Source organism: Silene latifolia, chromosome 1 (assembly GCF_048544455.1).
Source record: "Silene latifolia isolate original U9 population chromosome 1, ASM4854445v1, whole genome shotgun sequence".
Taxonomy (NCBI): domain Eukaryota; kingdom Viridiplantae; phylum Streptophyta; class Magnoliopsida; order Caryophyllales; family Caryophyllaceae; genus Silene; species Silene latifolia.
In genome coordinates this window covers 193,676,154-193,737,101 of record NC_133526.1, presented here as the reverse complement: position 1 = coordinate 193,737,101, position 60,948 = coordinate 193,676,154, and the positions used below count along the sequence as shown (strand labels likewise).

Below are 60,948 nucleotides of genomic sequence, written 5' to 3'. Positions count from 1 at the left end.
TTTGATTTGTGAAATTTTTTGATTACGTTGTTTAAAATCAATTTAATCCCCCCTACTACTAAGAGAATAAAAATTCTCTTAGTTTTCCCTCCAAAAAGCATCTAACTAAATAAGGTAATAAATTTAATTTTATTTCATTACATTATTATCTTTTCAATGATATATTCTTATAAATAAACTCTAATTTTTTAAATATATTCATAATTATGAATTTTTCATTAAAATAAAATAAAATAGATATTAAACTAAGTATAAGTTGCTAAATTTTTTAGTAATGCAATAATTATTACTGTACAGAATAACTTGACACATGTTTACTATTAGTTTCGTGACAAAAAAACATTGACTAAAATAAATTCACAACTTATAATTTTTTTTATTAGTTTTCCATTTCATTTTTTTTGGTTTCATATCAAAATACAATTGAGTGAACTGATAAATATTAATGAGGTGCAAAATTAAAAAGTATATAAATCCTCCTATATACTAAGATAATACAACCTCTAAAGTTTTTCCTCCAAAGTGCTCAAACTTATGTATGGAAACAAATTAGATTTTCATTTATTAAACTAATTTTCCATTTAAAATAATCTATACATAAAATCGGTATCTCCTATTATTAACTTCGTGACGAAAAAAGTTTTTTTTTTTTTTAAATAATTTGATGTAGTTAAAATATTTTCACAAAAAACACAATTAATAGAATTATTCAATTCTTTTGATTACTTTTAATATTAGTTATTTTTTATAAAAAATTGCGAGACATAAATCTAAAATCTATAACTAATACACTAAAAATTAATAGGCCTATATTTACCGCGCATTTGCGCGGGATCTACACTAGTTTCAGTTCAACAAAAGAAATAATTTAATTTCACATATTTTTTTTTTTTGAAAAAAGAACAATTCATTAATAGAACGCCATACGGCACTTACAAAGAATAACTATAATCGAAAACAAATCTAATGGAAACCAAAGAAAAATAATTTTCTTATAAACTAGGGATCTCAAAACAGCATCTGACAATTCGGCTCGTCCTATTATCGCTATCTTCATGTAGCTTTTGAGGGGATCCTTCATTTGATTTATGAGATAAAATTTACCTCTGAATGGTTCCAAAGATCGTTGACAAATCACTTTTACCCTTTCAAAGAACACGCTGCAAACCATCAACGAACTACTCCTGACTATATTACTGATGAAACTAAAACCACGAATAAATGGAAAACCCCCGAAATAAGGGATGAAAAAACGATTCTCACCAAAAGGGAGACACTTATTGAATTGAAAATAGGTATGCATACTATTGATTAAAATTTGAAACAATTTTGGGGCTTACCATCGATCGATTGATAATCGATGGAGCCCCTTGTATAATTTGATGGAGGCTAGGGTTTTTTAGAGAGAGTTTTTTGAGAGAGAATTTGAGAGAGAATTGAGTGTTTTATCAAGATGCTTAATTTCACATATTTTGGTTGATGGCCTGCGGAGCTGCGGTAGTTAGGGTCAGCCCAATAATAATAGTCATATAAATTTCGTTCCCTAAATTATCATCAAAGCTGTAGTAGCACACTGGTAAATCCACTTCTTTATAAGAAAAATGATTCCAGGTTCGAATCCTGGCTACAGCAATGTTTTTTGAGTTTTTATATAAAAACAGAATATCCTATTATTTTATCCTCATTCCATCCGTTTTATCATCCTATTATTTTAGTCTCATTCAATCCGTTTTTGTTTAGTGTTCCATTCCAATCATCTTGGTAACTTCTTGTATAATTCTATACGCGGCTCAAAATTTAGCATGACGATAACAAAGCAAGTTAAATTGTGAATAATTGGCCTGTCAGATTTGCGGGAAATTAGTCACATTGGAAGATTTACCGCATGTACTGATTCTTAAATTACGTCGTATTTCATGCTCTGTATCTAGTTTTGCAAAAGAACCCGTCCTAATTTGAGCTTTCAAATACATAGTTGTGTATCCTTGTATGAGAAATTTGACCTCATCGAAATTCAAAATGCCAACTTTTGACACGTAGATAAGTACGTTAATGCTCATGCTTCGAATTATTTTATGCGTAATGTGTAATATATGTGGTTTTAGTGAGTTCTAAACATGGTCGGGTTTGGTTTGAATTGTTTAGAGTTAGACGGTCACGACTTACGATTAAAATCGTTTTCAATCGAGGTTGGTGCAATTTAATGTTGGCCCAAAATCGTCTTCAATCGAGTGTTTGGGTTTGGGTAATTTCAGTTCAGCAAAAAAAATCAATTTAGTTTCACAGATTTGATCAGTTTTGGGCTGCGGTTTTCAGGGTTACGCAGACGGGTCATATATTTTTGTTTCCCAACTTGAGCAACAAAGCTGTAGTAGCCCATTGGTAAATCAAAATTGAACTCTTTGAGTTTAGATTGATCCCCAGGTTCGAATCCTGGCTACAGCAATTTTTATTTATTTTTAGACAAAAACCTATTCTTCGAATATTGTGAATTATGAACTCGTAAGAATAAATTTTATGGCACGCAGATGGGTAGGAGAAACTTAGAAACTACTCGATCTTCACGGGCATTTTTAGACATTAAGGCTACTACGTTTCCAAATGCCTTGCACATATTTCAGCACATTCTGAACAAAAAGTAGTTCCAAACCTCATATTCTTCATAATCCCAATTCCCGAGTACAGGTGATGACGTCTTTCAAATCTTACGGTCACTACTGCTGCCTTCATAATTCCGATTTTTAGACATTAAGGCTACTATGTTTTTATTATTTTATTCACTGCAGATGCGATCCGTTTTTGGTTGCCGTTTCAAGTATGTTAAATTGTGAACAATTTGCCTTGTGAGTACTTGTGACCCATGTAAGATTGGGGGAAATCAGTCTGGAAAGAATTATGGCATGTAGCGGTTCTAAAATTACGTCACTCTATGACTATGTATCTAGTTTTGCAGTGGAACCAGTCTTAATTTGAGCTTCTAATTTGCATAGTATGAGAAATTTTACCTGATCGACAATCAAAATGCAAACTTTTGCCATGTAGATAGGTCAAATTATGAACTCGTAAAAATAAATTTTGTGCTGCGCAGATATGAAGGTTAAACTTGAAAACAACTCGACCTTTCATAGGCAATTTGAGACATTACCAACAGAATGACAAAGCACAATTTAAGGCAACTACATTATTTCAAATGCTTTGCACACAATTTAAGGCAACTTCAGCACATTCTGAACAAAAAGTAGTTCTAAAATCTAAACCTTGTATTCTTCGTTATTTATTCCTGTCTAAATTCATGATAACTGATGTTGAAATCTCCTGATTTAGGGGACCTACTGCAAGCTGTAGACGCGGTTCCCCACAACGTTGGAGTTTAAACTGTAGTATGAAACATGAATGACACCCCTGCAAATGGCGATGGCATCCTTCGGATCTTACAGTCACTACTGCTGCCTGCATAATCTAGAGTACAGGTGATCATCTCCAGACTGGGGGCCAGATGAGATACGACTCATGGGTAAGACCGTAAGACCGCCTATAAACGTGTCTTCAAGCAATGCTTCGCTATGGTGAGGGCGGGATGGAACAATAATTAGTCTACCAAATGTTTTAATGTATACTAGGATACACTGAACTAGAGACAGCAGCTTGATTTGATTCCTCGGAAACCTTGAAGAATGTATATGATAGATTGATAGTATTATGTTGTGATGCATATTGTTTATCGATTTTTCATGGAAAATGATGAAGAAGTACTACTTACAGGCATGCCGACCTGCTCCCCAGGAAGAAGCCGTTGCTCCTCAAAGCAAAAGCACTGTATTTTTGTTGAAATAAACCGCCGCCTGTTACAATCACATTCCATTAATTTCTCTGAACAATTAACAACAGAAACTCCTGCAGTAAGGAAACCAGTTTTCTGAAAAAAAAAAAAAGGAAAGCAGTTTCTCATAAATTGAAAACTACATAATTAGGAACAGAAACTCATACAGTAAGGAGCACACCAAGTAGTGGAGTTGGTATAAGCGTAGCATTTTCGCTTAGTTGCCTACATATGCTCCATGCTCGACAACAAGGCGCACACCAAGTAGTGCAATTCATAAAGTTGGCCACTCAAATTTGGATGAAAACAACAGTAGTTAATATGTACAAAATTGCAAATAGAGTTTTTCCACTCTTAAAGTCGTAAAAGTTGAATTGAAAGATTCAACTCCAACTTTATAACCATGTCCAAGATAAATGCACCCATCACTAACAGAGACACCACCAAATACAGTTGCTCCTGTTCCGAATGACCATAGACTATTTTCTCTGTTAGGTGTGTTAGCATCCATGGCATAATTTGGTCCAATTTTTCCATTGGTTGAACCAGCAAAAACAATTCCATTAGCCACCGTAACAGGGCCGTTGGAGGAGAAGATACTAGGATTTGATGTCGACTATAACACTTTGCCTGTACTACTGTCCACAGCTACCCATCCGCCAAGTTTACTTGTACGGTTAGATAGCTTAAGAGCGGAAGTCAAATTGTCACTATTTGCAATGTTTGTATAAATCCTCTTCCCATTGGTAGCGGATCCCCAATCATTTGTGTACTTTTGATTAAATACTCCTCACAAATAATAATAATAATAAAAGGTAAACAAATAATTGGGACGGAGGAGTACATGAAAGTTGGCTTCATTTGGTAAAATATGTAAAAAACGAGTAGACTACCATATAAACAACACCAACAATACCTACACCAACAGTACCTACACCAACAAGTGCAACACCACCACTACAGGCAATCCCTAAAACTCTCGCCCTTGAAATCCTTTTATCCCATCTCAATCTTTTCATTTTCAAATACTCTTCATGCATATTCTTCCCTTCTTTTCCGATTCTCCTTGCTTTCCTCTTCCCAAACTCGATAGCATTCACCAAACACCGTAAACTCTCCTTCCCATTCAAGTAATTCTCATCCATGTCTTTTACTTGTAAGCATGCCTCCTTCACTTGCAACTCACCATGGTCCAACCCCCTGCACGTGACTACGACCTTACACTCCACGTACCCAACCCGTTCACAAACCAATATGGTTGCATACTCGATGTCATATTCACCCGGGTTCCAGTGTTTTTTTTCTGATGATATCGGGCTTATGCTTGAGAAATTCGCACTCTTTTGGGTGACCGGGTCAAATATGATCCAACTCAATATCAAGTTCTCTTCTAACTCACTTATGGTTAACCAAGTGTCGCCATCCCGGCCCTTTTTTACTCGGGTAACTGGGTGGATTTTTTTCGGGTCAAGTAGGTTAACCCGAAATGGAGAACGTAAAAACTCACCAGACTTTGTTTCTGATTCTAATACCCTAGAGAAAATGAGCTTGTCTTGATACCAAATATCAACAGCTGAGATTATCTCTGAAGGGAGTGTCGGACAGTTAGGATTTCTTACTTGTTTAAGAGGTGTCAAAAGCGGGAAAGAGTCGGAGAAGAATCTACGGTGACCATTAGGGACGGCTGAGATAAGCCGGTGAACATGTGGATGGTTCACAGAGGGCCACGCTGAGTTACAAATCTTCCTCCACAGGGAATCCTCAGACGAGAGCATGTAGAAATACGAAGAGGTGCAGCTTAAGGCAGCTAGCGACAACCCGTCAAGCCGAGTAAGGACATTACGTTCTATGATGTCACGATGGACAGCCGAGATCACGCTTGTTTCACCATGATCGGTATTGGAAAGTAGGGTGGTTGTAGAAGCCATAAGCAAGTGTTAGCTTGTTGTTTAAGGGAATTTCCCTTGAAATGTTTTATGCTTGTGTTAACAAAACAATGATACATAATTTGATGATGCAATATCATTGATTTTATATACATGCAAAGTGACTCAGAAGTCATTATAGAGCAAGATAATGATATATAATTTGATAATGCAATTTGTACTATTTTATACTAACCAAAACTTGTTCACGTGTTTACGGACAAGAAACAGAAACTAGAAAGTGTGGTTCGTATTCCATGATAAACTATAAACCGGGACTTGGGTTGGAATCGTAGGAGCCATAGGACTCGTCTAGTTACTACAATAATACTCCATGCACGTAGTATGCATCCTGCCAATCGGCCAACCGGGCCGGCCCATAAAAACCAGTCAGCTAACCCGTTCCAAACCCACATTGATCTAAACCAAATCTACTATTAACAACCTCTACCATGTATCAAAGAGGGCTTTGAACCAGCCTGAGTAGATAGAGCGGCGAAATCAGAACTACACGGCTACAAATCAGCCTAACTTAGTGGGGTGGCTCAAGCCAAGTTTGGTATGTTCAATTCAGACTGACCACGAACCAATTCAAATAGTCCGAATTAACAGGGTCCAAGTTCAGACGTTGGTTCAGGCAATGACCAGGTCAATGATTGGGAAAACTGGAAAAGTCTTAAAAATGTTTCTAACAAGAGTTATAATCTCATGGATACCTTTTTACAGAGTATTATAAGATATTCATCAATCATTGTAAAATAATTGTAATGTCTAATATATCGTCACATCAGAATAAGATGTTCATATTGGAATATAATATAATATCACAAATAGTATTCACAAATCACAATTGCTTGTGTACAGTGTACACCACTAAACCACAAACCACATATTCACGTAAAGAGAGGTCGGAGAAATGAAGGCACAAAATGTTGACTAAATATCCAAGAGCCAAGAGTTACCAAAGATAACAAACAACAAGCCCTCTGATAAATCGGGGTCGAGTAGTAGGATCGTCATTTGAAACAATCAATACATAATAAAAACAACGAAAAAGGAATTACCTTAAACTCAGCAATTTTGCAGCGAGAACTGGAAGATTATATTTGTTCATACATCCCATGCTGACAGGCCTCCCAACCCAACATCTGGAACTGGAACGATAAACTCAAAGGCAGAAATTCCAGCTCCCTTAGCTTTCTTATTCTTTGCCGGGAAAGTTACTACGGCACCTATCGAATTCATGTTCTCTACAGAGCGGTTTTTTCTTTTTCCATCATCAGCATTCATGTTCTCTGGGGTAATGTAAGCTAAGAGTTCCATAAACGATTTTTCCTTATCGTCAACATGTTAACGATCTTTCCTAGCTTTCTCTGCGTTTCTCTGTCGCCTTCCCTGTTTTTGTTCTACCAGTTTACCACAGAAATTCAACATGTTCAACACCTTGAATTTCTACATGAGCATCAGCCATTCGACACAACACACAATATTAGTAAGTAGTAACCATGAATATAAGATAACTGCGAAACAAGAGAAAACAGAAACACATACCAACAGTGTTTAACACGGAAAGCTGATCGATCCCTGAAATCGAGGAAATCTCATTAAATGCAGGTCACAGAACAAACATAAAAAACTCATCATAACAAACTTCACCAACATGTACCCATTAAACGGCATTAGCTGAATCCACAAACCCAAAACTATCCGATAATCCGAAAACTCACCATTTAATATCAAGGCACGCAATTTAACCAAATTCTTAACCTCATCCATTGATCTGATCTTATTTTTCCCAGCATTGCACACCTAATTCAACTCAAAACCAATCAAAATCCAACCTTTCCGAAAAATAACACCAATTCACAAGTAAGACAACACAATTACGAAGTTAATTAGAGAAATTACAGTAAGATTAGTGAGGGATTCAATGTCTTTCAAATAATCAAAGCTTTTTCTGTTGCACAGATAACCACTTCACCTTGACGCACACCTCCAATCCCTACAACATCATCAAAAACAACAACCAACATTACCCATGTACACTGAAATCACTTCCTCCCTCGCATTCATTTGTTTACCTCTTTTATTCTTTGTAACGGGTATTATTTTAATAAAAGGTAACAACAGAAACTCATGCAGTAAGGAAAGCAGTTTCTCAGAAATTGAAAACTACATAATTAGGAACAGAAACTCATACAGTAAGGAGCACACCAAGTAGTGCAGTTGCTGTAAGCGTAGCATTTTCGCTTAGTTGCCTACATATGCTCGACAACAAGGCGCACACCAAGTAGTGCAATTCATAAAGTTGGCCACTCAACTTTGGATGAAACAACAGTAGTTAATATGTACAAAATGCAAATAGAGTTTTTCCACTCGTAAAGTCGTAAAAGTTGGATTGAAAGATCCAACTCCCAACTTTATAACCATGTCCAAGATAAATGCACCCATCACTAACAGAGACACCACCAAATACAGTTGCTCCTGTTCCGAATGACCATAGACTATTTTCTCTGTTAGGCGTGTTAGCATCCATGGCATAAACTGGTCCAGTTTTTCCATTGGTTGAACCAGCAAAAACAATTCCATTAGCCACCGTAACAGGGCCGTTGGAGGAGGAGATACTAGGATTTGATGTCGACTATAACACTTTGCCTGTACTACTGTCCACAGCTACCCATCCGCCAAGTTTACTTGTACGGTTAGATAGCTTAAGAGCGGAACTCAAATTGTCACTATTTGCAATGTTTGTACAAATCCTCTTCCAATCGGTAGCGGATCCCCAATCATTTGTCTACCTTTGATTAAAATACTCTTCACAAATAATAATAAAAGGTAAACAAATAATTGGGACGGAGGGAGTACATGAAAGTTGGGTTCATTTGGCAAAATATGTACAAAACGAGTAGACTACCATATAAACAACACCAACAATACCTACACCAACAGTACCTACACCAACAAGAGCAACACCACCACTACAGGCAATCCCTAACACTCTCGCCCTTTTAATCCTTTTATCCCATCTCAATCTTTTCATTTTCAAATACTCTTCATGCATATTCTTCCCTTCTTTTCCGATTCTCCTTGTTTTCCTCTTCCCAAACTCGATAGCATTCACCAAATATCGTAAACTCTCCTTCCCATTCAAGTAATTCTCATCCATATTTTTTACTCGTAAGCATGCCTCCTTCACTTGCAACTCGCCATGGTCCAACCCCCTGCACGTGATCACCGTCTTACACTCCACGTACTCAACTTGTTCACTACCCAATATGGTTGCATACTCGATCTCATATTCGCCCGGGTTCCAGTGTTTTTTTTCTGATGATACCGGGCTTATGCTTGAGAAATTCGCACTCTTTTGGGTGACCGGGTCAAATATGATCCAACTCAATATCAAGTTTTCTTCTAACTCACTTATGGTTAACCAAGTGTCGCCATCCCGGCCGTTTTTGACTTGGGTAACTGGGTGGATTTTTTTCGGGTCAAGTAGGTTAACCCGAAATGGAGAACGTAAGAACCCACCAGACTTTGTTTTTGATTCTAATACCGTAGAGAAAATCAGCTTGTCTTGATACCAAATATCAACAGCTGAGATTATCTCTGAAGGGAGTGTCGGACAGTTACGATTTCTTACTTGTTCAAGAGGTGTCAAAAGCGGGAAAGAGTCGGAGAAGAATCTACGGTGACCATTAGGGACGGCTGAGATAAGCCGGTGAACATGTGGATGGTTCACAGAGGGCCACACCGAGGTACAAATCTTCCTCCACAGTGAATCCTCAGACGAGAGCATGTAGAAATACGAAGAGGTGCAGCTTAAAGCAGCTAGCGACAACCCATCAAGCCGAGTAAGGACATTACGTTCTATGATGTCACGATGGACAGCTGAGATCTCGCTTGTTTCACCATGATGGGTATTGGAAAGTAGGGTGGTTGTAGAAGCCATAAGCAAGTGTTAGCTTGTTGTTTAAGGGAATTTCCCTTGAAATGTGTTATGCTTGTGTTAACAAGACAATGATGCATAATTTGATGATGCAATACCATTGCTTTTATATACATGCAAAATGACTCATAAGTCATTATAGAGCAAGATAATGATATAATAATTTGATAATGCAATTTGTACTATTTTATACTACCAAAACTTGTTCACGTGTTTATCCACGAGAAACAGAAACTAGAAAGTGTGGTTCGTTCCAGGATAAACTATAAACCGGGAATTGGGTAGGACCCGTCTAGTTACTACAATAATACTCCATTCACGTAGTATGCATCCCGCCAATCGGCCAACCGGGTCGTCCCATAAAAACCAGTCAGCTAACCCGTTCCAAACCCACATTGATCTAAACCAAATCTACTATTAACAACCTCTAGCATGTATCAAAGATGGCTTTGAACCAGCCTGAGAAGATAGAGTGGCGAAATCAGAACTACACGGCTACAAACCAGCCTAACTTAGTGGGGTGGCTCAAGCCAAGTTGGGTATGTTCAATTCAGATGGAACACAAACCAATTCAAATAGTCCGAATTAACAGGGTCCAGGTTCAGACGTTGGTTCAGGCAATGACCAGATCTAGTTGTGGGACAGATCAATGATTGGGAAAAGTCTTAAAAATGTTTCTAACAAGTGTTATAATCTCATGGATACCTTTTTACGGAGTATTATATAAAATATTTATCAATCATTGTAAAATAATTGTAATGTATAATTGATTCAGTCAACGAAGATTTTACTCAGGTCTAGGATCTTTAAACACATAATATCATCACATCAGACTAAGATGTTCATATTGGAATATAATATAATATCACAAATCGTATTCAACTATTCACAAATCACAATTGCTTGTGTACAGTGTACACCACTAAGTGACTAAATATCCAAGAGCCAAGAGTTACCAAAGATTACAAACAACAAGCCCCCTGATAAATCGGGGTCGGGTAGTAGGATTGTCATTTGAAACAATCAATACATAATAAAAACAATGAAAAAGGAATTACCTTAAACTCAGCAATTTTGCAGCGGGAACTGGAAGATTATATTTGTTCACACATCCCATGCTGACAGGCCTCCCAACCCAACATCTGGAACTGGAACGATAAAATCAAAGGCAGAAATTCATGTTCTCTACAGAGCGGTTTTTTCTTTTTCCGTCATCAGCATTCATGTTCTCTGGGGTAATGTAAGCTAAGAGTTCCATAAACGATCTTTCCTTATCATCAATAACATCTATCCTAGCTTTCTCTGCGTTTCTCTGTCGCCTTCCCTGTTTTAGTTCTATCAGTTTCTTGCACTAGCACTGCACTTCTTTCTTGACACGATTCTCCTTGAGCTCCATGTTAACACCTTCGATTGCTACATGATCTTTTGAATACTTCTGCTTTTTAAACTCTATTTTATCTTTTGGTAGATTGTCGGCTTTAGTGTTCTCCATTAATCTCTCGCCAATATCCTTCTTTTTCTTCAGGGGTTCAACATCATTCCATGCAGCTCTACCTTCTTAGTCTTTTGAGCATGGTTCAGCGTTTCTAATCTTTTTGAATTAAGTAATTGCAAACTAGGAGCTAGTTTGTTAATCTGCATTCAATGCATTACCAGTTTACCACAGATTAACCAACATCGCTGCATAATAAAATTACAGTCATCTAATTAAAGCTAGCCTCGTAAAAGATTTTACCTTCTTAAGTAGTTTGCCTTCTCAGCTATGGGGTTGCCAAGTAGATTCAGGTTTTTCAGATCTGTAACGAAGAAAGTGCCTGCCCAAACCCCCAAAAAAAAAACGGTATTAAGGAAATTTTATACAGCAATATAAAAAAGAAGAAAATGCGAATGCATCCCGTTAGTGCATACCTCTATATCAGACCACCTAGAAAGCATGTTGTTTCCCATGTCCAAAATTTGAAGTTTCTTATTGTGACTCAGTTCTTCTGGTAGTGTAGTGTCTGTTAGAAAACAAGTATATTGATAAGCAATGTTGCCCGTTGTTGGTGATTAGGGTAAAAATGCAATCACAAAACAAGAGAGACGGAAGAAACATGGGTGAAGTGAGGAAAAAAATCGAGCACACACCGTAATATCATTGTGAGATAGACGTAGTTGTTCTAGTTCAGTGCACGCCTTGATTGATGTGTCAATTGCTTCTAACTGGCAGTTGGAGAGGGAAATCTAAAGCACCCAATAACAACATAAGAAGCAGATGTTGTATTAGTAGTTGCACACTTGCACTTACTTTGACAATCAGCAATTATCTCTCTATAAAATGCACACCTATACAATTGATTTCAGCTTAGCAAGTGAATTACCCATCTTACTTATCGGATTCCTGGACAGAACTACAAGCAAAGTAATCAAGATATCAGAGCAAGAAGTCAATAACACACGACAGCATAGGTCATTGTAGTGTACAATGTATCTTACGATGAATAAACCAACAGAACCTAGAAATTATGTCTCAAGAACATCCACAGCACAGTCTCTATACTTGGATCTACCTTCTCTAAGGTATCGTATCTAGCTGACAATCTGACATAATAGCCTCAACGCGTGGTACATGGCAATTAAATGGCGAAACATTACACAACAGCAGTAAGTAGTAACCATGAAGCTTACATATCTGTCACTGAGGTTCTACAAGTTTTCACGACAGCATTACACGACAGCATAGGTCATTGACACTAAGGTTCTACAAGTTTTCACGTCGTTAGTTTTGCTAAAGGCTCAACGAAGATCATAACAAATCGCAAAGCATTTCAGCCAAGAAGATCAATACTTTCTTTTTCTCAGGTAAAAGATACACACACAGTTCACTCAGTATCTATCATAGCAGTTTTCTTCGTTCTCCATATACAGATATGTAATAATACTCTAATATAAAAAGGCCTCACATGTGGGCCAAACTATCTACCCTTTAGTTAATGAAGAATACACAAGGTTATGGCTATATCACGCATGTGAAAAAGACATATACACGACTTACTCTTTCCAAACAGCTCGATAAGGTGGAAAATGAACTCGGGTCACCGTGTTTTCTTACATGGAGCTGCCATAATCACTTCATATTTTCGGTCATCTGATAGCGGCAACGTAATTTACTGATACAAGACCTGTCATTTTCTCCTTGCCATACAAAAGAATCCCAGGTAAGTCTTAAAGTGCTTGATATGACAGCGGCTTAGAGATGTAGTCGAATGAGGACATTGATCATGTACCTGGAGAGTTTTCAGTTGAATAGCTTCCACTAACTCAATTTTTTCAAGGGGCTTATATCTTCTACACAATGTCTCCTTTTCAATCCGGAATCACAATATCTAGTTGTCTCACTATTCGTTTCAGGAGCTGCATAAATGATAAAAGTGAATAAGCGATTATGTACCTAGAGAGCACATTTCGAAGTATCCGATATAAAGGAAGTGGAACAGAAGCACACAGACAATTTGGAGACTCAAAATTCAACTAAAGTTAGCTAAGTCTGACGAATACCATTATCGCTGTCCTTGAGCCTTTTGTATTTAGGTAAATTGATATCTTGATGAGAATATCTACAGATTCCTACTTCTTCCTCGCATTGTTTTGTAAGCTGTCAACTTCCGGTGGTTCATGAGTTCCTGCAAACATAAGCTCAACTCTCAGCTTTAAGAGAGCAAAACAAAGTTAATACTTAATCTAAATTGCCAGCCTCCAGTATGTAGCTTAAACTTGACATTCATCAGCTGTCAGGACCCAAAACACGACGATACAGACTCAGCCTCGATGGAAAACATGGAATCCACATTCAAACAATTCACGAAAATTGTGTTCTTGAGTCCTCAGTCATTTTATGTCTGGATTCATTAGATATCTAATGCTCAAGTGCTTAGCTATATAGCCACCTTAATTTCAACATTAGTGTCAAGATGATTGTGATTTACTTCACTCTTCACCCATACATACATTAACCAGTCTTTACTGTATAATGTCGTAGCTATACCATAATGATTAACGTCAACCTACCAGCAATGTGGTGCTCAATCGATGCTACTGATAACATAGTTGACAACTGTTATGATAATTTCCACCCTGTAATTGACCCTATAGATAACACAGAAGCAAGAACTACCAAATACTACAATTAATCTTAAAGACATAAACATCATGTAGGCAGGTATCCTTAAGGATGTATGATGACATGCTGCAGGCTTGCAGCTGATGTACCTTCACCATTCCTAATCTCCCCTTTCGGCTTTCACCACCATCATTTTCGCTTTCCCTCTTTGTTTTAAACTCCATTAGCACGTAACAATACCCTCAATCCAAACCACCCTATATATACTCCTATAGTTAAACAAGAAATACGTAAATTTTTGTTGGTCTCACAGAACTTACTATCCTCAAACTTCATGAAAATTTTCAAACTAAAACATCCAGAGACCATCCGAACACTTGAATGAATCAGTGACGGAACTAAAGGAGACTAGGAGGCAGGGGCAGCCGTCACCTAGGCTATGAAAAATTCAAAACTTTAAGCTAAAATTTCCAATCTTTTTCTAGTTTTTTTACTGTATTACACTTCTAGCTCACCAGTCACCACTTCACCTTCACCTCCTAAATTTTTCGCCTCCCCAACTAAAAATCCTGGTTCCGCTACTTTTCAAATACCCATCCTAATTCCTACCATAAAGCCATCTTAACCAAATCCAACCATCAATTCAAAACACACATAAAACCCATCAATCACCCATTCATTACTATCAATAAACGCGGTATTCAACATACTACAGAAGTACAGAAACTCAAATTATACAATCAGAACATTCATTCATTCAAAAAACACAGAAACTCAAATTATAAAATAAGACTGTCTCAATTATTTAGTTAAACACTCATTCATTACTATCAACAAACGCGATATTCAACATACAGAATAAAATCAAATTATAAAATCACAACATTCATTCAAAAACACAAAGAAATTCAAATTATAAAATAAAACGGTCTCACTTAATTGGTTAAACACTCATTCATTACTATCAATAAACGCGATATTTAACATACAAAAGAACCGTTACACGCAGACTTACGTTTACTACCAGACTTAACAAGCTTGCCATCAACAACCAAAGCAGTATCAGAATCAACACCAGTAGACAAACCCTTTTTAGAAAAGAAAGAAAATAGTGAAACCCAAGTAACTGAAAAGCTATAAAATCAACCCCTCCACTTATAAAATGCCCATTAAGTTTCAAGGTCCCGGGTTCGAGCCCGAATACAGTAGCTATTGCTCCAAGGTCTAATCTTTGATCTTCCCATGCCATTATTTCAGCTATTTTTTATTGAAGGAGGAATTTGGAGGGTTTTGTTGATTGTTTGAGCTGAATTTAGGAAAGGTTGAATGATGAAGTGTGACTGTGTTCTGGAAGACTTGCAATGGGTCAATCGAGTTGGATTTAGGTTGAGTTAATTTGAGTCGGATTATTTCCGGTATGTGATTTCGGGTCACTTTTAGATGTCCAGTTATCGCCTATCGGATCACTTCGGGTTAGGTAATTTTTGATAATGGGTCACCTAGGGTCAATGTTCAGGTCAATATTGAGCCAATCAAGGCTTGGATCGAGTCTAGGTGAGGCTGGGTTATAATCGGATTTCCAGTCAGCCTTATTGAGTCTGGTCATTCGGATATGTTTTGTCGCGTCTATTAAATGCTGCCCGCGGGCCCTATAAGGCTTAGCATCCAACACTCGTAATCGTGATTAAAGCGGATATATTATAATGTAAATATAGAGTCATCGAGATAAATTGGGACATCTACAACTCCACACCATGTCAATGACAATTAGGGTTATACCCTGAGTCAATATGTCATTTGCTAGTAAGACGAGTCTATTTCAATTAAGGAGCGTGGGACTAAAACAACTGATATGTAGTCGATTGGGAGATTCGGTCGTTTTAGTCTTTGAATTTCGAATATAATTCAGTATTTTTTAAACTAATGTAATTCCTCTATTCAATTCCACTCTACCAGTTGGAGTTTTACACAAGTATTAAGAAAAATTAAAGAAACAATAGAAATACATTTGGGATTGTGCATACTGCTTTATTAAATGATAAAGTGTGGCTCTAATTCTGATTTGATTATGGGATAATCTTCCCACCAAAATGTTCAACATTTTAAAAACCCCACCAAAACTTCCATTTACATTTTCCCTCCACTTCCTGTCAACTCTTAAGTTACCAAAACCGAGGGATTCCAGCTGTTCCGGGTGTAATTCCAGAGCAAGTATTGTTACCACCCGTGGCTTGTAGAATGATGTCTTGAGTTGAATCCCTCTTGTCCTTATCGTTCCACTCGGCCTCTCCTGCAACAATGAACGCACTGAGGGCTTGGCTTTGTGCCAAGCGTACTCACTCCGACGCTCAAGTCAGTAAACTTAGAGGGATAAGTTGTTACTTGACTTAATGCGTATTGTAAAGAGAGAAAGGAGATATTACCAGATGAATAGTGATTCTTAGGTTAAATTGTGGATGCTTTCCTCAATGAAGGTTGAGGAGTATTTATAGACTTTCACCTTTTGTCACGTAGTGGCCAAGTGGCCAAGTGGCTAGCAGGTGGAAAGACCGTTCTACCCTCGGCCGATGGACCTATGACAGGCCGGCCGAGGGTCCTTGGATATGAGTACGCGGATATGTGTCCCGGCTGGCTGGTTGCCATGCCGAGACCCAGGTGACAGGCCGATAGGCTGCATCGGCTAGGCTGTCTAAGTCGTTGACTTTGCTGTGGATATCCTTGACCTTGCTCAATGTGTTGACTTGGTCAGCGGTGCAGAATATGCCCCATCAATTTGCCCCCAGCGTAGTCTATGCCGTGGTATGGGCTCCGATGTATGCTGAGCGTATATTCTGCAAAAGTAATTTCTGAAACTTTTTCTGTATCGGCTTCTTCTACCTCGGCCTGGAAGGACTTAGGCCGTACCATATCCCCCCTCCACATGGATGTGTAAAGGGCATCCGATGTGGAAAAGAAAGTGACGCTGGTTGAGACCAGGGTTGGGAGCGCTGGTTGTTTTTGATTGCCCCCAGGCCGGTGCTTCCTAGCTTGGTTGATCATGTGGCCGGCGGAGAGCAGATACCTAGGAATTCGTTGAGGAAGATGAATAGGCGAAGAGAGGTGAAGGGGCGTGTTGAAGACGCTTGATCACTGTTGCATTGATTGACGTTTGACTGTTGCGACGATTGACTTTCCATGGTTGCATGTCCGACACGTGTCTGTTTGCTGATTGGCTGGCGCTTCATGGGCTGTTCTCTGATTGGTCCTTCTTCATGGGCTTTTCCCTATAAATAGGGCAGTTATTCCGTGAAATTGGCCACCAATTTCATTCTCTCCAAAATTTTCTTCTCTCTAAACTTTCAAGGGCTTCTTTGTCTTCTAATTTTCAGAGTTGTTACTCCGGCGAGTGTTTTTCTTCAAGGTAAACAAACAAATCTCCTCACTTCTTATTTTGTTAAATAATCATTGCTATCATGTCTTCTGCTGACGCTGGGACTAGCACTTCTGCGCCGGGGGGTTCCCCGTCGCGTCTTGATGGGGAGGGGATACTAGATGCCCTCCCGATAAGGTTTGGGGGTCCTAGGTCTCCTTCTCCCGTAGTTGATCCACCAATTTTGGAGGAGTGGGAGGATGAGGATGATGATGCTGATGATGATGAGAGGACTCCTTCTGATGGTGAGAGGCCGTCTATCCCGATCATGGCGAGGCTGCACGATCGGTCTTGACCGTGTCTGGACTAATAAATTCGCTAGCTGTTCCGGTGGGACTCTTTTCGGAGGCCATTTCTCCTTCGGTGAGGGGTACAAGATCGTTATCCCCGAGGAGGGTCGGGCGGTCTCTGTTGCCCTCCATCGGGTCACATCGGCGTGTATATCGAGGCACCGGAGTATGGGCTCCGGTTTCCTTTGAATGAATACGTCATGGCTATCATCAAAGCTATGAACGTCGCTGTGGCCCAACCGCATCCGTTGGCCATGAGGACGATAGTCGACTTTGTGTGGCTCTCGTCTCTTTAGGGGAGATCCCAACGGTTAACTTATTCCGCCGCCTTCATCATCTACGGCCGTCAATCGCCGGTAAAGTGGGGTGGTACAGCGTGCGACGGAGCCGGGCTTCGTCTCCGTGTCCAAGCTTACTTCTTGTAAGGATCGACAACGGCGATGGGTGTACGTCCAAGTGCCGGGAGGACTACCCATTGCCTCGGTCCTTTCGAGCCACTGTTTACTTGCGGTGTGAGAACCGGGAAGAATATGAGAAATGTATCTTCCGGGGTAAGGTTAAGATGGACGCTTCGATGGTCCCTCTTCTGCGGAGGAGAAACGGCGTCTTGTTGTTTGATCTTTGAGAAGGGATGGTGCCCCGACTCGGATTATCCTTCGGGATGAGTTGCTTTGCCGCGTCGGCCTCATACCGGCCCTCAATCAGGGTGAGTGGGGTCGGTGTGAGGCCCATCTTTGCTGTTGTATTCTGTTTTAGAGCTTTGTTTTACCTCCTTTATGTAACTCTTGTTTGATTTCTTGCGGACCGGTTTGGCCAGGATCATGCGAGAGGACCTTAAAGAGGTTAGGGCTTGATAAGGACGGGAAGGTTGTTCAACGGCATCCTACGGCTGACGCGCGTGATCGCAGACTGGCTCCCAACGAAATGATGGACAAGCAGCTGAAGGCATTGGATCCGGAGGCGGCCCAGGCACGGGTTCTCGGGGGCGTGCCGAAGAGAACAAAGAAGGCAGCGTCCAAATTGGCGGCGGCGTCAGTGTCAACCCCCTCCTCGACTCTAGTGGTCCAGAAGGATCATGTGGAGGTCATCGATATCACTGAGGGGGTGGTGACCGTTGCTAAGGACCCTTCTCCTCTGAAGAAGAGAAAAGTGCCACCGACTGCTTCCACCGTTGCCGGGGAGAAGACTGCCCCAACCGGCCCTCCGCATAAGAGGGTCCAGACTGGTACGGATCTAACTTGCGGTTCAGACTTAGCTGGTTCGTTGGACATTCCCGATGACCGACTCTCTGATGTGTCGATGCATGTTGACGTGGATGCTCTGTGTAAATTTTTTGTAGATCCACCTTCGGCAGTCGCCGTTCTCACTGAACGGCAATTAGGGAAGCAGCCTGAGAAGGCTATTGAGAAGGCGGGTGATAGAAATGTCACCGTTGACTCCTCAGTGATGCGACCATAATTGGCGCATATTTAGCCCCCGAATTACCATTGTTTCTATGCTTTTTAGTGCTTATTTGGGTCATTTCTTATCTTTAGTTCTTTGTTTTGCATATTCTTTGAGATTTTGATCCCTTGGTAGGAAAGGAGTAAGAATCTTGCATTTTCATGGCAAAACAAGGCTAAATGGATCGTATTCAATGACCAAGCATCAAGGAGAGACAAGACTAGAAGGCCTTTGTACATAGCTAAGTAGAAGATCAATGTTGAGAAAGGATCCTTGAGTCCCCAAGGAAATCCCCAAGGATTCTATGAAGAAAAGGGAAGAAAAGAAGAAGGAATGACGCTGTAAAAGAATCCGAACGGATCATCCATGATCCGTCCGTCCGCCCAGCTCAATCCGAGCGTCCTTACCCAGGATCCGCTCGGATCCCCCAGGCCCAATCCGAGCGTCTTACGCCTTGATCCGCTCGGATCGTCCATGCCTCATCCGTCCGTCCCGACTCGATCCGCTCGGATCACAAGACAAAGACCGTTTTTTGTTCTTCGAGTCACGAAATGGAGAAGCCCTTCTCTCGGACAATCCGGAGGCTCCTTGCTCAACTTAAAAAGTGTAATTACTAGTTTAGCCCTTAGTTAACCCTAATGCATCCTCCCTAATTTTCACTATAAATACCCCATTAGTCTAATTAGAGGAGCATGTTCTTCTAATCAATAATTAGAGTAGTTAATATCAATCAAATCTCTCTTCAATATTGTAATCAAATATTAATCAAGTTTTAATCCAAGTTTTAGTTCCTTAATCTCTCTCTTGTTCTTACTTTATTTTGGGTAATTGAAGATCATTTGGGTTATTATTGGGAGATTGACAACCTCTCAATCTAGGATTCAAGTACTTCTATTATTCTTGCTTTATTATTGGAATCATTAGTAGGTATAATCTCTTAATCCCTTTTTAATTATTGCTAATTACTTTCATTTATTCATCATGTTTCATTATGTTAGTATGATTGACAACCTTTCTAGCATGATTAATATGATAATGAGTGAGTAGTCTCTTAGCTAGGGTTTAATGGGTGATTAAGGGAAACCAACATGGGGATGATTCATGCTTAAATCAATATGCTTTCATATCTTATTTGCTTGCTTGTTTTGATCTTAATACATGCACATGTTATGTTTGATGAAATGCTAAGCCTATGAATCCTTGCATTTATTATCATCTACTATCCTTTCAACTTGACTTGTAAGACATAACCCAACTCGAGTCTTGTTAGACCATGCATGTGTTAAGTAGGGAAGATTAAGTCGACTTGTAGGTGTTGTACAATCCAAGAGATTCGGCTCCGGGACCCAAACTTTCCTAGGATTGTAAGATATAACCCAACTCGATCCATCACAACAATAATTGCTTGCTTATAAATTGAGAACATGTTTGTATGATCATATCCCATGAATCCCCTATGAACCCATGACACCCTAGTGCTTTTAATCAATTGTTTACACCCTTATTCTATTTACCTCGTTAGTTTATTTTCATTGCTATTTTAGTTAGTAACCTTCTACATCAACCCAACTTGTGACACCCCTAGACACCGCTAGTAGCACTAGAAATCTTCGTTTTCAATACCCGTCCCTTGGGATCCGACCTTTACTTGCCTCTTTACTAATTTGTAGAGTTGTTTGTGAAGTATAAATTGTGTTTTGTATCGACCATTGACCAACGACCACAATTGCTTAATTTGTGAACTAAATGGCTCCGATCAAAAATGGCGCCGTTGCTTCTTGGGACGGTGTTTAATTGATTTTAGATTTCTTTTGTTATTTTTAGTTGTGTCTTTTTCACCTTGGGAAGTAAAACTCCTCAAGGTTTGTTCTAATTGTTTTCTAGTTGTTTGATATTTTGCATGTCTAGAAGGTTACAAAGAGATTTGTTACCTTTTGACCGTGAAATCGAAAGAACCTTGACGAATAATAGAAGACTTGTTAGGAGGAATTTGGGAGGTGTTGGTGAAGTTGTCCAACCCACAAGTGAGTTTGTCAATCCTTTCGCAATAGAAGGAGAAGAGAACCCATTAAACAATACCACACAAAATCCACCTACAATGCCTAAATTCTCGTCACACTCTATACCCACCGAGGAGGATTTACCAAACGGTACTCCTACCCCACAACATCTTACCGGAAACTTTATTGCCAAGTCCGCCTTCATCCAACTAGTTGAGAGGAGCCAATTCGGGGGCATGCCAAGTGAGGACCCTCATTCTCATATGGAAACATTTTGTGATTATTGTGAAGCTATCTCTCAAACGGGCGTGACTCAAGACCAAATTAGATGGGTCTTATTTCCTTTTTCGTTAATCGGCACCGCAAAGCAATGGTTGAAGGGCCTTGATAAGGCCACCCTTGGAATAGATTCTTGGAAGAAGTTAGCTCTCGCTTTCTACAAAAAATTCTACCCACCGGAAAAGACTAATATGCTAAGAGCTCAAATTACGGGTTTTAAGCAAAGGGATGAAGAATCTTTGTATGAAGCTTGGGAGCGGTTCAAAGGTATTTGTCGCTCATGTCCTCACCATGGACTTAGCGAATGGTTTTTAGTGCAACAATTTTGGAATGGTTTATATGAAGATTCGAGGAACATTCTCAATATGGGATCAAATGGAATGTTCACCGAAGTTGATGACAATCAAACATGGAACAAGATTGAGGAAATGGCGGTCCATAATTCGCAATATAGTAGGCCTCGCAAGGCTACTAGAGGAAAGTATGAAGTGGACACCGTTACTCAATTGGGTGCTCAACTTAGTGCTCACATTGACACTATCAACTTGAAGTTTGAACAAGCTATGGCTAGACTTGAGGAAAACTCAAAATCAACAAAGCATCATGTCAATGCCTTGACGGCATCCTCATCAATCCCAAGCGGGATATGTGAGAATTGTGGAACCTTAGGTCATGACTCAAGTGAATGTAGGGGAACAACCGAGCAAGTCAATGCTTTCCAAGCTTACAAAAGTGGCACCCCTTATTCAAATTTTTACAATGAAAACACCAAATTCCATCCAAATCTCTCATACAAAAGCCAAAATGTCCAAAACCCTCAACCAACATACACTCCACCACCCATGAGAAATCAAAATCAAAGACCCTTTTTCAATCAAAACCAAGGTTATCAAAATCAAAATCCATACAATCACCAAAATGACCAAAGTTTTGATGTCCAAAAAGCGGTCCTTCAAATGCAAAAAAATCAACAAGAATTTTTCACTCAAATGCAAAAAGATAGCCAAGCAAAGGATACCACCATCAACAACATTCTAGCTCACACCAAGATGTTGGAAACACAATTGACCCAACTAGCATCTTCGAACTCACAAAGACAAAAAGGGCAATTACCACCTCAAAGTAATCCCCTAGACATGAAACGGTTAGTGCCATTCACTTGAGAAGTGGTACAAGATATGAAGCACCAAAGAAGCAAGTTGAGGATGAAGTTGTGAGAGCTAGTGAGAATGAAGTTGTGGTGCAAAGTCCCAAAGAAGGGGAATCATCAAAAGAAGAAAACTCAAAGAAAAATGAAGACAAAGCCAAAGAAAAGGAACCCATTGTGATTAGACTTCCTTTTCCAAGTCGTCAAGCCAAGCCTAAATTTGATGATCAACTTGGAAAGTTCATGGAAATTGTGAAGAACTTAGAAGTCTCAATTCCTTTTACGGAATTAATCAATCACGTTCCGGCCTATGCGAAATACATGAAGGATATTCTCACAAAGAAGAAGTCGATCCGTAAACTTGAGACTATCGCCTTCACTAAGGTGAGTAGTGCAATACTTCAAGGGAGTTCACCTCCAAAGTTAAAGGATCCGGAAGCTTCTCAATACCGTGTACCATTGGCGACACAACAATCAACAAAGCCTTATGTGATCTAGGGGCTAGTGTGAGTGTCATGCCGTACTCGGTAAGTAAAAGGTTGGGAATGGGAGAGCTTAAGTGCACCAATATCACACTTCAAATGGCCGATAGATCGACGAAGACACCGCTAGGGATATGGGAAGATGTCCCCGTGCGAATTGGGAAGTTTTTCATCCCGGTGGACTTTGTCATTGTTGATATGGAGGAAGATTCCAACATTCCAATCATCTTAGGAAGACCTTTTCTACACACCGCGGGTGCGGTGATTGATGTGAAGCATGGAGAGCTCACTCTAGAAGTGGGAGATGAAAGCATAACTTTTAATCTTGATAAGACCATGAGAGCTCCTCGTTTGCATGAGCCATGTTTCATGATTGATCACTATAGCCGGAAAGATGAAAAGAAGAGATCGGAACTCCAATGGAGGAAGAAAGTTGAAGATGCTCCGATCAAAGAGCAAGTGAATTGTGACAAGGAGAGCTTGCATAGCTCATCAAAATCAACCAAGGAAGAAGAAGATGGCCTCATTAGCCAAAAGAAGAATTTGGGAGAGTTGTCTCCATCCAAGCAAGAGATTTTCAATGATCAACTCAATGAAGTTTGTGGTCTTTGGGACGACGAATTTGAAGGGATCTTTAATCCCTACATTGGGCATGCCATCGATCATGATCAACAACAAGGACCAAGGTCTATTGAGGACCTCTACCACAACAATGAACAAGCTTTTAATTACTTCTTCGAGGTGTTGAGCAACATCAACAACACCTTGAACATGCCTCCTTGACATCTCATCAAGAATGAGAGTTTGGTGGAGTCCTCCCTAAACCACCACTTGTAAATATTTCTAACTCCCTAACTTACATTTAATTTTTGCATTGCATTTTTGTCATTTTTGGATTTTATTTACCTTGATCAAAATAATTGTCATGAAAAGAGAGAAGTGAGGGAGGGACTAATGATTTTAATTGATGTGTAGTGATTTACCTTAGTGTGGGGATGGCAATTGCCTAGGCTATTCACGCCTTAGTAGTGCCCCCACAATGAAGAGCACAAGTTTTGGAAGAAAGAAAAAAAGAATGTTAAGGAATGGGTTTGCGCAAGGATCCGTGTATTCAAGGAAGAATCCGAGCGGATTACGGAAAATCCGCCCGTCTGCAGAGGATCCGAGCGTCCGGTGAGAAGACGCCCGTCTTGGGCTGTGCAAAAATTGAAGAATTCCTGTCATTAAGGAATCCGAGCGGATTTACGGAAAGACGCCCGTCTCCCAGGATCCGTCCGTCTCTGGTAAAATCCGCCCGTCTTGAAGCTGAAGAAAAACAAGAAAAATCTCTGGATGAGAATCCGAGCGGATTTCCCAAGAGACGCCCGTCCCTCAATAAAAATCCGAGCGGATTTCCCCAGGAGACGCCCGTCTTTAGGCGGGATTTTTAAAATTTGAAGCTTGAAAATCCGAGCGGATTGCGCCTAATCCGCACGGATCGTGCCTGCATCTTCGAGATTTTCGTTTCTTTAAATACCCCCCACCTTCATTCATTCATTCATTCATTCATAAACACTACCCATAACACCAAAACCCTCATCCTCTCCATCTCAAACACAAAAACCCTCCACAAAATCACCAAAACAAAATCAAACCATCCTTCAAACATCAAATTAATCACTCCATCTTCAAGAAAAATCAAAACCAAGCACAAAATCTTCACCCTTTGAGTCGATTTTTGCTCTCATAAAGGCAAAGCCTTTCACTTTCAAAATCGATTTGGGCATTCTACAAATTGAAGATTTTTGATTCTCTACTTGGTTTGTTCATCAAATGGCAAGAACAAAGGGAGCAACAAAGGCAACAAAGGCACCAAAAGCAAAGGCTCTCTCTCAAAGGCAAAAAGCTCTACAAACGAAGAAGGCTTTGGCAATGGTGGTGTCAACACCAAGCTTGGAAGTGCAACCACCTCAACAAATTTCTATGGAAGCATCACCTTCTACTCCGGTAATTAATCAACTCTTGCATTACCCGGAGGTAACATTCATTTCCGACTCCCATAGAAATGCATTTGTTAAGTTTGCTATGAGACAAATTCAATCCACCAAATTCATATGCCAAGATGCCTTAGAGAAGTTGGGTGTTCTTGAACAAACAAGAGTCTTTTTCAATGCCATGGGTTTAAAGAAATTGTTTGAAATGGAGGAAGTAACATACCCCTCCCTTGTCTTGGAATTCTTAAGTTCCTTGAAAGTAACAAAAGTTGAGAATAGGGAAAATATTGAGTTTCGTCTAGCTAACACTAGTAGACGCATTTCCTTTCCTAATTGGGTAGAATATTGGGTCTTAGTGATGAACATAAATTCTACAAGCAATATGGGAAGTATGATCCCGAGCCTCTTTGGGAGGCAATCTCCGGGAAGAAGTTTCTAGATTTTAAAGCTTGTCGTGCTCTCTTGGTCCATCATCCGGGCATAAGAATATGGCACAAAGTTGTGGGAAATACCATAATTGCTAGGAAAGACACCAATCATTTTACGGGACTCGATTTTATTCTCCTTGAATCAACTTTGAATATTGGAAGAATTCACACCAAGCCTTACAATTGTTTGAGGCTATTGGTTGATAGATGGCTTCATGTAGATAGTGGGAAGAAGGGTCAAACCGTAATTGTTAATGGCGGCCTTGTCACGGTCCTAGCTAAGCACTTTGATCCTAATTTCAATAAGGATAGCAAGTACAAGGCTAAAGATGGTGGCCATCTTATTGATATGTCCACCTTGATCAACAAGTTTAAGTGGGTTGCTCACAATCCCCTTGATACCAAGTATGGGTGGCTTACTAGTGAGGCTCGCTCATTCACTCTACCCGCAAAGATTTGCCGTCTTAGTGTCCACCGGACCAACTATTTACTTCCCCTAACCAAAGAAGCCGAGTACATCATTCAACAACAAAAGGGTGACCATGAGGCCCCCTCCTCTTCCATTATCATACCACCTTACCCCTATGACTATGAAGAGTTTACGCCGGAAGGAATTGAAATTGGGAAAGACTATGTAACTCTTCTTATGAGAGCCATGCACAAGCAAGCTTATGAAGACCGGAAGAATGCATATCTAGCTCAATATCCTCCCCTCCTACATTTAGCTAGGCAAGGACTCCTTGATCCATCTTGTCCTTTGCCTAGTTGGGCGGATAGAGAAGCTTTGCTCCCGGGTGCATCAAGGGATGTGGTGGAAGATAATGAGGTTGTTGGAAATGATGAGGAGATTGATGAAGATGATGAAGAAGAAGATGATGAAGAAGATGAAGATGGTGAAGATGATGATGAGGAAAGCAATGAAGAAAGTGCCAAGGAAAGTGGCAATGAGACCACTTCTCATGAGGGAAGCGGTGATGATGATAGTAGTATGATGGAAGACTAGCCTTGGAGATTCCTACTCTCCCACGGTTTGTCTATATCTCTTTGTATTTTATTCTCATTTTGATCATTGGTTAGTTTAGTCCTAGCAACATCAAAGGACTCACACCTCGGTTCCATTGAGGTGTTCTTCATTGTTCCCATTTTTGAAAATCCAAAATGACAATTTAATCTCATGCATAGCATAGCATGTGCATGAACTCCCCCATGCTTTGACATTAGCAATAGTGTCTTGCTTGGTTTGGGGAAGTTAATGCATACGCAACGGGAGGTAATCTAAATTATCCTCTCCGTCATAACAAAAACCATGCATCATGTAGTGTAGTTTAGTGTAGAATTGCATTTAGTATAGAAATCATGCATCATTCTTGCATAATTTCCATCATTTTGGCCATTGAGGACAATGCCCATATTAGTGTGGGGATGGGAATTCTAACACTTAACTTTTATTCAAAAACCATAAAAATTGAAAAATTTCAAAAATCATAAAAATTTGAAAAATTGAAAAAACCAAAAACAAGTTCATTTCCTTTGTATATATAGTCTTGTATATATTGTGTTTGTCCATCCTTGTTCACTTTGATCGACTACGCCACATCCGAGACTTGAGGATATTGAAGACCGCATGGTATGATCTTTCCAATCTCCTTTTTCCTCTTTATGTTAATGACTATGTGGCTTTATTTTGATTGATGCGGTAAAAACAATGTGAACTTAGGACTTGCATTTAGTTTATATGTCATGTTAGTTGGTAGAATCACTTGCATTAGGATGTTCATATTAGTTGCATCATGGCATGTAGTTGCATGTTAGAAATGTTTTGAAAAAATGCCTATTTTGGAACTTTGACAAGAGCAACTAAGCCATTATAAATACTTGTTCAACTCAAGACTTTGCCTACTAGAATGGTTGTAAAACACCCTAGATAGTGTCATACTAGTGTCTTTTGACCCATGACCCAAGGCCTAGTCAAGAGTTTGCATGTGAGTCACCTATCCAACCCCGTGATGCGATATGGACTTGGTTAACTTGTCTAGGTGACCTTGTTTGACCTTGTGGTAAGGCAACCCAAAAATATTTTCTATCAATAAGCTTGAAGTGCTCATCTCAAACAAATTTTGTCATGTGGAAGTAATGTAATGCCAAGGAAACCTCAAGTGTTATGAATTGTTGAAAGTTGAGAATTTTTAAGTTGTTTTGATGGAGGTTTACCACTTCGATGTGCTTTGGTGTGGGATCCATTGAATTGGGCCCCCATACGGTTGTGAATTCGGCCGCCCAGAGACAGAGTGACTTCACCCCAAAAAGCTATTGTCTAGAGGTTAACCGGTTGCCTAATAAGCGATTGGCGAAAGCAAAGGACACTAGCCCGAAAGGGACAAACCCCATCTTAAATTTTTGAAATGTGAAAGTGAAATGAGGACAATTTTGAAATACAAGTCATATCCAACCATTGTGAATAAAGATTTGAGCATTTCATTCCCAAAAAGCCTTTTGTCAAGCCACTTGGTCGAGCTTGGGACGATCCATGACCTTTACTTTGTAGAGAATTCGAGACTTGTCATGTCATATGCCACTAGCATCATAGGGATCATCATTCCACCACCATCCGATCGCTCTTGACGAAAGCATTTGGAAATTGAGGACGAAAGTAGTCTAGTTTAACACCATTTGGAGGTGATTTAGTGCCATCCTCTTAGACTTAGTAATTTGTTGAACTAGTATTTGTGAAGGATTACATGCTCTTAAATTTGTTCCTCTTTAGTGCCTCCGCCACTTGATGAGGGAGTGGCTATTCCTTTTTGTAGATGCATCCATTATGTGTTTTTATGTGCTTAATGTTTGGATGTGTCGCCATTTTGGCAAGACCCACCTTGCCTTGCAAGAAGGCATCCTACCTCATGGTTGTCTTGTTGTGAGTTGAAGGGGCGGAGTGAGACCCGCTAATTGTCTCATATCGGCTATTATTATTAGGTTAGGTTAGTATTGGTCCTAGTCTTTGTCACCTCTTTACTCGGGACGAGCAAAGGTTCGGTTTGGGGATATTTGATGCGACCATAATTGGCGCATATTTAGCCCCCGAATTACCATTGTTTCTATGCTTTTTAGTGCTTATTTGGGTCATTTCTTATCTTTAGTTCTTTGTTTTGCATATTCTTTGAGATTTTGATCCCTTGGTAGGAAAGGAGTAAGAATCTTGCATTTTCATGGCAAAACAAGGCTAAATGGATCGTATTCAATGACCAAGCATCAAGGAGAGACAAGACTAGAAGGCCTTTGTACATAGCTAAGTAGAAGATCAATGTTGAGAAAGGATCCTTGAGTCCCCAAGGAAATCCCCAAGGATTCTATGAAGAAAAGGGAAGAAAAGAAGAAGGAATGACGCTGTAAAAGAATCCGAACGGATCATCCATGATCCGTCCGTCCGCCCACTCAATCCGAGCGTCCTTACCCGGATCCGCTCGGATCCCCAGGCCCAATCCGAGCGTCTTCTGCCTTGATCCGCTCGGATCGTCCATGCCTCATCCGTCCGTCCCGACTCGATCCGCTCGGATCACAAAGACAAAGACCGTTTTGTTCTTCGAGTCACGAAATGGAGAAGCCCTTCTCTCGGACAATCCCGGAGGCTCCTTGCTCAACTTAAAAGTGTAATTACTAGTTTAGCCCTTAGTTAACCCTAATGCATCCTCCCTAATTTTCACTATAAATACCCCATTAGTCTAATTAGAGGAGCATGTTCTTCTAATCAATAATTAGAGTAGTTAATATCAATCAAATCTCTCTTCAATATTGTAATCAAATATTAATCAAGTTTTAATCCAAGTTTTAGTTCCTTAATCTCTCTCTTGTTCTTACTTTATTTTGGGTAATTGAAGATCATTTGGGTTATTATTGGGAGATTGACAACCTCTCAATCTAGGATTCAAGTACTTCTATTATTCTTGCTTTATTATTGGAATCATTAGTAGGTATAATCTCTTAATCCCTTTTTAATTATTGCTAATTACTTTCATTTATTCATCATGTTTCATTATGTTAGTATGATTGACAACCTTTCTAGCATGATTAATATGATAATGAGTGAGTAGTCTCTTAGCTAGGGTTTAATGGGTGATTAGGGGAAACCAACATGGGGATGATTCATGCTTAAATCAATATGCTTTCATATCTTATTTGCTTGCTTGTTTTGATCTTAATACATGCACATGTTATGTTTGATGAAATGCTAAGCCTATGAATCCTTGCATTTATTATCATCTACTATCCTTTCAACTTGACTTGTAAGACATAACCCAACTCGAGTCTTGTTAGACCATGCATGTGTTAAGTAGGGAAGATTAAGTCGACTTGTAGGTGTTGTACAATCCAAGAGATTCGGCTCCGGGACCCAAACTTTCCTAGGATTGTAAGATATAACCCAACTCGATCCATCACAACAATAATTGCTTGCTTATAAATTGAGAACATGTTTGTATGATCATATCCCATGAATCCCCTATGAACCCATGACACCCTAGTGCTTTTAATCAATTGTTTACACCCTTATTCTATTTACCTCGTTAGTTTATTTTCATTGCTATTTTAGTTAGTAACCTTCTACATCAACCCAACTTGTGACACCCCTAGACACCGCTAGTAGCACTAGAAATCTTCGTTTTCAATACCCGTCCCTTGGGATCCGACCTTTACTTGCCTCTTTACTAATTTGTAGAGTTGTTTGTGAAGTATAAATTGTGTTTTGTATCGACCATTGACCAACGACCACAATTGCTTAATTTGTGAACTAAATGGCTCCGATCACTCAGCTCAGAAGATTCCTCCCACCGAGCTTGTGGCAGAGGGTGTGAAAATATATAAGAGGTTGGCGAAGTGGACCCAACTAACCAGCTCCCACATTATGGAGCAGGAGAAGGCCATGGCCCAAGCTGGGCCACTGATCGCAAAGCTTAAGCTTGATCTCTCTGCTGCAAAGGGGGAAGCCGGGAAGGCTAAGCTGGATCTCCTTGCTGCCAAGAAGCGTGTGGAGGAAGCTGAGAAGCTGCTAGGGGCCGAGAAGGCCAAGGTTGAGGATGCTGATGCCGCCACTGCCAAGATGATGGAGGAGCGGGACAGGTATAAGGGCGCTTATGACGCCGTGGTTGCCAAGAGGAAAGAGTGGAAGGATCTTTTCCATAACCAGGCGGAGGCGCTCAGGGACACGCAGGCCACCCTTGCTCAAAAGGAGAAGGATATTGAAATGTTTCAAGATGATCTCCTCCCTAAAATGTGCGCCCAATTCCGGGACCAGGCCGAGGAGGCGACCAGGGAGGCAATAAAAAAGCTCATCCCCGACGGCTCCTTCCCGTGGGATAAATTTGACCAGCTTCTGGATGAGATGGCTGATGCTGCGGAAGCAGCGGCTGCGGAGAAGGCGGAGGCGGCGAAGGCGGCTCAGATAGCTGAGGCCAAGGCGGCCTATGATGCAAAGGTGAAGGAGGCTGAGAGGCTAAAGGCACTTGAAAACGTCGAGCCCTCTTCTGAGCCGGCCACCGAAGATGCTGCTGCTACTGATGGAGGGCAGCAACAGGCATAGGGAGACGGGCGGTCGTCACCAGACTCACCCGGCATCTCGGATAGCTTTAGCTGTTCGGGGGCCAACTATTGAGCCTTTCCTCCATGCCATTTTTTGGCGCTTCAAATGATATGTTTGTAATCTTTTGCTTTTCTTTCCCTTGTTTTGTTGTAAAACTCTTGGTAGGTTGTGTTTAGGCTTATCCCTATGGGGACGGCCGTCGTCTGTATTCTTTTTGTAATCGTTTTTAATAAAGTTTTGTCTTTTTGGTCCTCGGCTTGGCCGGGGCTTTGATCACGATCCTTCACTTGTCTTCTTGCGTTATTAATTGAGTGCCTTCGTTTTTACCGTCGGCATGGCCGAGGCAGTTAGAATGCATATCTCAACTGTGTTTAACGTCTTTAGCGTGTCGACCGACGTGTCCCCGTCGCTCTCGGCTTTGGCCGAGGTAATCGGAGTTGCGGCTCGACAGCGTTCGTAACTGTGTAGGCATATTGATCGCTAGATTTGCGTCTCAACTGCACTGAGTATACGTTTCTTCTAGCGTATCGACCGACGTATCCCCGTCGCTCTCGGTTTTGGCCGAGGTAATCGGGGTTGCGGCTCGACAGCGTTAGAATCGCGTGTAGGCATATTGATCGCTAGATTTGCGTCTCAACTGCACTGAGTATACGTTTCTTCTAGCGTATCGACCGACGTATCCCCGTCGCTCTCGGTTTTGGCCGAGGTAATCGGGGTTGCGGCTCGACAGCGTTCGTAACTGTGTAGGCATATTGATCGCTAGATTTGCGTCTCAATTGCACTGAGTGTACGTTTATTCTTGCGTCTCAACCACGGAGGGGATAAACACCGACGGAAAACTTGGATGTTTCTTCATTAGATACAAACACGCGCCGGGGTGCCGACAATGGTTTTGGACACCTCCGCCGCTTATACAAAGTACTTTCTTCGGTTGTCAGTGTTCCAGTGGCTCATCAAGGGCACGCCCCCATGTCATCGGCCCGGTATGTACCCGGCCTCATCTCTTCAACTACTTTGTAGGGTCCCTCCCAGTTGGCCGTTAATTTACCATGAATATTTCCTTTGTTGGTGGCGGCCGACTTTCTTAGGACCAGATCTCCTATTTTTAAGTCCCTTTTGTGGACTCTTCGGTTGTAGGCTCTTCTCATCCGGTTTTGGTATACTGCCAAGTTGAGGCGTGCCGTATCTCGGCTTTCTTCGACCAGGTCTAGGGAGGCTTTCAGGCCTTCCTCATTTTCAACTGGGTTAAAAGTAGCCGTTCTGAATGTTGGCACCGTCGCTTCAATTGGTAGGACTGCTTCGGACCCGTAGACTAAGTGGAAGGGGGTGTATCCCGTTGCTTCTTTCTCCGTGGTCCGAAGGGACCACAGACGCCGGCGCTTCATCGGCCCATCTTCCCTTAAGGTCTTCAACTGTCTTTTTCAAACCGTTGAGGATTGTTTTATTTGCTGCCTCCGCCTGCCCGTTGCTCTATGGGTGGCAGACGGAGGAGTATGCAAACTTGATGCCAAGCTTTTCTAACCAGTTCATTATTAGGTCACTCCAAAACTCTCGGCCGTGGTCGAATACCATGACTTGGGGTAACCCAAAACGAGTTATAACATTTTCCCAGATTACCTTTCTGACGGCCGCTGTGGTTTTCGCCGGTACTGCTACAGCTTCAACCCATTTGGTGAAGTAATCAACGGCGACGATCAAGAACTTCCTTCCTCCGGAGGCCGTTGGAAATGGCCCCAGCATATCCATCCCCCACTGTGCGAAAGGGAGGGGATTAAGCACTGGTTGTAGGTCCCGGGAAGGAGCGTGTATCACCGGAGCATGCATTTGACAGTTCGTGCACTTCTTGGTTTTAGCCTTGGAATCCGCAAGCATGGTGGGCCAGAAGTAGCCGGCTCGGAGAGCTTTGTGGGCCAGCGTTCTTGCCCCCATGTGATGACCACAGATGCCTTCGTGAATTTCTGTCAAAATTAGCTCTGCGTCGGCTGGGCCGACGCATTTCAAGAGTGGTCTTATTACAGACCTTCTGTATAATTCTCCTTCAAACAACAAGTACCTGGCGGCGATCCTCTTTATCCTGGCCGAGAGATTGCGGTCCTCCGGCAACTCATTTGCAAGTTTGTATTTCATTATGGGAGTCATCCACGTTGTCACGGCCTCGATGTTGCCCACCGTGCAGAGTGCGTCAGTGATGCTTTTAGCGGTCCTGATATCCACTAGCACGGTTCGGCTGATATTCTTGATGGTTGAGCTGGCAAGTTTTGAGAGAACGTCGGCCCGGTTGTTCTCAGATCTGGGAACGCATTGGATTTGGAAAGATTTCAATTTCGCTATGTCGGCTTTTACCCTTTCTAGGTACCTTACCATTCCGTCGTCCCGAGCCTCAAACTCCCCTCTGATTTGGTTAGTAACCAACAGTGAGTCTGTCTTCAACACAATGTGTTCTGCTCCGGCAGCCCTAGCTAGCTCGACTCCGGTTATCACCGCCTCGTACTTGGATTCATTGTTTGGGGCCAATGAGGTAAGCTTCAAGGCGTGCTCAAACACGTCTCCGTTTGGGCTGATAATAACGATGCCGGCCTTCGAGCTATTCGTCGTGGAAGGGCCGTTAGTGTAAACCTCCCATACGCCGGGATCCTCCTCGTTCTTCGAGACGAGCTTATGCGCTTCCCCCCGGTCCGAGACATACATTAATGTCAGGGCCCGGATGGACATCACAGCGTCGGCTTCGCTCAAATTGACCCGGCCTATGAGGACGTTGTAGGCAGACGAGCCGTCAATAACCACGAACTCGGACATAACATTCTTGGCCGCATTTCCCTCGCCGAACATTACTGGCAGCTCGATTGATCCCAGGGGTACCAGTAGGCCCCGGAAAAAAGCGTACAACGGTTTGGTGTAGGGGCTCAAGTCTTCAACCTTCAGACCGAGGCCGAGGAAACATTCTCTGTACATAATGTTTTTGTAGGCGCCCGTGTCAATCAGGCATCTCTTCACCAAGTGTTTGGCTACGTCCAGGTGGACCACAAGTGGGTCGCTGTGAGGAGCGATGATCCCTTCGTAGTCTTTCTTCCCAATGGTCATATCGGGGATGTTGGAAGCGGGGGTTGCTGTGTTGGGCACAAGGTTGATGGCCTGATATAGTTCATTCAGGTGTCGTTTGTGCCCATGAGCGGACCCACCGTTCTCGTTGTCCCTGACGACGACATTGACTACTCCTACGCGCTCAAAAACGGATTTCTTATTTGACCCGTCGGCATCTGTTTTTTGGCCTCCGGCTACGTATTTGCCGAGACTCCCCGTTCGGATCAGATCTTCAATGGCATTTTTCAAATGCCGGCAGTTGTTTGTTAAGTGGCCGGTGTGGCCGTGGTACTCACAGTACTGGCTCGTGTCACCGTCACTCCTCGCCCTAGGGGGCCTTTCCCACTTTTGACCTTCGTTTTTGCTCAGGGCGAAGACCTCGGCGGCAGATACGACCAGGGGGGTGTGATTATTGTACTGCTTTCGGTAGTACGGTGCCGAACTCCCCCCGGCGCCCGCCGAGTTCTGTTTCCTGGCAGACTGGCCAGACCGTGACCTATTATTGTCACAGCGTTCTTCGTCCGGGTTGTCCTCCCGGTGGCTCTTCTTCTCTGAGTGCTCGGCCTCGCTGGGGCCTACCCAGGTTTTGTGATAGTCCTCCACTTTAATGGTCTGATCAGCCAATTTCCTGGCGGCGTCCAAGGTCGGGCCGCCGCTTTGATGAGCTCGTTTTTAGGTCTCCCCTTGGGAGGCCTTTCATCAGCAGCGCGAAGGTCGCCGATTCATTGCTCACTCACGAATTTGCTGAACCTTGGCGTCGAATCTCTTCACATAACTTCGAAGAGACTCGCCTCCCTCCTGTCTGATAGTCAGGAGGTCCGATGTCTCCACGGCCCTTCTCATGTTGCAGGAATACTGGGCTAGGAACGCGTCCTTTAGGTCGGCGTAACAGTATACCGACCCGTCGGGTAGCCCTTTGTACCAACTCTGTGCCATCCCATGCAGTGTCGTTGGGAAGATTCGGCACCAAACCTCATCGGGTTGCTCCCATACTGACATGTGAGACTCGTAAGCCTCGACGTGGTCGGTTGGGTCACCTTCTCCTTTGTATGCTATAGGTGGTAACTTCAGCTTAGTCGGCACCGGGGTATCTAGGACGTAGGCGCTGAGGGGCTGTCTGACCACATGTCGAACGACACGCGGCGATCGGCTCCTCGCATTCCTAGTCCGGCTTCTCCTCTCGTAGCGAGAAGGACTTCTCCTCCGACTCTGGTGAGTCGGGCTTCTTCTCCAACTCTGACGAGTTGGGCTTCTTTCGCTCCTCCGGGGTGTGCCTCGTTCGTGCCGCGGCGACGCTGTCTTCTCACGAATGCGAGAAGGACTTAGGTCTACCACGACCACTTTGGGCTCCTCCGGTGTCTTGACAGGGTCAGCTTCTCCTAATGCTCCATTCAAGTTTCTTGGGGTCACATTTTGGGCCCTGGTATCCCGGACGGTTTCCGCCGCTCTTGTCGGCGTGACAGTGTGAGCCGGCGTACTCCCAATTAGGTCCAGGAGCATCTTTAGTTTTGCTGCATCAACCACATGTCCCATGATGGTGACCTGGTCGGCAGGCAGCGGAGTGTCTGGTATTATTGGCATCCCGTACTCCGGTTGAATCACTTGACCGGCGGAGGGTTGCACAATTCCAGATTTGTGGACGGTATCATCCTGGTAGAATTCGGTTTCGTCAGTCACGAATTCCTCTTGTTGTTTCGACATCTTCTTGGCTTTTGGGGTGGGTTTTTTTTTTGTGTGTATATTTTTTGTTTGGGAATGAATGTGACTAGCTTCTAGTGTCTTTCCCCACAGACGGCGCCAATTGTTCCGGGTGTAATTCCAGAGCAAGTATTGTTACCACCCGTGGCTTGTAGAATGATGTCTTGAGTTGAATCCCTCTTGTCCTTATCGTTCCACTCGGCCTCTCCTGCAACAATGAACGCACTGAGGGCTTGGCTTTGTGCCAAGCGTACTCACTCCGACGCTCAAGTCAGTAAACTTAGAGGGATAAGTTGTTACTTGACTTAATGCGTATTGTAGAGAGAGAAAGGAGATATTACCAGATGAATAGTGATTCTTAGGTTAAATTGTGGATGCTTTCCTCAATGAAGGTTGAGGAGTATTTATAGACTTTCACCTTTTGTCACGTAGTGGCCAAGTGGCCAAGTGGCTAGCAGGTGGAAAGACCGTTCTACCCTCGGCCGATGGACCTATGGCAGGCCGGCCGAGGGTCCTTGGATATGAGTACGCGGATATGTGTCCCGGCTGGCTGGTTGCCATGCCGAGACCCAGGTGACAGGCCGATAGGCTGCATCGGCTAGGCTGTCTAAGTCGTTGACTTTGCTGTGGATATCCTTGACCTTGCTCAATGTGTTGACTTGGTCAGCGGTGCAGAATATACCCCATCACCAGCAATATAACAACACTTCATCACCCATTATTTACAACAAATTTGTCCTTAAATTACATCTTTCTCTCATTCATTAACAACACAACAACAAAAAAATCTTACAATCCATAAATTTTTACAGTCCATAACATTAAATTACAAACATAAAATTACAGCAAAATGGGCTTCAAATGCATGACAAAAGAACAGCGGACAGAAATCGCCATTTACTTGCTTGAAAAGTCGCAAAATGGTAAGCTTTCTCGTGGCACCATCAAAGAGGTAGCTGCAAGGTACGCTTTGAGTGATAGAAGCATATCTAACATATGGAGACTAGCCAAAAAAACCAAGGCTAGTAGGTGAGAGGTTAGATGTGAAGAGTGGGAGGATAGGTGTCACGGTTCGGGACTTTGAGCCGGAACGTGGCGCGCACCCTTGTCTAACACACGACAAGAATGCAAGCGAGAGCGTCAAACACTAGTGAAGGATCACTAGTGCATTCGTAATTGGTCTTGGTCGGTGTGTGTCGGGAATCTTAGTCACGATTATCAAGTCCGGCACACGAAAGACATAAAAGTAAGCAATACGATTATTGAAAGCAAGCAACAAGCAACAACAAGCTTTTGGATGAGAAGCGGTTTTGATTGACTAGCACCTCTCATAGAGGCAAATTTGATAGTTTGGTCCTGGTAGCAGGATACATTGATTGTGCAGAATAGCGATATGTTTTCTAAACGCCTAAAAACATATCTTAAACTAAAAACGAGACTCCAAGATTCGACACGCAGGAAGTAATCTTGGAGTACTAAATGAAACTAAAAACAGAAATAAAAATACATAAGTGTAAATAAGAAATCTAAGGGTTCGAAGAGGAATGATCGCGCGCGCAATTTTTAGGAATTGTGCACTACAACTGCGGCTCATTACACTCTCCCCCACCTAATTTGTTGCCGTCCTCGGCAACGCTTGAAAATCTTCATGGCTGGTTCAGTCGGCTGATGTCGCTGGAAGTTGATTGGAGCGGATGTTGGTGCGCTTGCTCTTGTTGCGGGTGGGATCTTCAGGATCTGGATGGTAAGGCTTTAGACAGCTCACATGAAAGACAGGGTGACACTTCATCCAGGCAGGGCGGTCAAGCTTGTATGCCACTTCCCCAATCCGCTTGATCACTTGGATGGGGCCTTCGTACTTTCGCACTAGACGCTTGTCTCGTCCTCGGAGGAATCTCATCTTCTCTTTGTTCAGCTTCACCATGACCATGTCGCCTACTTTGAACTCCCTTGGTCTCCAATTCTGATCCGCCCAGTTCTCCATGCGGCGAGACACTTTCTCCAAGTAAATTCGAGCAATTTTGGCATTCACGTTCCATTCTTTCTGTAACACCCCCATATACCAAGGTATAACAACCCGACCCACCACGGTCGTAACACAACCTCAATAAGGTGGGATGTGTACCTTTGGGTCCATTACTTGTCCTCACTTAAGTCCAAAAGTACAAGGCCTTGTTACTAAGTGGTGGGTGGAATCCTTTATAAACATATCACAAGCTCCATATTTTCCCGATGTGAGACAACTTACTCTCAATCATATCTCTTGGGGTGTTACAAACTCCCCCACTTAAATAACACAACGTCCTCGTTGTGCTCGGAGGCTGACTGTAGTCAAGCCCAGAATCCTCCCCCGCTAGGTGTGTGACCCGGGTACTCCCGACCACAGGCTCACCACACGGTCGCAGGGTTGCTCTGATACCATTTATAACAACCCGACCCACCACGGTCGTAACACAACCCCAATAAGATGGGATGTGTACCTTTGGGTCCACTACTTGTCCTCACTTAAGTCCAAAAGTACAAGGCTTTGTTACTAAGTGGTGGGTGGAATCCTTTATAAACATATCACAAGCTCCATATTTTCCCGATGTGAGACAACTTACTATCAATCATATCTCTTGGGGTGTTACACAAGGAGCCTTAACAAGACTTTCCCTAGCATATACAGGTGTTACCATCTCGGTTGCCTGAGGTAAGTAATCATCAAAAGTCGATAAAAGAACAATTACAGTTATTTTACAAGTGTTACAGCCAAACTATTAAATAAAGATACAACTCGTCAACTATATGTTACTTCTGTCGTTACTCGTGAGGACTCATCCCAGCCAGGACTCCCGCAACCATCTAAGATAACACCTGCTAAGACTGACTGCTCACCATAAGGGATCACGGCAGACACATAAGACAAACAAGACAACCACACAAGGTCAGTAATTGAGGCAAGACACAACAACCAACTATCAACATATTACAAACACAATCAAACACACACACAGTCACAAGCACTCCAACCAATCTCCGTCACCGACTGTCCACTGGACCAGCCCTGCCAGTGGGGGACCGCAGCCGTTCCCACCTAAGCCCCGCTCATCCTACCGAGCGATAACCCTGTCCCATTAATGTGCACATCCCCTCCCGTGGCGTGTTCCACGGAGGGCGAAACTAGGGCGTGAAGCCACTCCCGCAAGTGACTCCACTCAGCCGAGGACGCACCTCGAGAACCAGAGACAAACAATCACAACCAGCTGCATGACAACAATGATAACAACAACAACTACAGCCACAACAAGAACGATGATCAACAACAACAACCGACACTCTAACAACCAACAGAAACTGAGTAGGCGAACCTACCTTTAACCAAAAGCAACGATTCCTCAACCAACCATACGACATCAACCAAGCAAGCAATCCCTATACAAACAACACAACAATCCTCTATCACTACCATTCTAGCCCTAATCTGGAAACACAAAGACAAAGATGATGATGACGGCATACCTATACGTAGAAACACAGCAAGAAGACCGCTACTCGACTCAAGCAATCACCTCCTATGGCACAAGTGCCCTTAAAAGATCCCATGGGATGTTCTATGGTGAAGAGGAGAGGAAGAGACGACATCTAGGTTTTGGGAAAAGGCGGAAATGATTTGCGGTTTTAACAAAACACGATTATAAACCCTCGCTGAAAAGACGCTACTCGATCGAGTAACTAACGTACTCGATCGAGTGGCCCCTACTCGATCGAGTGCCTAAGCTACTGTGGACAACGGGGGCCCACGGGGGCGCTTGGGAGAGAGGAGAAACAAGCGTTTGCATTTTTGTTGGAGTCGCCACCAATTTTTATGGGAAATTGGAACCGTTCGAATACCTCGTGTCATGTCAAGACACAAAGTAATGACATGAACACTAAGCAATCGTTACCCTTAGCATTCTATGTCTAGAATGACTCTCGTGGATGCCAATGAACACGGATGTTCACAGAGATCTGGAGTAAGGGGTGAGGGTACGTATTAGGAAGCTCTTTTGATCGAACACCTAATCCCGCCCGCCTCGATAGTGGCCTCTACTAATGATTAGGGAAGTTATTTATACTTGATATATCGTCGATTGTAATGCATGCAATGCAACATCCAAGTTTTAATCCTAGCATATGAGAATTAGACTAAGTCGGTGAACAATTAATTAGCAAACAATTAAGTCGAAATTGGATTTAATGCTCAATTACACGTGAAGACATACAAGTGATACAAAATACAATGATAAATACGATAAAAGGAAATTACAATAATAAAGATTACAATAATTACAATGGATTAGGCGATTTATGTCGAAAATACCTTTAAAACGGATGATTTGAGAAAAAGAAATAAAAGAATAAACGAAACAGATCAGAAGGTGATAATACGAATAATAGTAGATTATACGTAAGCTAATTAAACTAAGTCGAACAACAACGGAGTTCAGGGACAGAATTCAACCCGGAACAGGCGCAGCAGAGCTGCGTCCGTTGGAATAGGCGCAGCGGTTGCTGCGTCTGTTCCTGGCCTGAATTCTGGCTGTGAAGCCGGAATTGCGTGTTGTTAATACTCATTGGTAATTTTAAGGATTAATTAGAGTTATTTACTCGGATGGAAGTGATTAATACATTAATTACATGCGATTAAGGTCATAACAACAGTAAAACATAGATGAGACGGAATTAAATGAATTATTTACATGGATGAACGATTAATTGGTGACATGGGTGAATGAAATAAGCTAAACATGATGAATTAATGACAAATTAACGACGAACATGTGTTGAATATGACAAAAGACAGATGAAAATATTTCAAAGACGAATTCCAGAAACTTAACATGAACAAATCGAATTCCTACAACCCGGATTGAATTTTATGACGAAAACCTACAAATATGAGATTATAAAGGATTTAAGTCGGATTTATGATGAATTACATGCTAATGAATGATGAACAATATACATATGAGATATATTATGCTATTACGTCAAAGAATTGAAGAACAAACGAAAACAAATAAAAGTTGACAAATTTACAGAGGACGAAGGAAGAAGAAAGGAAGCAGGAACTGCGGCAGCCTCACGAAGAGGCGCAGCAGTTGCTGCGTCCTTTCTCGACGGTTAGTCTTTCTGAAAATCCGTAAAAAGAGGTTTTAAAGCACGTTTTTAGAAATCGGTTTTAATGATATTTTCGACATAAATCTTACAATTGATGGTACAATAAGTAAAATACAATAAATAAAAGAGAAATTTACACCCTCAGACTTACATGTTGACGAAACGAGAAGGACTAAGATATCGATTAGTGATGCTCGACGCGAATGTAAAGAAAGTGCCCTCGTAAGAGGAAAACGATTAGATTAATTAAGTTGATTGATGTGTAGTTGGTCAAATTGGTCGGTCATGCAAACGAGGCTGGTACTCAGAAAGATCCGAGCTTACGTGGTCGAATGTTCAAGCACGTAGACGCCAAAAAGTAAGAACAAAAGTCTAGAATGCAAAGGGAGAAGAGAAGGGCGGACACTCGCGTGAGAAATATGAGGAGCGAAGGCTCCTATTTATACTAATCACGTGAAGGAATTAGGGTTTCGGAGAGTCTTTGGAAGTGAATCTCGGAAAGATATAAAAAAGATACGAAAATCACGCAGAAAAGAGCCTGGGAAGAGGCGCAGCAGCCACTGCGTCTCTTGGAAGAGGCGCAGCACCTGCTGCGTCTGTTCCCAAGTGGTTTCCTCCTGCGGAAGAAAGATTTCCGTGTTTTAGTTATGGAAGGATGGAATAATATGGTTTTCCTTAATATTTTGTATGAATATTATGGGAAATTGTTTGCCAAAAGATAAAGATTGTGAAATATTTATTAAAATAAGGAATAGAAATATCCGGAACATTCCAGAACATTCTGACTCGGGAATTAACGGTTATCAGAAAATGAAGACGGTTTTAGGTCCGGACTCCAAATGTACTCTAATTACTGTCAAAACGACCGTATCGGCACGTAGATGACAACTAAGAGGTAGACATTAATATTTGAGCGATCACTTGACGATAATATTACGAACTGTCACAAATCGTTCCGCGTACCAAACATGCGGCCCAATCATCACCGGGTGGTTTACGGGAGGTGCAGAAATAAGGTATCTACAGAGCCCCCACTTTGACTGAGGCTTGGACAAGGCGAAAGTCAAAGTATAGCCATCAGGTCAATCGAAGATTACAACCTGACGACTATGGCGACGCGAGGCGGCTCAAGAGGTCTGAGCCAAGGACCTGTCGTCGGGAACATTTTAGAGTCTGTCGACTATCGGGGAGGGTCGTTTAAAGTCCAAAAGACTACGTAAGGAGGCTCGCCAGCCATAAGAAGAGACCATACCTGATACTTCTTCCTGAGATGCTTCCGGAGCTGCGTAGGAGCTACGGGTAAGACCTATAAGGAGATATAAGGATTGGTACTAGGGTGTGGGGCCCTAAAGGAAAGCATCGGTGAGAAGGAGGTCAAACATAAGTTTAAACTAAGGGGTAACTAAGGCTCGAGTGTAAGAACTCTACTGGTTTGGGAACTTATGGAGAACGACATTTTTATCGCGCTCCGAGGGGAAACAAGAAATATTGGTAGTAGCAGGACACAGGCGGGAACTGCTGAGAGGAAAACTGCTTGGGTAGTCTTCGAGAAAATTGCGAGTAGCAGGACACAGGCGGGAACTGCTGAGGAGAAATCTGCTTAGGTAGATGCTAATCTCCATGTCTTGAGAGGGAAAGTCTATCCGCTTACTCTCGTCGGGGAACATAATGAAGGCGTGTCGAAACACCTGTAAAGGAATATCTGCTCGTTGTGACAAGCAAAGTCTTGGGAGTGAAAAATAACGTGTAACAGTCTGTTGTTGGCTTGGAAATGCGAGCCGGAACGAAAGATAATCGTCAAACGGACCAAAAGATAAAATAGCATTTGGGAAGAGGCCCACCAAAGATGGACCCACTAGTAACGAACTCATAACGAATTTTTGATAATTCGTAAGGAGGGAACACCAGGAAGAGGCGCAGCAAGAGCTGCGTCTCTTGGAATAGGCGCAGCACCTGCTGCGTCTGTTCCCAAGGGTGTATCTTCTGCGTAAAAACGCGATAAACAGAGGTATTATTTCATTTGTTTCGAAACACAAATTCATCATTTTCTCTCTCAAATCCTCACCATTTCCACCAAGGTTTGATCCAAAATCTTGCATTAAACATGACTAATCGAGGTATGTGTCTCATTCTTGCATTAATCGTCCATATTTGTTCAATTTTTGGCCGAGAAAATTAGGGTTTATGACCCAATTTGATCGAAAATTTGGGGCTTTTCCCCCAAATGCATTTGCCTTGTAAAATGGGTATTAGAAACGGACAATTGGTAATGTAAGGAACATAACCATGTATTTATTTTGAATTTTCGTTGAGTTTTGAGCATTTGAGTGAATTTGAGACGGTTTCACAGCTAAACCGTACATTGCTTCGAAAATGGCCTTAGGATTGCCCATTTGCGATGAAACTTGATATTTGGGACCCTTGGATGATGGGTAAACTTCCTATTATCTCGGAATTCTGGTTTGTGACAGCCTTTCCAGGACACTTTTCTAGGGCATAATCGCCATTATAACGAAATGCTGCCGAAATTTCGACTCGAACCCGGAACTAGGCTTCAACTTAGGCTTGACTTGACCCTAATTATCACATGAGTGATCGGGTTTGTGAGAATATGGCCAAAGATGGCGAGGAAAGAGTGATTTCAGGGTTTTCGAAGGCTCAAAATCCCTTAACCAAGGATCGTCGTCACGTGACGCGGCCTAAATTTGCTTTAATGTCGCAGGTGACGAGGCTTCTACTTCTGGGAGGACTTCCATGGAGATAGACACTGCTGTGGTCGAGGAGGCTTTGGAGCAGGCCTTCACCGCTACGGTGATGGCTGCTGGGGACGAGGTCCGCGAGGAGGAGGCTGCTGAGGAGGAGGAGGCCCCGAGACGGGCCAACGTCGGACGAGGAGGTCGTCAGCTGAGAGGAGCTCCTTCGTGGGCTGAGACTTGGGAGAGCAGGCACTTGCTCTGGGCCGCAAAGGGTCACCTGTCCTACAGGACGGTGAAGAGCTTGGTAAATAGGAATTCACTACTTATCACTCATCTTCTTTCATTCATTTGCTCATATCTTTTCCAATTTCCATTCAAAACTAAAGATAGCTTTTATTTCAAATCACAATAGGAGGCTGGGAACATCAGGTCGTTCTCGGGCTACACGACAGCGATGGAGTGCTACGAGCGGCTGTCGGCAGAGGAGCGCGCCACGATCGATCGTGGAGCGTTTGGTGCTTTGGTGCAGGCTTGGAGGGGTATCGCGAAGAGGAAGCTGCGGGCTAACCTTAGCCTGGTCCGCACTTTCTTGGACCGATTCTGGGATACGACTTCCACTTTTCACATGCCTTTTGGTGAGGTGGGAGTCACGTTGGAGGACTACGGCATGATTTCTGGTCTGCCGTGTGGGTCTGAGGCTGTGGAGTGGCCGGAGACCGCCATGAGGGTGGACTCAGCCGAGGCGAGGAGGTTGATCGGCTGGAACCTGTCGCCGAGGGCTGTCACAGTGCCGGGCTTGGTGCTCAACTCCTACGTTCGAGACTACTTTGCGGGAAAGATCCCGGCGCTGGTGACGATTGACGGGAGAGAGACGGCTCCTCCTCCCTGTACAGCTGAGCAGAGGGCTCGTTTGTGGCTCTGGTGGTTCTTGTCTTCGATTTACCTCGGAGACAAGGGAGAGAGGCTGTCGACGAAGCTTCTTCCCTTCCTTTCTGACCTGAGCTCCCTAGGACGTTGGGACTGGGTCACTGCTGGCTTTGCATTCCTCATTCGCTTCATGAGGGCCATGGTTCGTCCGGAGTTGATGGAGAAGGGGACTTCTCCTGGCGCTGTCGGGCCTGAACTACTGCTGGAGGTATGAACCTTTATTTAGAATTAATTCCCTTTTCTTTATCAAGTCATGAAAGATCGTTATTGACTATCTTGTTTCACAGGCGTGGGTGTATTCCTACTTCCCGGGCCTCGCGCCCAAGAGGACGGAGTCGCTGGAGAAGGCATATCCCGTTGTGAGAGATTGGGTGATGTGTAGGTCGAGGAGAAAGCGTTCCTCTCACGGTGTCTACCGGCAGGACGTGAACGCTCTTCAGCTGGACAACGTAAGCATCTCACTTATATTCTTTTGCTTCTTCATTGCTTCTATCGATCATAGGAATGATCCTTGTTTGTCCTGTCACAGTGGGTGCCCAGACCTTGGGCGGAGTACGCTGGAGCGCCTCCTTTTGTGGTTGAGGTCCTTCGACCTAGGAGCTCGAGTCGGTTGCTGCTGAGGACGTCGATGGGTCCTGTGTGGTACTTGGGCGAGCGTTTGGCTCGTCATTGCTCACAGGATGTGCTGACGGTTCCCAACGATCCTCCTAGGACGATGTTCAGGGAGCCTTCTGAGGCAGAGAGGGAGGCCGACTTGGCTGACGTTGGTGGTGACGCCCTCCTTCTTCCTGGTGAGGACTACTCGGCGTTCCTCTACGAGAGGTTGGCGTACTGGCCGGTTGTGGTGAGCATTTTTATTCTCCTTTATTCTTGATTTTTCAAAACTATGATGAAAGATCATCGATTAATGAGAAATGTTTGATCTTGCAGGAGGTCGAGGCGGCGGGCCTCGAGCCCCCAGAGTACCCCGAGACCCTCGAGTACACTGACGCGACCGGGAGGACGACGATCTCCGAGCTACGTGACTTTGACGTGGCTGTGACGGATGCTGGCCTGGATGACTGGCAGCATCTGATTCGGAGGGTGAGCCTCTGATTTGTATAATCCTTGTGTAAGAACACGTTTGATTGAACTTTATTCAATTTATTGAGAACTTCCTTTTGAAAATGCAGGTTGCGCCGTCTCGGTTCGTGGCGCTATGGAGGGTGGCCAACCGGCTGCGAGCTACTGCCGTCGAGGCACTTGTCGGCGGTTGAGGTCGTCAGGTACGAACCTTATGCCTATTTCTTTTTTGAATTTCGATTTTCCAATTTTTCTTGTATTTGGTTGACACGATTGACATGAGCCAATCTTGACGTTTACAGGAGGATCGTGAGCTGGAGCGAGAGTTAGCCCAGTCTCGGGAGGAGACAACTCGCTTGTTGAGGGAGCTTGAGGTTCGAGATGTCGAGATTGCCGCTCTTGCGGCAAGAGTCGTGGAGCTGGAGGGCGACCAGCAGTAGTCTCACTTAGTTTTGTTTGTTTCTTGCACATTTGTACATTTTGGACCTTTATTTTGAACATTTTGGACTTTATTTGGGGCGAGAGCCCCCAGTTTGTCGTACATTTCCCTTTTTTGAGTTGTATGAGATGGCCTGAGTGCCTTTGCTGCTGGGTTGTGTTGCTTGTAACTGCAGGTTAGCTTTGAACAGGTTTGGTAGATGACGGTTTACGCCGTCATGCTGCCGAAATTTACATAGAAATCACGCAAAACATACATTTGTATATACACAGGGACTGAATTAGCGCAAAACGAGAGACTCAAAAGAATGCAAAAAAATGCAAAAATTTTGCCGGAAATGACTGGACGGTAGGGAGGGTTACCCCTAAAAAAAAGAAAAATAGAATTCTATAAGTTAGAAATGTAGAAATGAAATTTTACATACAAAAAAATGAATTTAATACATAAATGTTGAGATTTGGTAAGTTGAAAATTATTCTTAAAAGAAATGAATTAAATAAGAATTATAAAAGAAATTAATTAAAATGAAAATTATTTCCTAAAAAAGAGTGTAGGTGTGGAGAAACGGCGAGAATGTTGATGTCGTCTCGAAGTGCGTGCTCGCGGAATTAGGAAACATGGAATATGGTACTTCCCACGTATTTACCAAAATAATATCCCGTAAGAATAGGAAATTATTCGTCACGGAATTAGAAAAGATCCAACGCGGAAAATCACAGAAGTCAAGATAAGGAAGAGGCGCAGCATGAGCTACGTCCCTTTGAAGAGGCGCAGCAGGTGCTGCGCCTGTTCCCAGGTTGTTCCGTTTTGGCAGATTTTTGGAAACAGAAATTAGTATAAATAGAGACGTCGATAGAGCTTTTATTCACATAATTCTTCCGTCTCTTCTTCATCTTATTACATAAAATTCTCAAAATAGTCTCCCATCATGAATACTTTGGAGATTCGCCTAAAAGAATGGACCAACGAATTTTCAAACATGGAGAAATATGATATGGGTGCCTATAATCTTGGATTGTTGTTGAGTTTGAAGTTAATTAAAGTTGTCAAACCATTCTTGGATGCTTGTCTTGACTATTGGGACCCGAATTATCACGTTTTTGCGTTCCCTGGAGGCGATATTTGCCCATTTCCTGAAGAAATTGCCGCGATTGGTGGGTGGGATCCCGAACACTTGCCTGCCATCCCTTCTACTTCGCAAGGGTACAAGAGCAAATTTAGAGATTTGCTGGGATTGACTAGACTTGAGGTGGACCGTCTAGTGACCTCGAAAGGAGTGCGAATATTGGATTTTATAGACCGATTCATAAATAGGGCCGACCCCACCGTTTCTCATGTTGCTAGGCGAAGGGCATTTTGGTTTTGCTTGTTGTATGTGTATGTCTTCCAAGGGCATGTTGATGAAGACTTGAGGGGTGATCCCCGTCTTCTAGGCCTTGTTGAGCAAATGGAGCTGCGCAGGAGCCCAACTTGTTTATGTTTAGGAGAGATTTTGTTGGGCTTGGATAATAGAAAAGCCAACCGCGACCTACCGTATTTGGGAAGTCCCGTCATTCTGCAGGTAAAAGAACAATTTCTCTTTTTTTTTCTTTCCTTTTTTTTTTCGTTTTTTTTTTTTGTTTTTTTTTTTGTTTTTTGTTTTTAATACCCGCTTTTGGTAGGTTTGGCTTATGGAACGGCTTCGATTGATCGAGCCCCCAGTCCATGTTCCTTCTTATCATGCTCGTTCGATTGCAATGAGGACAAGGTTGTACATGGTGGACTTCACTCGAGTCAGCGATTATTGGAAGAATAAATTGAAGAGTGATGATGGCCCTTTGATTAGGTGGATTGTATCGTGGTGGCACCTCAAGTCTATCACTGGAGTGTCTTCTTTGGATCCTACTCGATCCGTGCGCATTCCTGGCTTGGAATTCATGGTGTGTATCTTCCCGGAAAGGTTGATGAGACAAATTGGAATGAAACAGATGATTCCGAAGCTTGATACTATTCCGCAGACTGCTGTGGCGCTTACGACAGAGAGCCGAAGGGAGTGGGCCATTAAATGGGCCCAAAGAAATGCATGGTTCTTGAACTCTTCTGCTAATGCCTTGTGGGTGTCGGATTCTTATCTGCGGTGGAGGAAAGCTACTACTCCGGAAGAACGCGAGAGATTGAGGAAGCGTGAGCCTGTGGACTACAAGGTGCGCGAGGTGGAGAAAGAGAAAGAAAAGCATTTGACTGAGGGAGAGGAAGAAGCCGGGTTTCGAGTCGTTCATCCTTCAAAGAAACCGAAGACCTCTCCTGTCGTGGAAGTGGTGGTTGGTAAAAATGGAAAATAGAGGCCTCGAGAAAGACCGTTGATGATTAGGTCCGAAGTGGCGCACGAGCGTCCGACTCGAGGTCTTGACAAGAAGTATGACAAGAATGACAAAGGCGAAGGGAAGATGGAAGAATAGCCCAAGTCTTTTATTATTATTTATTTATTATTATTATTGTTGTAATAAAAAGGTGGGGTTTTTAGAATCCTAGCCTCCTTTATTTTATTATGTAGCGTATTATTATTAAAAGAAATGAAAGAAATAGAAAAGGTTAAATGGTTATGAAACCGTTGTGATTTTCTATTTATTATTCTTGTTGAATTCCAAATGCAATGCAAATGTCCTTCTATTTACATTTTTTTAGAGTAATGGGTTGTATCCCGTGAAGGATTGCCTACGTATTCATTTAGAAAATGAAATCAAACCCTTGCGCGTAGTTCGAGTAAATGTAAAAGAATAATTGTTCTAAGCAAGAGCTTGTAATGAACTTAGAAAATAAGCATGAGCTTTTACTTACTCCTAAGGTGCAGATTAGTTTATTCGATGATGTGAGGATGATAAATTTGTCAAAATGCAAGAGCAGAGTGACATTGGCTATGTTTTAGCTTGGCCAGGGGCCGATTTTATTAGTGCCACAAGAGCGACACGTAAGGTTTACGCGAGGCGCGCTTTTGTTCCTATTCTAGGCATAGTACCGTTTCAATTGGTCAAGGTTTGTTGGGTTGGAAAACTCATTCCCGTCTAGGTCTGTGATTCTAACCGCACCCCCTGGAAGTATGGATTTGACTAGAAATGGTCCGGCCCAATTGGGTTTGAATTTTCCCCGTGGGTCGACAGGTAAAAGAGCTCTAACCGATTTGAGCACTAAGTCTCGTTCTTTGATGTTTCTTGGCTTAACCCTTTTGTTGAAAGCTCGTTTGATACGTGCTTGGTATGTTTGAACATTATACAAGGCGTGTAGCCTACGTTCATCCAGGAGGATGAGTTCTTCGTATCTATCCCTCTTCCAGTCGGCTTCTGGGATCTGACTTTCGAGTAAAATGCGCAAGGAGGGTATTTCTAGCTCGACTGGTTGTACAACTTCCATGTCGTAGGTCAAATAGAAAGGGGTAGCCCCAGTGGGCGTCCTAACATATGTACGATATCCCCATAAAGCAAAGGGTATCTTGCTTGGCCAATCTCGATAGTTGTCAATCATTTTCTTGAGAATTGTGACAACGTTCTTGTTTGCTGCCTCTACCGCGCCATTAGTTTGTGGTCTATAGGGCGAAGAGTGGTGATGCCTAATTTTGTACTTGGCTAGCTGTTTGGGCTAAAAATAGCATAATAAAGAAGGCCCATTTGATGAAATAAAGATTACAAAAGAAGTGATGAGGAGGAAGGGAGCCCGCGGTCAGGAAAAGGGAAAACGGGCTTAAAGAAGGATCAAGAGCCCGTCATAGAAGGCGCCCGTGTTAAGGAAAGGAGTGTTAGGGAGAAGTTAGGGAGAAGATAGGGAGATTGGGGAGAATTGGCAAGGGAGTCCGGGTTTGGAAAGAAGTCCTTATGGAAATAATATTCCCTTTCCATATTCAAGGTAGGATATATCTAGGGTTCTTACTCTATAAATAGCCAAGGGGAACAAATCAAGAAGGCCATTCACTCATCCATATGTTCATTCAAGATTATACTCAAGACAATCGCATTTACGCATTCATACCATGATATATCACTCACAAACATACACCCGTCTGAGATCTTGCAGGCCGGACACCTAGCGTCAGCAAGATTAGTATAATCGTCGCTGTTGTAATCATCCTCTAATTTATATAGTGCAATACTTGGCAGGGTACCGTCCCTCCCGCGGTTGTTCCCACATTGGGTTTTCCGCGTCACCAAAATTTTACGTGTCAATTTACATTACGCACTTTATTTTCCTATTTACTCAACGACGTACGAACAAACATACATTCAACCAACGAATATAGACTACATTGATCCTAATTAATCGATTTGGGTAAAAATACCTAAACAGTTTGGCGCCCACCGTGGGGTATTGTGGTCGTCAATCGTTGATATTCTAGATATACAATGGAGAAACAAGTAACCGAAGCCATGTCAGGGAGCAGGCAACCATCGCCACCACCACCGTCTACCCAAAGTCCAACATCAACAGTGGCCACGCATGCTCCCGGACATACCTCAAGAATCATACCGACAACAAAAGCCTCTCTACCTCCCAGGACCCCTGCTGTCTCAACTTAGATCCGATCAGACAAAGGAACGACAAGCTCAGGCGTCACTCCGCCGCCCAGTCCCACGCAAATCTTGCTTACTGGCGTGGAGAATCTTCAGAAAGCTATGGAAAACATGAGGGAAGACCAAAGGAGAGCAGATGCTGAGGTAAGAAGGAGAGACAGAGAGCTCTGGGCACAAATTGATCTCCTAAAGCAGCAGTCCAACAATCCAGCGAACAGGACAGGTGAAGGGAGATCTCCCTTGGTAGATCTGACGCAAGGAGCATCAGGCAGCAGGCAGATACCAGCTGAAATAATTACAAGATTGGATTTGGCTACGATACCATCAAATGGAAGGATAACCCCACGAGGGTTAGGATACCTCACACCAGATATAGGCGGCGCACCACTAGGCTGCGTAGGATACAAACAGGTGCCTCCCCGTCGCAGTCCCGTAGCAATCGATCGGACACCCGTAGCGGATCCGAATCAAACCAAAGCAAGTGAACTCGGCAGGAGGGGACAATCGTTACCACAACCCCCCTGGCTGCCGGAGCTTATCAGAATCTTCAAGAACCCGGATCAGGAGGAAATATGCAGACAGCTGACAGGCGGACCCTAGATTCAGCCAATATAACTAATCAACAGTACTTGGAACTAAAGGAGATGCTGAGCAGGGTTCTAGGGCTACCACCCCCACTCGAGAAAGCAGCTCTAGACAGTTATGACGACTCACCATTCGTGGACACCATATCCATCACAGCCATACCAAAAAGGATTCACAAACCCAAATATGCCTCTCTTCGACGGCACAGCAGACCCCTTTGATCATATCAGCCAGTATAAGCATAAAATGATGACGGTAACAGCTATAGGGCAAGTTAAGGAGGCCTGCATGTGCAAAGGATTCGGGTCCACCCTAACAGGACCGGCACTTCGATGGTTTGTAAGCCTGCCCAACAGGTCGATATCTACATTTGCTGAATTGGTGAACGCATTTAATCAACAGTTCGCAAGCGGCAGAAAGCCACGAAGAAGCGCAGAGACCTGTACGAGAATCGTCCGGGGGGGGAGAGAGCATTGGAGAATACAATACCGTTTTAACAATGAGAAGGTAGCGAGACGAGAATGTGATGTTTCAACAAAGAGAGAAGCCTTCGAAGAGGCCTCCACCACGACTCGACTGTCAAGCAAACGGTGACTATGCATCCCCGCCATAGTTTCGAAGCATGCGAGAAAATGCAAATTTGCAAGATCGATCGACCGGAGGAAGATATCCTAGCCGTAGTCGACCACAGAGCACACCGAGTATTTCTAGTACTTCAGCCGTGGAGAAATCAGGAAGAAAGCAAACCACCAACAAGAAGGATGAGAGATACAGACCATATGGGAGGGGAGTCAACAGAATCGAGGAAAACCAGCTACTCCCCACCCTGACAGAATATGGATTCACTACAGGTATCGGAGGAATCTTGAAGGCACTCAGATAGATGGGAGATGGAGTCAGGTGGCCCAACCCACCGGTAGGAGAACAAGCTTGGAGAAAAGATAGCAAAAAGAAGTGTGAATTCCATCGTGATATCGGACACAACACTGAGGATTGCTACACATTAAGAAGAGAGATCAAGCGCCTGTACGAACAAGGAAAGCTGAGCCACCTATTACCACGTGGGGGCAAGCAGCAGGATAAGGTAGGTTCCGCCAAGCCGGCAGACCCGCCCACATGCACTAAAATTATAAACGTGATAACAAAGCGCTCGGACTTAAGCGGCCGACATACTCAAAATGCTAAGAGACATGCCACCGAGATCAAAGGAGACAGGCCAGCTAATTCTTGCGAGAATTTCTCACAAGTGACTGCCAAAGATAAGCTTTGATGAAGGAGATACATACGACGAACGAGAACATCATGACGCACTTATTATCACCTTATCAATGGCCAATTGCACAGTTAGAAAGGTCTTGGTAGACACGGGAAGTTCGGTCAACTTAATCATGCTGAAAACCATAGAGAACATGGGATTCAGGGAGAAGGATTTACAGAAGAAGACTATTCCGCTAGTAGGCTTCAGTGGAGAAACAGCCAGCTCGCTAGGTGAGATAATCATCCCCACCTACGTGGGTGGAGTCAACAAACAAGTTAGATACCTGGTTATAGATGGCCCTTCTACTTACAACGTCATCCTAGGAAGACCATGGTTGCACCAAATGAAAGCAGTCCCTTCAACATACCACCAGTGCATAAAGTTCCCCACCCCATGGGGAGTAGAAACGATAAGAGGAGATCAGGAGGAAGCTAGAGGCTGCTATAAAAAGGCACTCAAGTGCACTGCCAACCCTCCCGCATTGCAATTACAGGAGCAGCCTATCCAGGACGAATACATCGAACCCCCAGCAGAAGAGCTGGATCAGATCAACCTGGACAAGCTGCACCCAGAAAGAACCGTGCTCATTGGAGCAGGATGTACAGGAAGCTTACGACAGCAGCTAGTCAAGTTCTTGCAAGATAACATGGATTGCTTTGCATGGTCACACGATGATATGATAGGCATAGATCCATCCATCATAACACATAAGCTTAGCGTGGACCCAAAATGTAAACCCATTCAGCAAAAAAGGAGAAAGTTTGCAGCAGAGAGAAATAAGGTAATCAACCAGGAGGTAGATAGCCTGCTGGCAGCAAAGAAAATAAGGGAAGTAAAATACCCAGAATGGTTGTCTAATGTAGTGGTGGTACCTAAAAAGAATGGGAAATGGAGAGTATGTGTGGACTTCACCGATCTCAACAAAGCATGTCCTAAAGATCCATTTCCGCTGCCTCATATTGATGCAATGGTGGATGCAACAGCTGGACACGAGATGTTAATATTTCTGGATGCATGGAGTGGATACAATCAGATCAAAATGGATCCTGCAGATCAAGAGAAGACAACATTTATGTCCGAAAGAGGAATATATTGCTACAACGTCATGCCGTTCGGCCTAAAGAACGCAGGCTCCACATATCAAAGGCTGGTTAATAGAATGTTCAAAGAACAGATAGGAAGAACGATGGAGGTGTATATTGATGACATGGTGGTGAAATCGGAGAAGGCTAAAGATCATATGCGGTATCTGGCAGAAACATTCAGCACCCTCAGGGAATACAAGATGAAATTAAACCCATCTAAATGCACCTTCGGGGTATCTTCTGGCAAGTTCTTAGGCTATATTGTAACTCAGAGAGGAATAGAAGCCAACATCGAGCAGATCAAAGCTGTCTTATAGCTGGAATCACCCGAGAAACCTAAGGATGTTCAAAGACTAGCTGGAAAGGTAACAGCCCTGAACAGGTTCATTTCAAGATCTTTAGACAAATGCAGGCTATTTTACGACGTACTAAAGAAAAGCCAGAAGTTTGAATGGACCGCTGAACACGAGCAAGCCTTCGAGAGACTGAAGCACTATCTCAAAGACCCGCCATCATTTGTCAAAAGCCAAAGCTAGAAGAACCATTATTCTTATACCTAGCTGTCACAGAAGTAACGAGAGCGCCTCCGGTCGAGAGCAAGAAAAGGAGCGAAGCTAGTATACTACGTAAGCAAGTCTCTCGCTGCGCGGCAGAGACCAGGTACACATCTCTTGAAAAGTTAGTACTAGCATTGGTAGTAGCATCTCGCAAATTGCGTCCCTATTTTGAGTCACACATCATACATGTTGTGACAAACTACCCGCTAAAAGCTATCATGAGGAAGCCCGAATCTGTCGGGAAGAATGTCTAAATGGTCTGTACACCTCGGTGGATACGACATCCAATACGACCCTAGAACAAAGAATCAAATCACAAGCACCGGCCGACTTCGTGTTAGACTTCATCCGGCCATCCGAATCCGGGCGGATACAGAGATCCTCACTTTGGAAGGAAGCAAGCAGACAGAAGTCTGGCAGATGTATATGGACGGAGCCTCCAACCAAAGGGGGGCAGGTGTAGGATTAATTCTGCGATCACCAAAAGGAGACCTGATAGCGCAAGCTGTAAGATGTGAATTCAAGGCAACCAACAATGAAACAGAATACGTGGCCTTGATATTGGGAATGAAGCTAGCTCGAGTCGAGGTCGACACTGCTCATATCCGGCGACTCTCTTAATAGTCAACCACGTGAATGATGAGTTTATAGCCAGAGATTCGAAGATGATTGCATACCTAAAAGTAGCAAAGGAATTAAAACAAAAATTCGAAACTTGCAAGCTTAAACAGGTCCCCAGAGATCAGAACGTGGAAGCAGACGCCCTAGCAACCCTGGGGGCAACATTCAAACCAACAGAGCTATCCAGCATTCCAATAGCACATATGCTGGAACCTTCTATCCAGAAGGCAGAAGAAATAGACAGGGGTGAACTGGAGGATCAACAAAGTGAAAAGGAAATCCAAGCAGTTACAGAGGAAGGTGAAAGCTCTCGGCCAAACAGGCAGGCGCCTGACCAGGTAGCCGATCCGGCAGGCGACGGGCGCACACCTTACCTAGACTGGCTGCGCCATAACAAGCTACCAGATGATAAGAAGGAAGTGAGAGCTTTTAGAATAAAGGCCTCTAGATTCATGCTTATTGATGATATATTATTCAGAAAATCGCTAGCAGGCCCTTACCTACGGTGCCTGGACAAGGAAGAAGCACAGACTGTGTTACATGCTCTCCACAGTGGTGAATGTGGAAACCATGCAGGGGGCAAGAGTCTGACAAATAAAGCCCTCAGACAGGGATATTATTGGCCTTCAATAAAAGCAGATGCAGCAGAGTACGCACGAAAATGTGATGCCTGCCAGCGCTCAGCGCCCATGATCCACCAGCCAGCAGAGCCTTTGCACCCTATCATCTCTCTCTGGCCATTCATGGCATGGGGCATGGACATAGTAGGCCCTCTACCACGGACCACAGGAAACAGAACCTGGATGCTAGCAATGACAGATTACTTCTCCAAGTGAATAGAGGCAGAAGCATTCACGGAGGTAAAAGACAAACAAGTCATTTCGTTCATAAAACGAAACATCATTTGCAGATTTGGTATCCCATCAGAAATCATATGTGACAATGGCTCACAATTCATCTCCAACGATACCGAGGGATACTGTGCCAGGTGGAATATCACCTTAAAAAAGTAAGCACCTAGGACTCCAAAGTCCAATGGACAAGCTGAATCCAGCAATAAAATCATTATGGACAATCTGAGAAGGAGGTTACAGGAGTTAGAAGGAAAGTGGGCAGATGAATTGCCACTAGTGTTGTGGTCAGACAGAACGACACCAAAGATAGCAACAGGTCAAACACCCTTCAGCCTGGTGTTTGGCGCGGAAGCGGTCATTCCATCAGAAGTTCTAGTTCCCACTCACAGGTATGAAAATATGACGAGGGAACTAAACAATGCAGAGATGACCAGAAGCCTGGACACAATTGACAATCTGCGAGCAAGCGCAAAAATCCGTTTGGCTTCCTACAAACAGTCAGTGGCCAGGAGTTACAACAAGAATGTGAAAGTTAGGCTCCTGGAGGTAGGGGACCTGGTTCTCCGAGAGGTGTTTCAAAACACCAAGAATCGAAAAGCAGGCAAATTCGTCTACAAATGGGAAGGACCATACCAGGTAGAAGGAGTTGTTGGCCATGGCGCATACAGACTGATGACTATGGACGGTCAAATCATACAACGCCCATGGAACATACTTCACCTGAAGAGATATTACTTTTAATAATAAGTAGTCTTTAGCTTTCAGAATAATGTACTATGAGAAGCCAAATCGTTTTAAAAAAAAAAAAGATAAAATAAAATCCGGTAGTAGGCATACTGCCAATTTCACACTTATTTCTGATGTCTTTAGTTGTTTTTAAGACTTTAAACTACTATTGGATGGTGTGGTCTGGCAGCGTCCTGGGACCACAATTGCTCTGGTACCCCATGAGATGGTGACAGGTATTTCACATCATTCTAATAGATTTTCTTATTTTTAGGCTTCTCTAAGTACATCACTTTGAATTCTAGTGTCTATGGTACTTTGAAAGGATGTCTAGCAGGACTGTCAACTGCCAACGCAGGGTGACAAGGCACACGACACTCCAACATGCCCAACCTACTTTTCCACAAGGAGCACCCTCACCAGGCGGACTGTGGAACATACGAAAGGGAGCTTAGCTGACAGCTGAATACGCTTATCCAGCTACCCCTGATACCACCCCCTGGACGTAGCTCGCACTAATAGCAATTAATCAGGGCCCCAGCATGCATGCAAAAACGAACATGGAACGTAGGGATATCTGCGCTACCAGAATCCTACAGCGTCTCCATTTGGTCCTAGAATGACGATAACTTTGCCTCAATGACGCCCCTGCTGGCATAAAACAGGATGAACACACCTTGCGTCATGAACAAGGTTAAGTAGTCCAAAAACTGCGGCATACGCCTAAATCAGCCATACGGCTGACACGGCAGCTAGCTTGGTCTGGATCAGCCTTTTCAGGCTAACCAGGCTTGTCTAAATCAGCCTCCTAGGTTGACACGGCCACTCCTCCAAAACTGCGGCATACGCCTAAATCAGCCATCCGCCTGACACGGCAGCTAGCTTGGTCTGGATCAGCCTTTTCAGGTTGACCAGGCTGGTCTAAATCAGCCTCCTAGGTTGACACGACCACTCCTCCTTACATTGCGGCATACGCCTAAATCAGCCATCAGGCTGACACGACAGCTAGCTGAGTCAGAACATTTGCCTTTTCAGGGTGACAGGACTCGCCTAAATCAGTCAAGCAGACTGACACGGCACAAACTTCCTAAAAATAGGGAAGAGAAACAACGAACACACGATATGTAAGCTAAAACCTTGCCAAACTATGACAAGGGGCATTTAGAAATATGGCCAAAAATACGGCCCCAAGTTTAACCGCCACCCTGGCGGAGCAAACACAAAAGGAGTTTAAAACTTACAAAGTCTGCCACCTCTGGGCCAGACTGCCAAAAAAGTTCATCAAAACATAAAACTTAATTATCGGTTACATTAATGACCTCCACCTCTAGCATCTCCTCTCGCTCGCCGACCTCTCATTTCAGTCTCGTCTGACCTCGATCCTCACCGCCATAGCTCCCGAGCTCCGTCGGTAGCATCCTGGGACATTCCAAGACCACCCCCCGGCACTGCTCAGCCAACGCAGGAGAATTCACCTCACCAACTTCAGGCATCAACACGCTCAGATCAGGTTGGGTGGGATAGAGCATCTCTAGCTGCTTCTCCTCTTCCTCTATAGCCCACTGGGTGGGAGCCTCCTTAAGGGCAGCACGCATCCCGCTGATCTTTCCCCGCCAGGTGGCATAGGCAACAACGTTGGTGGCCAGGGAGATCAGCTCACTGATCTTCTCCTCGATCGCTTGAGAATCGTAAAAAGTGTTGCACACCGCCCGGTTCGAGCCACCGATCGCCCCCTCCTTCAACTTCTTCTTAGTGACAAAGAAGCTCGGTCTTGGCTCCACCACACGCTCCTTCAGATCAACCCGCTGCTGTGCCAGATCTGCAACAGTCTCCTTCAGCTCCTGGTTCTTGGCGCTGGTGGCACTGTAACACCCCCATACTCCGAGTGCCTTACCAGGACCACTCAGGTATGAAGACATCACCATCTCGGTCGCCCGAGGTATGATAATCAAATAGATAAAACAGAAACAACATTTATTGTAAATAGTTTAATGAATAAATACAATCCTCGAAACCAAACTGAAAGTACAATACATTATTCCAAACTATCTGTTCTCAACTGAAATGTAAATAAATGCCAAACTACGTGGGAAGACTCTATCGTCATGTCGTGGCCATCCCAAATATCCCGACTCATATCTATACCTGCTCAATATCTGCTCACCATCCCCGAATGGATCACCGCGGGTTTACAAAACAACACCGGGTCGGACTAATCACACAATCAATATAGATAACAATAATAAGATACATAGACAATTGAATCACACACACACACACACACAACTCCCATCATCTCAATACGACCGTCCACTGGACCACCCGCCCGATGGGGGACCGCAGCCGTTCCCACCTAAGCCCCGCTCATCGTACGAGCGATAACCCTGCCCCATTAATGTGCACATCCCCTTTCGTGGCGGGTTCCACGAAGGGCGAAACTAGGGCGTGAAGTCACTCCCGCAAGTGACCCCACTCAGCCGAGAACGCATCTCGAGAACCATAGACAACCAAAAACAATCACAATCACAATCACAACCAACATATCAAACAACTAACTACAAAGACATCACCAATATCCCATTATGGGACTAATACGAGTAGAAATCCTACCGGAAAGCACAACACGCAGACGGTATCTACAATCGTATCAAAACGGCTCCTCTACGAATTCTCCTCCTACCATACAACACATAGATGCTACCATTCAAATACTACTCATAAAAACCCCCAATTCCTAAATTAGGGTTTCATCAATCTTAACAAAACATTATAGAAATTATATTAAAAGCTTACCCTCGACGCAAGGAATCCAACGACACGAACTACGATACGAACGACCGTCCGAACTCCGGAATTGTCAAGAACGCGATTGGGAGGAAGAACTAGTTGCTTTCTCTCTTAAACAGGTTTTAGGTTTTGTAAAAAGTGATTTAAAACAATTACGAATATGTTTAAATACCTTAATCGCGTAATTAACAAAACCCGAGAAAACTCCCCCGTAAAACCGGACACTCGATCGAGTACCCAAGGTACTCGATCGAGTACCCCTTACTCGATCGAGTACCCCACTACTCGATCGAGTACCCAACAGTCGAAACTATTTTATTTCGCAACTTGCCCTTACTCGACAGAGTAAGGGCTACTCGATAGAGTACCCCAAGACATATAAATACGGAGTATTACAGTCTTCCCTCCTTAAAAGGAACTTCGTCCCCGAAGTTCAAACCACTACTAAAACAAAGGTACTCCAAAACATTCCCGACTCGACAACCAAAACAAAACTCAATATAAAACACGCTACTTACCCAACTCATCCCGACAACCTACCGACGCAACATATAAAAAGGTGTATAAAACTCTTAGAAACTGCTCGCGATCATCTCCTACCCCCCTAAAAGAAACAAGGTTACGTCCCCGTAACCATACATACTTGATCAAAAAGGAAGGGGTAACGCTCTTTCATGATATCCTCTGCCTCCCATGTAGCTTCCTCGGTCTCGTGGTTAGACCAAAGGATCTTAAGCAAAACTGTCTCACCACCCCTAGTCTTTCTAACCTTTCGGTCTAGGATCTGCTTAGGTACCTCAAGATATGATAAAGACTCATCAAGCTCTAAGTTCTCTGCCTCCAACACATGTGACGGGTCACTCACATACTTCCGCAGCTGCGATACATGAAACACATTATGCACTCTCTCCAGCGCAGCTGGTAAAGCCAAACGATACGCAACTTCCCCAACTCGCTCTAAGATCTCATAAGGCCTTATAAACTTCTGACTTAGCTTGCCTTTCTTCCCAAATCTCATAACCCCACGCATCGGAGACACTTTCAGAAGAACCTTGTCCCCAACCTGAAACTCTATGTCCCGATGATGTAGATCTGCATAACTCTTTTGTCGATCCTGAGCTGCTCTCATCCGTTCCCTGATCATCTTAATCTGTTCCACCATCTCATGCACCATCTCTGGTCCTAAGACCACTGCCTCAGCACTATCGTTCCAACAGATTGGACTCCTACATCTCCTCCCATACAAAGCCTCAAACGGTGCCATACCTATACTGGTGTGATAGCTGTTGTTGTAAGAAAATTCTATCAAGTCCAACCTCTGCTCCCAGCTACCACCAAAATCCATCACACAAGCTCGCAACATATCCTCAAGAGTCTTGATTGTTCTCTCAGTCTGCCCGTCTGTCGCAGGATGAAAAGTCAGTACTCATCTTCGATTTGTCCCCAACGATTCCCGCAACTCCTTCCAAAACCTCGATATAAACCTCGCATCTCTGTCAGACACTATGTCCTTAGGGACTCCATGTAACTTAAGACGTTCTTTCGATAGGCCATAGCCAATTGTGCCTTAGTCCATGTATCTTTCATTGGAACAAAGTGAGTGACTTGGTCGACGATCCACTATCACCCAAATCATATTGTTACCTTGTTGACTCTTAGGCAAACCCACAATGAAATCCATGGAAATGGATTCCCACTTCCACTCAGGCACCTCCAAAGACTAAATCTTACCTTGTGGTCTTCTCTGTTCCCCTTTAACTCTTTGGCACGTCAAACAACGGGACACAAACTCAGCTGTCTCTCTCTTCATCCCAGGCCACCAAAACGTTTTCTTCAAATCCTTGTATAGCTTGTCTCCACCTGGATGAACTGAATATGGTGTGCAATGCGCTCATTCATGATTGTCTTTTTCAACTCCTCGTCATTAGGAACACACCACCTACCATCAAACCTCGGACTACCATCTCGTATGAATGGAAAACCGGACACTCCCTTTCTCTACCCCACTCTCCACTCCACTATCTTAGGATCCAAAGCCTCGCTTATCCCGAATATCATCATAAAACTCAAGTTGTCTTG

At 43.2% G+C, this 60,948-nt stretch overlaps 2 protein-coding genes and 1 non-coding gene across 12 annotated transcripts; all 3 read right to left on the bottom strand.

The window, feature by feature from the left end:
- Positions 1-3,129: 3,129 nt before the first annotated feature.
- Positions 3,130-15,149, bottom strand: LOC141614565 (uncharacterized). 10 transcript variants are annotated; one of them, XR_012529353.1, is made up of 15 exons: positions 14,806-15,143; positions 13,229-13,353; positions 12,958-13,084; positions 12,726-12,865; positions 12,052-12,081; positions 11,819-11,914; positions 11,600-11,691; positions 11,427-11,505; positions 10,750-11,326; positions 7,654-7,747; positions 7,473-7,554; positions 7,297-7,329; positions 6,810-7,197; positions 3,761-3,842; positions 3,130-3,666 (listed from the first exon to the last, which is right to left on the bottom strand). XR_012529353.1 is itself a non-coding variant. In XM_074433311.1 (11 exons), the coding sequence occupies exons 1-3, from the start codon at positions 15,037-15,039 to the stop codon at positions 11,668-11,670; spliced, it is 354 nt and encodes a 117-aa protein (XP_074289412.1). In that variant the 5' UTR covers positions 15,040-15,149; the 3' UTR covers positions 3,130-3,666; positions 3,761-3,842; positions 6,810-7,197; positions 7,297-7,329; positions 7,473-7,554; positions 7,654-7,747; positions 10,750-11,326; positions 11,427-11,505; positions 11,600-11,667. The 10 variants fall into 10 exon arrangements, 3 of the variants coding, with proteins under 3 accessions (XP_074289412.1, XP_074289419.1, XP_074289423.1); XR_012529350.1 differs by having other exon boundaries at positions 12,017-12,081; positions 12,726-12,852; XR_012529351.1 differs by having other exon boundaries at positions 12,017-12,081; positions 14,938-15,143.
- Positions 4,070-6,800, bottom strand: LOC141614557 (putative F-box protein At2g36090). Its single transcript, XM_074433304.1, has one exon. It carries the CDS (start codon positions 5,746-5,748, stop codon positions 4,678-4,680), a length of 1,071 nt encoding a protein of 356 aa, XP_074289405.1. The 5' UTR covers positions 5,749-6,800; the 3' UTR covers positions 4,070-4,677.
- A 6,253-nt stretch (positions 15,150-21,402) lies between the features above and the next one.
- Positions 21,403-21,509, bottom strand: LOC141617721 (small nucleolar RNA R71). Its single transcript, XR_012531191.1, has one exon. It is a non-coding gene; the product is annotated as a small nucleolar RNA R71 (small nucleolar RNA).
- Between the last annotated feature and the right edge of the window lie 39,439 nt (positions 21,510-60,948).

Bases quoted from the DNA above. Each gene is read 5' to 3' on its own strand.
- LOC141614557 (XM_074433304.1), bottom strand. From the start codon at position 5,748: ATGGCTTCTACAACCACCCTACTTTCCAATACCGATCATGGTGAAACA.
- LOC141614565 (XM_074433311.1), bottom strand. From the start codon at position 15,039: ATGGCATGGGAAGATCAAAGATTAGACCTTGGAGCAATAGCTACTGTA. The intron at 11,915-14,805 runs GTAAGTCTGCGT...TGGGTGCTTTAG, and splicing joins TGTTAAGTCTGGTAGTAAAC to ATTTCCCTCTCCAACTGCCA. The intron at 11,692-11,818 runs GTGTGTGCTCGA...GTTTTCTAACAG, and splicing joins TATCTCACAATGATATTACG to ACACTACACTACCAGAAGAA.